The sequence below is a fragment of the Rhagoletis zephyria genome, unplaced genomic scaffold, assembly GCF_001687245.7.
Source record: "Rhagoletis zephyria isolate East Lansing unplaced genomic scaffold, Rhagoletis_zephyria_1.1 Rzeph_scaffold_01900, whole genome shotgun sequence".
In the NCBI taxonomy this organism is placed as follows: Eukaryota; Metazoa; Arthropoda; class Insecta; order Diptera; family Tephritidae; genus Rhagoletis; species Rhagoletis zephyria.
The window spans coordinates 204-59,372 of record NW_016158984.1 but is presented as its reverse complement, the minus strand read 5'-3'; the positions used below and the strand labels follow the sequence as shown (position 1 = coordinate 59,372).

General features: G+C 36.2%; 6 protein-coding genes across 6 annotated transcripts; all 6 read right to left on the bottom strand.

Moving 5' to 3' along the window:
* Positions 1-2,193: 2,193 nt before the first annotated feature.
* LOC108365519 (uncharacterized oxidoreductase TM_0325-like) lies at positions 2,194-21,807 on the bottom strand. The gene is made up of 2 exons (XM_017619560.1): positions 21,667-21,807; positions 2,194-3,082 (listed from the first exon to the last, which is right to left on the bottom strand). Exon 2 carries the CDS (start codon positions 3,047-3,049, stop codon positions 2,282-2,284), a length of 768 nt encoding a protein of 255 aa, XP_017475049.1. The 5' UTR covers positions 3,050-3,082; positions 21,667-21,807; the 3' UTR covers positions 2,194-2,281.
* LOC108365517 (uncharacterized oxidoreductase TM_0325-like) lies at positions 6,414-21,688 on the bottom strand. Its single transcript, XM_017619559.1, has 2 exons — positions 21,607-21,688; positions 6,414-7,458 (listed from the first exon to the last, which is right to left on the bottom strand). Exon 2 carries the CDS (start codon positions 7,248-7,250, stop codon positions 6,483-6,485), a length of 768 nt encoding a protein of 255 aa, XP_017475048.1. The 5' UTR covers positions 7,251-7,458; positions 21,607-21,688; the 3' UTR covers positions 6,414-6,482.
* On the bottom strand, positions 10,769-13,762 carry LOC108365528 (uncharacterized oxidoreductase TM_0325-like). Its single transcript, XM_017619572.1, has 2 exons — positions 13,755-13,762; positions 10,769-11,581 (listed from the first exon to the last, which is right to left on the bottom strand). The coding sequence occupies exons 1-2, from the start codon at positions 13,760-13,762 to the stop codon at positions 10,855-10,857; spliced, it is 735 nt and encodes a 244-aa protein (XP_017475061.1). The 3' UTR covers positions 10,769-10,854.
* LOC108365520 (3-oxoacyl-[acyl-carrier-protein] reductase FabG-like) lies at positions 18,658-19,514 on the bottom strand. Its single transcript, XM_017619561.1, has one exon. The coding sequence runs from the start codon at positions 19,499-19,501 to the stop codon at positions 18,734-18,736; it is 768 nt and encodes a 255-aa protein (XP_017475050.1). The 5' UTR covers positions 19,502-19,514; the 3' UTR covers positions 18,658-18,733.
* Positions 21,808-24,489: 2,682 nt separating the features above from the next.
* On the bottom strand, positions 24,490-45,233 carry Cyp4g15 (Cytochrome P450 4g15). Its single transcript, XM_017619558.1, has 5 exons — positions 44,373-45,233; positions 39,767-39,964; positions 35,880-36,062; positions 24,913-25,875; positions 24,490-24,821 (listed from the first exon to the last, which is right to left on the bottom strand). Exons 1-5 carry the CDS (start codon positions 44,572-44,574, stop codon positions 24,637-24,639), a joined length of 1,731 nt encoding a protein of 576 aa, XP_017475047.1. The 5' UTR covers positions 44,575-45,233; the 3' UTR covers positions 24,490-24,636.
* A 5,925-nt stretch (positions 45,234-51,158) lies between these two features.
* Positions 51,159-57,922, bottom strand: LOC108365527 (TWiK family of potassium channels protein 9-like; the record flags this gene model as incomplete). The annotated part of the gene is given in 7 exon segments (XM_017619571.1): positions 51,159-51,847; positions 55,560-55,652; positions 55,847-55,962; positions 56,099-56,290; positions 56,437-56,562; positions 56,565-56,585; positions 57,799-57,922. Coding segments are annotated over 7 exon segments (831 nt in total), but the record flags the coding sequence as incomplete, so codon positions are not given.
* Between the last annotated feature and the right edge of the window lie 1,247 nt (positions 57,923-59,169).

The window sequence follows — 59,169 nt, the reverse complement described above, 5'->3', positions numbered from 1 at the left end:
GTGCAACATTAAATGCTTTCTCATTGATGTTTCTTATTCACACAGCAAAGGTTCTCTTTGTGAGAAACAATAACGAGTACTTTTCTTTCTCATTATTTTATTTTTATTTTTTACCGCAAGATAACACCTATCTGTTGATGCTATTGTTTAATATTTTACTAGAAGCATTTAGTTTAGAATGTAAATCAATCCATACATATATTTATTGCGGTTTATGTGCATTAGTGTTGGTCGAAATTTTTATTTTCCTTTTTCCATTTGTTTTTGATGATGTAAATTACAACCTTTTAACGTATTTACCTTTTATTTTAAGTGCAAGAGCATCGTTCTACAGGTGTAACAGAGCACACTGCTAGGTAATACTAATCCTTCGTGACTCGCTTTTCGACTACACATAGTTGATTCATTTAGAGTCATACCTGAGTTATGTCGGTGTAACTAACTAACACATATTTATTTGTATATTTAGTTGATTTCCATCAACCTTAACTGCAGTTTATGCCGTTTGAAAAAACGGAGATTACCACTCGAAGGGCGTAATTTCACTTATTAAGTAGAAGCAAACGAAAGGAAAAAAGCAAAACTTATGAAAAAATCTTGCCGATGATCCCATATCGGAATTATTTGAACTTCTCTGAGCTCTTAACTACATTTATATATCGACTGCTGAGCGGAAGATCGACCTATCTCGGCAGCCAATTCGAAAATGACCTATCTCATAAAACTTTTCAAAAACGTCCTATTTCAGAATTTGGTTGAAGAACGCCCTATTTCAGAATTCGTTTAAAAAACGCTTTATTTTAGCTGCCGATTCAAAAACGCCCTATATCGAATCGAGTTCCGAAATAGGGCGTTCTTCGACCAAATTCTGAGATAGAGTGTTTTTCAATAAAATTATGAAATAGGGCGCTCTTGTAAAGTTTTTTGAGATAGGGCGTTTTCGAAACGGCTGCCGAGATAGGTCGATCTTCCGCTCAGCAGACGATATGTATGTTAATGTATATGCATATGTTTAATGAGATCAACAAAAATTCAGTAGTCTTGGTTTTCAAGGAACGACGTTTCGATAAAAATAATTAAAAAACAAGTAATTTTTAAGCAAAAAACAAAACCGACTTCCATTCTCAAATAAAAAAAAATTATATACATATATATGTATATGTTACATGATGCAATTATCGGATCTAAACCAGATTCGTATGGGACCACCTGTGAGATACTACCTCTCCGGTGCAAAAAGAATTATCGAAATCGGTTGACGTGGAATCTGTCCACTTACACAGCTAAGATCATGCAATTTTGCACACCTTTCACTCATCATCAATAGAGAGTTTAGATAGTCACAATCATCAGACTGGGGCTACAATATTCATGAAAGGAATAAGCACTTGGCATAACACTTTCATTACTTAGACTGCTTTTACACAGTTCAAGTATTGAATTCAATTATGCTCGGNGCACTTGGCATAACACTTTCATTACTTAGACTGCTTTTACACAGTTCAAGTATTGAATTCAATTATGCTCGGATATGGAAGAGAGGGGGTGAGAAGAAAAGGGACGAGTACACATGCGTCTGTACCGTCAAGTCATTTCAACTTTCTTGCTTTGCTTTTGACACTTTCGTTGCTTCCATTTAAGGAACCAAAAACTTGAATTCAACAGAATTGAAGCGTGTAAAAGCAAATAGAAAACACAAAAGAGAATGAGCAAGATTTACTTTCAAGTACTTGAATCGTGTAAATCGAGTGTTATTTCTTCTAATGATTGGTGCTGCACCCTAATGTACTTGTAACAATATGTCAGTAGCAGCTGATTCAGTAATCATATTTATCGCTTCTTTTATCTATTTTATCCACGATTCAGCAGCACATGTACACGACTGAAGACTCACTCTGATCTAAATCAATCGATAGAAAGCTTCTTAGCCCCACTTAACAATGTGTTTGCACTTATTTGACGACAAATGCCATTAAATTTGACATAGTTAAAACCAGCCTTAAGGAATGCTTTTTTGGAATTGCTCAAAAAACCTATTTCATTAAAATTTCTTAAAGCTGGTGCAATGTTAGCATTTTCGCACTTCTTTTCATAACTATTTCATTGAGAGCGATTCGCGGAAGTTAAATTTACAAGTTACTGGATATTTTTTTTTTGCTGGAGAATATACGAACAAACCTAATGGTATACATTTGTACATAAATAATAAAATTTATTTAAGGTAGCGAGCTAGAAAATACATAATGAGCAGTTAAATACAAATCTATATCTAAATTCCCAATCAACGCGGACACATTGCATGTTTGCCGCCATCGATGGGCAATGTTGCACCCGTTATAAAGCTGGCTGTATCACTGGCGAAGAAAATAATAGCATCGGCCACTTCCTTAGTTGAGCCTACGCGGCCCAGCGCGTGCGTCTCTTTATGGTGCTCCAAGTATTTAGCGTACTCCTCTGCAGACATGCCAGAACGTTTATGGATATCTGTTACCACCACGCCAGGATTCACAGAATTTACCCGCACTTGTTTCGGCGCCAAATCCAAAGCAATACATCTGGTAAACTGATCAAGAGCTGCCTTCGAGGTGCAATAGCTTGAAGTATTCGGGAATGAACGCAAGCCGGCGACACTGGACACATTAACGATGTTGCCTTGTGTTTTTACCAAATGTGGTGCGGCGAATTTAGTCAAAAGGAAAGCCGCACGTAAATTTGTATTTAAAATGCTGTCAAATTGCTCCACACCAATGTCCAAAATATTTCCATTAGCCAGTATGCCAGCATTGTTCACCAACACATCCAGCTGCCCAAATTTCTGTACGGTTTCGTTTATGACACGTTCAGCGTCCACAGTTACATCAGCAATGATGGGTAGTATTTCGGCTTTGCTGTTGGCTGCTTTGCAGGCCGCTTCAGTAGTCTTTAAATTGGTTTCATTTCGTCCGACAATTGCAACCTTGGCGCCGTGCTGGGCAAAAGCTTCTGCAGTGGTAGCTCCAATACCTGAGCTTGCCCCCGTGACAATTACCACTTTGCCGGCTAGTGACATTTCGATCTATTCTCTTTGGCGACGAAGAATAAACTGAAATACATAGCGTATAGACGCAACTATAAATACTTCTAAAAAGAGGCGATTTGTGAGGTCTTCTACATAAATGCAGTGTGTAGTGTAGTGCTGCTCAAGAGTTTTGTTTTATACCAGACATGTATGTATTTCCCCGGCGTTTCTCGATAAGGAATATAATCAGAATATCTAATGGTGATTTCGTTTCTGCCAAAAAATGTTGCCCTTGCACGGTGCAAAATGGGCTTAATGTTGCACTCAACCTTTTGTCCTTGTCCAGCTCACCCATTCCATCATTTATCGTTTTAAGCAACCCCCATAAGTATATAAGAACATAAATATGTTAAGTACCTGAGTTCGCCAAGCTACAACATGATAAAAGGAGTGACATCTGAATCCTCCACTTATAGTTTGCGAATTCTCCACTTGATAGACGAGTTGCTCTTTCATACACAGTTCGCTAAAATAAACAGTCATACATTTGTGTGCGTGCAATTATGTTTACGTACCACTATTTTAACCTGCAGGGAAACCACGAACTAGTGAATCAAATTTCTAGTTCCGTACTAGATCTTTAAACCCCAAAAATGAACCAGTCCGATAGTAACTAGGCCAGTTCAAAATCTATATCTAAGGTGACGAATTTAGAACGGGTGCAGATCTATAGAAAAAGGGATGCTAGTTTATTTTGCGCAGATATGTGTTTAGCGACTTTTTCGTTCAAATACGCTTTCATTCTGCACTTCGCAGATGCTTTTTCATAGTTTGGTAGTACAAAACAAAAATTTGTGTTAACATTTTAACATCTTGGGACCTTCTGGAAACACCTCTGCGAACTCAGCTACAGCCAAAGGTATGTAAACGTACATTTCTTACAATCACTGAAACAAATGTAATTTCAAATTGAAAATACATTCCTCTGAAAATAATTTAAAATCGTACACACGGAAAACCCAAAAAGATAGAAAAAATCGTGATAATTTTTTCATCTGTCGATTTTAGAACTGGTTCGGAACTGTATAATTTAGGACTAGTTCGGAACTATCGAAAAAGGGATGCAGCGCAGGGCAATTGACACTTCGTAGGACATCGCAATGTTAAATTTGCCAGTTGCTAGCATGCAAAAGGGAATGGTTCTAAATTCTCTGGTACAGAACCAGTTCGGCATTAGTGCGCTTTTCGACAGGGTAGTTGTGTAAAGCTATGCACGTATCGCACAGTGATTCGAGTTCACATGAAATGCGAATAAAATCTTCATTGGGAAGCCGATTAACGATTTTTATGAACTTTTACACCAAACATGCTTTTATATTGTAAGGGCTCTCATTAAATATAGTACTAGTATAGTATAGTATATAGTAAGTATATAGCCAGCACAAAATAGAAATATAGCCAGCCAAAAGTTGTGCGACTGATGACTAAAGAGTATAGACCCGAATAGGCCCCCGTGCTTAGCTTTACTTAACTTCACTTGGGAAGAGTTACATACATACATACTTATGTACACAGGTCAACAATTGGCAGAATATTTTTGACTCAAATATTTTTGATTTCTTCGCACAAAAATTTTAAATTTTCAAAATATATTTGAATGTGAAACCTTTTTCCATGATACAAAAAAGAAGGTAGTTTCAATAAACAACTTTTTGATTAAAAATCAGATTTTTGACAATTGCTCAATTGTAAAAAAATCGAAGCAGCGTTACCCAATTGTAAGTTTTTTGGTGAGGGAGATTTTATATCCTTAAGTTGGGATTATAAAGAAAATAGTTGTATTAATATATACCTTTTAAAAATAATCAATATCTTGTCTTTGTTTAAATTTTACATTAAATTCGATAACAACTTGCCAAATCATTATTTTAATATTAATACAATTTTAGTGAACATATTTTACAATTTTTTTAGTGTCCTCATGTTATCTCATTATGTCACAATGTAGTTTTCTATATCGGATACGATGATTCTGATGTAATTCAGACACTGAAATTACACATTTCGATGTGTTGTTTAATACATATTGTCTTTGTCCATTTAACAGCAAAAGGAATTTGCTTTAGGACCCATGGGCCGTAAAATTTTTCCAGCAACACATATTGTTTTCACAAGAAATTTTGACACACCCAAAATTGAAGTATAAAATAAATAGATACAAATAAATTTTCAATCAAACTGATTTGTGTAGTCCAGGGGCGTCTTTAGTAAATGTTTGGAGGCTGTTTTAATATATCCTATCTTATTATATATTTCTTAGTTTTCTACATTCTGAGAAGTTGAGAGAATGAAGTCTAATATTCTTTTTGGGTCAACTATGATGTTTGATTTAATTTTTTGCAATCATTAGTTAATTTCGCTTGAGGAGTCGCAATGCTCATACCGGCTGTACCGATTTTTTGGAAATTTCGGACACAAATTTTCCAAGAATGGTTATAGGCTAAAACAAACCCGATATCTAAAGGGCGTGTGGAACCTCCCATACAAATCGAATTTTTCATAGTGCATATCTCTGGAATTATTTGTGGTAGAGTCCTGGAACTTTGTATGGATATATGCATGGATTTATTGGAAAATGCGGCGTGCCACCGTAGAACTTGGAATAGGATATGAAAACGATCTCGAAGCCATTGAGAGCTAGCGGTATAAACCAAATAAACTAAAATTCTTGTGACGCATAGATACCTCTGGAAGCATTTATTTTTCCAACGGAAATATGTACAGGAAAACGGGCGCGACATCTTCTGGAAAGTAACATGATCACAGGGTGTATCCCGAGAACCATTTTAAGCTAAACCTTCAGGGATTACATTCTCGCCAAGACCCATAGGCATAAGCTGAAATTGCGTCGCAAGTTTTATGATCGGCTTGGGTAAGGTTTAACCACTTAACCCCCCTTTGTTTTCGTCGCTACTGAATTCTATAAACTGTCAGCTTTCACACAATTTAAAATGTACATGTAAGACAAAAAATTAATAAGAAAATTTGAAGGATTTTAGATATTGGGTATGGTAGCACGAAATGTCACAATCTGCTTAATTGTCAGGTTGTTAATATGGCGACGAAAAAGTGACAATGGAACTACCTTGTTTTTTGTATCATGCCTTTTTCCATAAAAAAAACAGAAAAAAAGAGAATTTCCGGTCTTATTGAATCACCCTTTAGTTAAGCGGCAGAGGCACTCACTCAACCACCCACCCATACAGATGTGCGAAAATAATTTCATGGAAGATATATGTATGTAAATATTCGCTTTATTTGTAAACATAGTATTTTATTTTATAAGGTTTGCGGTGCATTTGAAATTTTGTTAAATTACACTTATGGATGCACTTATGGATGGATACTATGTGTAGTATGAACTCGTATTAGGACTTCAATTTATAATAGCATCTAACAAAAAATATATCCATTCCATTCTCCATTAACGTGGACACATTGCATGCTTTCCACCATCGATTGGTAAAGTTGCTCCCGTTATAAAGCTGGCGGTATCGGCAGCTAGGAAAATAACAGCATCAGCCACTTCTTTTGGAGCTCCAACACGGCCCAGTGCATGCGATTCTTTACCCTGTTGCAAAAATGCAGCATATTCCTCAGCTGACATGCCACTACGTGTAAAAATTTCTGTCGTAATTACACCTGGATTCACAGCATTCACGCGTACTTGTTTCGGTGCCAAATCCAAGGCAATGCACCTAGTGAATTGATCGAGGGCTGCCTTGGATGTGCAATAGACGGATGTATTTGGGAAAGAACGCAGACCTGCGACACTGGATACATTAACGATGTTGCCCTGTGTTTTTACCAAATGTGGCGCGGCGAATTTGGTCAAAAGGAAAACGGCACGCAAATTTGTATTTAAAATGCTGTCAAATTGCTCCACACTAATGTCCAAAATATTTCCATAAGCCAGTATGCCAGCATTGTTCACCAACACATCCAGCTGCCCGAATTTTTGCACTGTTTCATTTATTATGCGCTCAGCATCCACCGTTACATCAGCTGTGATAAGCAATAGTTCGGCATTGCTGTTGGCTGCTTTGCAAGCCGCTTCAGTGGCCTTCAAATTGGTTTCATTTCGTCCGATGAGCGCTACTCTGGCTCCACTCTTGGCAAAGGCTTCTGCTATGGCAGCACCTATACCTGAACTTGCTCCAGTCACAATTACTACCTTGCCGACCAAACTCATCTCGATATATGTATTCTATTTGACGGCGAAGAATGAACTAAAGTAGTGCCGGCAATTGTATGAAGCTATAAATAGGTTTGAGAGATTGATCATTCGTTCTATTTTTTGCATATATGAGTATTCGCAATGCATATATGTAACACTGTTGCTGAACGATAAATAAAATTTAGAAGAGCAGCATGTGAGTCTCTAATTTGTGAGTTCCATACTACGGAGAAAAAGAAAATATTTATGTTGTACACTATTCGTTAATATAAACATTCAAATTCAACGATAGTCTGCAAACAAATGTGCAACAATAGTTGTGTTTTTTTACAAATTATCCAGTAACTTGCCAGTAACTCTCCAGTAACTTTATTTCTAAGAATTCGCTCTCATAGAAAAAATTTGCAAAAAAGTACGCGAACGCTTTTCCAGTAATAATTTGCAAGTTTCATGAACAGCTGATAAATTGGTTGTTTATTCGCAGCAAATTCCTTATAAAACAATATATTTTGTATTTAAATAGGTTTATTTTGTGAAATTCAACAATAAAAAGCCACAAACAGTTTCCTTATTAGTTTAAATTTCATCCAGCAACATGCGATCAGCTGTTTTTCGTACTGGCAAATTCTTACAAGTAAAAATTTATCCAGTAAAATCCAGTAAAAACTTGCAACTTCAGCTGTCATTTTTCGCTCTCTCAATTTCCCCTACTTTGCAAGTTTTTGCGTACGAAAACGCCAAAACATGAAAATTCGTAAAAACTTTTACTGGATTTTACTGGAAATGAGTAAAAAAACGCAACTAATGTATTTAATAGCTAAGGGAGACGATCCGGAGAAGTTTTTTCATAGCAAAAATACACTCGGAGGTTAGCCATTTCCTGGCGAGAGACAAACACTGATAGAAAAAACTTTTTCGTATTTAGATATTGCTCAGATCAGGGATCGAACCCAGATCCTACATATTGGTAGTACGCACTTCTAACCACTTAGCCAAAGCGGCCGTCATGTGAATTGTTTAGTTTCAACAAATCCTTTACTTTCAGCAAATCAGCACCCAAGAATAGCAACAGCAAGAGCTCTATATCTGCTCCAGCTGTTACTATACAGAGTGTCTTTGACCACCCGTCTACCAATTCTAAAATGGAGAAATATGTTTTTAATTGGAAAACGCTAAAATATGAACTACCAAGTCGGGGATGCTCTATATTTTGGTCGTATTACTTAGCGGCTTCGGGTTTTGATCGGAAGTTGGTTAAACTGACCGGAAGTCCATTTTTTAAATGGGATTTACATGCCCTACTACAGATTCAGATTCTGCGGACAAAACCATTTTCTGGAATGGACTTCCGGTCAGTTTAACCAACTTCCGGTCGAAACCCCCGACTTGGTGATTCATAGTTTTTCGTTTTCCAATAAAAACATTGCCGTCCATTTTAGACGTCCAGGGCGAGTTGAAGTTCCAAGGTCATTTCAAACAAAAGTTACGTATTTTTATCTTTAGAATCCGAATCTGTAGTTAAAACATGTATATATAATTAAAAAAAAATGGATTTCCGGTGAGTTGAACCCACTTCCGGTTGAAACCGAAAACATTTCTGTCCATTTTAGAGGAGGACGGGTGGTCTAGGGCACTATGCATACAACTGTAGGATTTCTTAAGACAATCGGGCATTTTAATCCGAACTGAAACCAACAACGAATTGCTTCTAATTAAAAATGAATTGGTTGCAATGGTCCGTAATTTGAATTTATTTAAAGAATGTTTAAGAAAGGAAACCCGTATAGGATTCGCAGAGTTTTACTCTTATGTCAACCAAAGGGCGGTGTAAAAGCTACTCAACGGCACATTTTTTTATAAGTGACTTCCGTTTTCGTAAGATTTATTTAACTATGAAGTCGTACGAATATCCCATCCGACATCATGGAAACACCCATATATGTGTATGTGCTGAATATCGGAAAAAAATAAAATAAAATAAGTAACATATCAACTAATATTAGATTAGAATAAACCATTAAACAAATCGTAATCGAGATTTGTTTACCCTCTAACAATAGCGTACACACTTGAAATTTAGTCAGAACTTATTACATTACTTACGCATTCTTACGAAATTAAATTTGATTTAATCGAGTAAAAACTCAAGTGGCCACAATTGGCCCTTTCATATACAAATATAGTAGGATTATTATGAGTTTTCCTGGGATTTGTAGCAAATGATATGACAATTTCTGCTGAGACGAATTGTCGCACAGTGGTTCCAAATCAATGAAAAGTGCAATATCTCTGCCCCGACATGTAATTAGAGTCCACACCGGGCAGTGCCAGATGAGAACCCACGATCTTACAATGGGTTTGCAGTCAAACGATTACTGTCGTAGCTGCCGCGATAAGGAGGAAATCGGAAGCGTGGACCTTACCTAGGCCACCTTCGTTCCTTCACTGATGATTTGAATGTCCTGCTGCATTTAGTCAGTACCTACGATTTTGTACGCTTCATCAGTGCTAGAAATTGGTTCCATTTCTAAGTTAAGAGGAGGGACGAGGAGTCTTTAATATGGAATCAAAATAGACTCATCGCGACCTGAGTGTGCCCTTTTCCTGTGCGGGAAGCGGGTCGCCAAGATAACCAAACCTAACCTAAAAAGTGCACCAAAGAAGGCCAAAGTGGGTCTGTCCGCCAATAAGGTCATGGCCATGGTTTTTTTTTGGGATGCACGCGGTCGATTACCATGAAAAGGGCGAGACGATCACTGACGAATATTATACAGATTTTGGACAGATGCGATATTGATTTGAAGCAAAAACGACCACATTTGGCCAAGTGCTGTTCTACCGAGGCAATGCACGGATGCACACGTCTGTAGTCATCATAGAAAAAATCCATCATTTGGGCTACAAACCCCTACCCCATCCACCATATTCATCAGATTTAGCTGCCAGTTACTACTTATTTCCTGCTTCCAAAACCAAAGAAATGGCTGGGCGGTAAGTGGTTTGGGTAACATGAAGTAGCCAAAACTGAAACGAACGCTTATTTTGAGAACCTTAAAAACCCTATTATTTGGGAGGAATTGAAAAACCGCGTGACTAAATGTATCGAGCTAAAAGGAGACTAACAATGTTGAGAAATGAAACTTTTTTTTTGCCAAAAAATATTGTCACTTATTCAAAATTCGCTGACTTTTCAAATTGCGCTCGTACATATCGAGCTCTAACCGACAACATAACATAAGCAATATTTTTTTCAAAATTTTTTTTTTTTTGATGAAGAAATGCATCTAGATGCTCTAGGAATATTTCTGCATCAAAAAGAAAATTTTGAAAAACATGTCGCTTATGTTTTTTTGGCGGTTAGGGCTCGATATGTACACTAAAATTCAATGGGCCATAAAACTGTACAGTAAAAATTTGCTGTTTTCTAATATTTGCACAAAGTTTGAAATGCGGATTAATATCGTGTTTGTTATATAATGAGAAATATATTATTTATTTTTGTTGTTCAAATACACATTTACACAATCCTGACATTAAATAGTTTCACATTTTTAAAATTACTTGTAATCAAATTATTAATTTTTTATTGTTGTCATCTAACTAAACATTAAGTTCCTTTTTAACGCGGACACATAGCATGTTTACCGCCATCGATGGGCAAAGTTGTGCCTGTTATAAAACTGGCGGTATCAGCAGCTAGAAAAATGATAGCATCGGCTACTTCTTTAGTGGAGCCAACGCGGCCTAGTGCATGCGTTTCCTTACAATGTTCCAAATATTTTTCATATTCCTCCTTCGACATGCCGGCACGTATGGAACTATCTGTGACTATAACACCAGGATTAACCGCGTTCACGCGTACATTATGTGCTGGCAAGTCCAGAGCAATACATCTGGTAAACTGATCAAGAGCTGCCTTAGAGGTACAGTAGCGGGAGACATCCGCAAATGAACGCAGACCAGCGACACTGGAAACATTTACAATATTTCCCTGAGTTTTCACCAGATGTGGGGCAGCGAATTTGGTCAAAAGGAATACCGAACGCAAGTTAGTATTTAAAATTTGGTCAAATTGGTCAACTTCAATGTTTAAAATATTGCCAGTTGCAAATATGCCGGCATTGTTCACCAGCACATCCAGTTTTCCGAATTTCACCACAGTTTCGTTTATAATACGTTCGGCATCTGTTGTTACGTCAGCAAGGATAGGCAATATTTCGGCTCGGCTATTGACTGCTTTGCAGGCAGCTTCAGTACCTTTTAAGTTAGCTTCATTTCGTCCGACAATTGCAACCTTGGCGCCGTGCTGGGCAAAAGCTTCTGCAGTGGTAGCTCCAATACCTGATCTGTGAAGTCTGTGAAGGTATGTATGTATGTACAGATGCTTTCAACTAATTGGCAACGAAATTCAAAATGATATTGTTTGCAAATTATGTTTATTTATTTATTTTTAATAATTTTCATTTAAAATATAATTCAATCTACAACAGAAACCTCAATAATAAAAGTTTAAAAGCTTGCACAAATTGCAAAAAAATTCATCAAACTTCAAAAATTGTCATCAAAATTAAAAAAATTTTCATTAGAATATTTAGAAAATTTACAGGTATGCAGTTTTGTAGCCCATTCAATTGTAGTATAAAAAAGTGCAAGTTTCAAGTCGTTAAAAGTTACCGTTGATTTTTTAGAAGATTTTTTATGGAGGATGTTGCTGTTATTTTCATATAAAAAAAAAAAAAAATTTTGTCATGTGTTATATGGAAGAAAATGCGCAACACCCTCCACAAAAAAAAAAAATCTTAAGAATCAACGGTAATTTTTAAAGATTAGAAACTTGCACTTTTTTATACTTCAATTGAATGGGCTACAAAACTGCATACTCGAAAATTTACTAAACATTCTAATTAAATATTTTGAATTTTTGAAGTCAATTTTTTTAAGGTTGATTAATTTTGCAATTTGTGCAAGCTTTTAAACTTTTTATTGTGCTTTCTGTTATAGATTGAATTATATTTTAAATGAAAATTATTAAAAAAAAAAAAAAAAAATGTATACATAATTTGCAAACAATATCATTTTGAATTTCGTTGTTAATTAGTTGAACGCATCTGTACATACATACATACCTTCACAGACTTAGCATTTGAGTTCCAGCCACTCTATTTTCGGCTGGGGTATATGTTCATTAGATTAGACAAGCACTAACTATGAATGATTATATCGATGACTGAGTGGAAGATCGACCTGTATCGGCAGCCAGTGCGAGGACGCCCTATCTCAGAAAATTTTTCAAGAACGCCCTACTTCAGAATTTTATTGAAAAACGCCATATCTAAGAATTTGGTTGAATAACGCCCTATCTCAAATGAAAATACATCGAAAATAATCTGAGATAGGGCGTTTATGAATCGGCAGCTGAGATAGGGCATTCTTTAACCAAATTCTGAGATAACGCGTTTTTCTGAAGTAGGCGTTCTTGAAAAGTTGAAAAATTTTCTGAAATAGGGAGTTTTCGAACTAGCTGCCGAGATAGGTCGATCTTCCACTCAGCCATCGATATGTGCATGTCTAGGTATTATTCGTATCAACATGCCCGGTGGGAAATTTAACGCCAGCTTTCCTATTAACCTATCGGAGTTTTAGACAGGCAGATACTCCACCTGTTCAAAAACTAGATAGCAATCCAAGGAAACCCCTCTTCAGTGAATCTAACTTAGGTTAAGTTAGGTTAGAGGGCCGCGTACGCGGGAACAGAGCGATGACACCTAGGATTTTTATAAGAAGTAAATAAAATCTTGTATAAAAGGTCCGTGCAAACTCCGAAGCTCCTCAAGCGACCGATATCCATTCCTGAAAGCTAATCGTCAGTGTGGAAAAAGTGCGACCCAAGGTGCTTGAACCTTAGGCTTGCAAAGGCAGAGCACCAGAACAGCAGGTGCTGGGGTGATTTCACCTCATCAATCGCAATGCAGCTGGTGCAGTAAGAGTCATCGATGATATTCAGTCTTTCCGCATGCTTACCTATCACGCAATGACCAGTTAGGACTCCCACAAATAGCGAGAGGTGTAACTTGCGAAGTCTCAAGATTCTAAGCTCTTTCCACAGCGCATGCTGAGCTCATCTAACACCCATCCATCTCCAGGAGTAGTCCACACGAGGTCAGAGGGGCCCCAGACTTTCTCTACCCGGCAGCACTTTCTCCAGAGCTCCTCCTTGCCAGCTCAACAGTCAAACAATTTCCAGCGATTTCGCCGTGACCCGGAACCCATATGAGCATAATAGCGTGGTAATCCGATGTGGTCGATAAGGAAGTGAGACAATTCTTCTCCGTTCTTACAGCTTTGATAGCTGCTTGGCTATCGGAATAGATGATAACCTCCTTCAAAGGTGTTACCTTTAGAGAGCAACCAATGCGAAGCCTATGTTGCGGCTACCTCTGCTTGGAGAACGCTACAGTGATCCGGTAGCCTAAATTTCAGGTTAATGGACAGTTCTTCGCAGAAGATACCTCTACCTACCCTCCCATTCAGCTTCGATCCATGTCTGAATACGTTTACAGGACCTCGATTAAAGATACTGCTCGCCTCCCGGTCCTCACTTGCGTTTAGTTATATTTCTCAATTATATCAGCAAATCTAAACTTTGGTATTAATTCAGCAAAAAATCGATAAGCGCTTTTAGTGTTAACGTGCTCTAGAAGGCATAGCGTTATAATGCCTTCGAATTTTTTCGCTTCTTTTAGGCATTTCAGGGAATACAAAGTAGAATGTTCTACAATATTTTATTTGTTTCGCTTCTCTGATTCATTTCAGGGAATGCAAAGTGGAATGATGCAGTATCGTAGTCAGCTGAAAAGTAGAATGAATATCCAAAAATTCTTTTTCTACCGTTACTTTCTGTGGAAATTTGTCTCGCATAAAAATTATGTTTTGCTTTGTTTAATTTGCAGCGAAGTTGAAGTCAGTCAATGAAGTGAAGTACGAGAGTGAGGAAGTACAATTTTAAGCTTACTTAAATATGCATGTATGTATGTACATTCCGATTTTTAAGTAAAATCTAAATACCTAAATACATACATATGCATGTATGTATAAAAATTTTAATTAATTTTAATCTTTTAGGACAATCTGTATTTTCTGTTTTTAATTTAATATAAATAAGTATACACTTATCCAGGCATTCTACATTAGTTTCTCTCTAAGGCATTCTTTGTTCGCTTCTCTGGATTCTCTTTATCCATGCGTTCTCCGTTCGTTCGAAGGTAATGCTGCAGGTTAGGGCTTACGGCTAATGACCTGCCCATGTTAAAATAATGTCTTCTTGAAGCGAAAGGATAGGCGATTCCCATCGCCTAGCTCGTTTCCACTTTCGTTTCTGTGGTAATAGTTTTTTTTTTGCTGGGAATGGCGCTAGCCAAAGCAGAGAAAAATACAAAAAAAAAAAACTTTCCTGTAAAATTTGGTTTTTGTAACACACCATACATACATAATTTTGCACAAAGGGGTCGATATGAATTGGAAAATCTACCACATCTTATTCAAATCTATTACATTTGTTTGCCGATTCTACCACACCAAAATAAAAAGGGGTTTCCACTAGGAATGTTAGTCCCGGGATTCCGGCATCCCGGCATCCCGGCCTTTTTAAGGTCCCAAAAAGCCCGGGATTCTTGGAAAATAATCGCGGGACTTTTAAATTGCACTGAAGGCGATAATAGAAACGCCTTTTCTTGACCAGTATTAGCTTTTTTATTTAATAATAAATATCTTTTTATAAATGTCTAACTCACTATACATATAATACCACGCGATAGTTAATTTTGAACACAAATATCAATATATTCGCGAAACCAAGGGCCAAATATATTGTAAAATTGCGTTTTTAGTTTTTCACTCTGACGGCAGTAACTCAAAAATGATTTAAAAAAATTCAGAGAAATGTTCTTGGAGAAGATATATGCGTATCAAAGAGGAAATCCCGGGATAGGAAAAGGCTGAACAATTAACATCCCTTGTTTGCAAAGCAAAGTCGCCCGGGTGCTAAACGTCAAACAAAAATAAATTTTTAATTTGTTTGCGCGCGTGGGTTTTTATGCGAATTGAATTTTAATAATTTAAATTTAAAACGGCAATATTTATAACTGCGGATCTCAAAACTTAAAGCAGACAACTAAAAAGTGCAAATTGGCCGTGCACAAATAGTGGAAATAAAAAAGAAAAAAGCAAAAAACAGAGCGGTAAGCTAATATCTGTTCCTAGGTATAAAATTTTCATTGTCGTTTTAATTAAATAGTTAAAATTATATTACCTTGATAATGAATAAAAAGACCTTTTCTAATTTGAGGAGCAACGAAAAACAAAAGAGTGGCATTCAAGTGTTACGAAATTCGCAAAGACATGCGGTATCAGTGAAGATGTGGTACATATGTGACAGTGCGGCTGTGCAAGAAGGCAGCAGTTTGGACTGCTCTGATGAGTCGGTGCTCATCAGTGATGAAAGCATGGAGATCCTGGAAAATGATGGTGCAATAGAATTAGACAATTCTAGTAAAGCTCTTCATTTAAAGTTGTGGGCAAGAAGAAACAGGACGTCGCACAACTCTGTCCCTGATCTGCTTCAAAGTCTTAGAAAAATTGGAGTTGAAGATTTGCTTTGTCGGCAAAAAGCCTTTTTGGCACAAGTAGGAAAAAAGTTGTGGTCAGCACCATTTTGAAACCAGATATTTCCCTTTTCTCCATGATAAACATGAAATTAATCTCGACATAGGAATTGACGGCCTTAAATTGTTCAAAAGCTCAAAAAAAAAGTGTTATGGCCGATCCTTGGAGCAATCGTTGGCTTTCCAAATGAACCTCCGTTTACAATTGCTTCCTTTGCTGGAACGGAAAACCGTGGAACTTCAGCGATTTCTTGAAGGATTTGTGTGATAGTCATTTTTTTTTTAAGCATGGACTTCAAGTAGATTCATCACCAATTAAGAAAAAAATTGATATTCGTTTATTTTGTTGTGATTCACCTGCACGTGCATTTATTATCACTTAACGCAAAAAATAGCTGCTCAAAATGTAATCAAGTTGGAAGCTATGTTAATAGAAGAGTTTGCTTTTCAAAAACAATTCATGATATTCGATCAGATTTAAGTTTTAAAATTAGAGCTGAACCAGTACATCATAATTTTGCAATTAGAACTTGTGAAAGTGTTTTAGAGAAAGCTGATTTCAAAATGGTGTCGCAGTTTCGCTTGGATTCTATGCATCTTGTCGACCTCGGTGTGTCCAAAAAATTGATCCACTTGCTGATGAAAAATGAACGCTAAAATTAATTTTTTTTCAGAATTCGGTCGAGTGTGCAGGGATTTAAATGAAATTAGCAATTGGAAGTCAACCGAATTTAGGCAATTTTTATTATACCTTGGAGTTTTTGTGTTAAAGGATGCAGTTAGAAGCAGCCTTTACTTTCATTTCCTTTTATACACATACATATATATATATATACATTTTTTTTCTATATATATATATTTTTAAGGTTAAAGGCTGTTTGCAACTCTCAAGAAAAACGAACAATTCATATAAAATGGCGCACAAGAAATGGAAAAAAAATTTTCTTCTATCAAAAGTCTGCAGCTTCCAAGAAAAAAATCCTCGTATATATAATTTTTTAAGAAAGTTTACAGCAAAAGCAATGTGTAACAGAAATAATGAAAAATATTTCTTGTGACTTTTCTTGAGAGCTGGATTCTAAGCTTAAATAAAATATTTTAATGTTGGCATCAAATGAGAGACGTTGTAACAAAAGCTGTATCTATTCTGAAAATATTTTTGAAGAGGGTTAACACCAGTTAGGAATTCAATTAATAAGCTAAATGAAATCCTACTGATAATATAAATATATATAAATATGCTTAAAAAGTTAAATTCTACTTTAAACTAAAAGTTCATAGAAATTTTACAAGAAAAATGGCAAACGAACGATGTGTTTAGATGTGTATATCTCGGTAACCGCTTCACCAATTCCTCCTAAATTGGGCACAGTTATGGGTCCTGTTAAAAAATATAAAACGGCTGAAAATGTTTGAAATCGGAAAATAATCACGGCCACATCGCATGTAACGGTAATTTAAAGAAATAGGAAATCTTTGATAAATCAGTAAATACTGAAATCAAAATTAATGTTTGCAGTAGTGCTTTAGCAGGAAATACCTCTGTAAAAAATTTTTGGAAAATGGGCAGGGCACCGCCCACTAATGACCACATATGTGTATCTCGGTAACCGTTCCATCAATTTGTACCAAAGTCGGTCTAATTATTGTACTTGCCATACAAAAGCAAGACGTTGAAAATTTTTGAAATGGGACTAAAATAACGCCCACTTTTCACATAACGGTAAATTTCAGAAATGCTGAAACTTCGATATTTCGAAATTTAAGGACTCTAATTTACTCAAAGTTGATACCAAAAATGCCTTAAAAGAAATAAGATTACATGCACCACGTATTTAATGTTCGGCTTCGCCCGAACTTAAAAAGACTTTTTACTTGTTGAATTTAACTTATTGTATAACTGCCAAATGTGCGTACTGAAAAGTTGAAATTCGACACGTTGACCCTGTTCAGGAACCTCGAGACAATAATCTAGGTATCTTGTTGACTAATCTAAAGCTGCCTCTGATCAGCAATATAGAGCGATATACCTGAAGGAGTACGTGTGTATATCAGCGACCTTAACTATATTGCCTTGAATTTTTACCAAATGTCGTTAACATTAACGCCCGCACGATATGCTTTTATTTAATTTAATTGTAGATAAACTATTTATATTTAATTTCACATTTTCCCACTGTTGTTGTTGTTGTAGCGGCTACAACAACCCCGCCCAGATCGGTTGGTATCTCAGTCGTTGCCGTCAAGTTCCACTAACGGCAACCCTAGGAANTAACCCCGTTTAGGTCGGCGAAGTATCTCAGAAGTTGTCCGTCCATAGGGCAACATTCACTACGCATTCTCCTACTCAGGGCTGGCATCGAGTCAAACCCTGGGCCAGAAATATACACCTGCTGTGTATGCCGAAGACGTTTACACCACAACTCCACCTCAGTCAAGTGTAATGCCTGCGAGGGGTGGAGTCACCTCAGGGTCTGCTCGGGACTACGGACACACAGACAGTGGACCACGTCGTACGTGGCCCCCTGTTGCTCAAATAGAGCAGCCTCCACGGCAACCCATAGTCCGCCCGTGCAGCCCCACACACTCACACAGCAACCACACACAGTCGCCACAACACAACAACATACCACAGCCACCACAGACCACATAACATTTTCCCACTCGACAATTTTGGTACTAAAAGCTTAAAGAAGACATGGATTATCTCCTAAGGTGCTTACTTATTTGCCTACTGGGTTAGTGATATTTCTTTGATACATACATACATAAGTATGTTATTTAATTTTTTTAGTATAACCTGTAAATGCATATTCGCAACCTTCAAGAAAACTTAATTTAACGCGGACACATAGCATGCCTACCGCCATCGATGGGCAATATTGCACCCGTGATGAAGCTGGCAGCATCACTGGCTAGAAAAGCAATCGCTTCAGCCACCTCCATTGGATTACCAACACGTCCTAAAGCATGTGTCTCTTTACCACGTTCCAGATGCTTGGCATATGCCTCATCAGACATGCCGCCACGACGGTGAATGTTGGTCACAATCAAACCGGGATTTACAGAGTTCACTCGTACCTCTTTTGGTGCCAAATCCAAAGCTATACACTTGGTAAATTGGTCCAATCCAGCTTTAGAGACGCAATAGCTTGAGCTATTCGGAAATGAGCGTGTGCCAGCCAAGCTGGATACGTTTACAATGTTGCCTTTGCTTTTCACCAAATGTGGGGCGGCGAGTTTAGTTAATACGAAAACCGCACGTAAATTTGTGTTGAGTATCTGATCGAATTGCTCCACATCGATATCAAGTATATTTCCACCAGCTAGTATACCAGCATTATTAACTAAAACATCCAATTTACCGAATTTCTCAATGGCTGTATTAATAATGCGATCTGCCTCCAACGTTATGTCTGCCTTAATAATTAGCAATTCAGCACTGCTGTTCGCTGCCTTGCATGCCGCCTCAGTTGCTTTTAGATTTGCCTCATTACGTCCGACCAGCACCACTTTGGCGTCTTGTTTTGCAAAGAGCTCGGTGGTAGCAGCACCAATACCCGAACTAGCGCCGGTTACAATTACAACCTTGCCGGAGAAAGTCATACTTCACTTCTAAATAGATATTTATTAATTATCACAAGAAAGCTAACTTTGTTACTTAGTGCCTTACTAAGGGAGAACCAGTTAATGAAAAGAGTCTGTATTACTTATTCACCTCGCCGAATGATCAAATAGCAGCGCTACCAGATAATTGAAACTTCCAGCTAAAAAGTTTTAAGTAGGCACTTTAGAATTATTAAAATTTCATATTAAATGTTATGTAAACTGATATGGGATCATAGTTTGAAACATACTGAATTCAATTGAATTATTTGATCCGAGCCAAACACAAGATTTTTTTAATTAATAAAAATCTATGCATAAATATATGTATTTGTGCAAATTTATACATATGTACACACATATTTATGTACATACATATGTATGTGTACATACTCTGTACTTCAAACACATTTTGCATTGTGTATTAGTTCAATATGCGATTTTTGATATTATGGGCTAAAAATTACATTTTTCTGAATAAAATTAAACCAAATTTTGAATTGATAAGCTTTTGAAGAATGTGCGCGATATGCATGTATATATGCACAATACAAAAAAAAAATAAGTACCTTTTCAACTGCATATTTGTTTTATTAATTATGCATGCTCGGGATGGTTCATAAATANCTGTATTACTTATTCACCTCGCCGAATGATCAAATAGCAGCGCTACCAGATAATTGAAACTTCCAGCTAAAAAGTTTTAAGTAGGCACTTTAGAATTATTAAAATTTCATATTAAATGTTATGTAAACTGATATGGGATCATAGTTTGAAACATACTGAATTCAATTGAATTATTTGATCCGAGCCAAACACAAGATTTTTTTAATTAATAAAAATCTATGCATAAATATATGTACTTGTGCAAATTTATACATATGTACACACATATATATGTACATACATATGTAAGTGTACATACTCTGTACTTCAAACACATTTTGCATTGTGTATTAGTTCAATATGCGATTTTTGATATTATGGGCTAAAAATTACATTTTTCTGAATAAAATTAAACCAAATTTTGAATTGATAAGCTTTTGAAGAATGTGCGCGATATGCATGTATGTATGCACAATACAAAAAAAAAAATAAGTACCTTTTAAACTGCATATTTGTTTTATTAATTATACATGCTCGGGATGGTTCATAAATTTACTAAAACTTTCTCCGATAAACTTAGCTAGGAGTTAAATAACAAAATCAATTGGATATTCAGCTGATATAACTATTAGGTACATGCAAAGGAGGTCCGATGGTGAATAACCCGAAAATCCTTGGAGTTACAATTGGCCCGCCGGGTCTTTATTATGCAGCGCCCGTGTGGTCGCCGGGGACTAGCAGGACGCAGTGGACGAAACTACAGAATTGCCACCATTCCCACGACAGCCGGTTCTACGTACCGGAATGACTCGGGTTTCACCCGACCAAGGGCTGTTGTTTCGGCGATCTAACCCCGTTTAGGTAGCCGCTACAACAACAACAACAACATAATTGCCACAACACGGCACTCCGGGCCGCGACTGAATCCCTTCTGGTTTCGCCTCAACACCTGTACGACAAGGCGCAGATGCTCCCCATTAAGAAGCATAACACAATGCTCTGCAAACAGTTCCTAATAGGGCAGCCGCGGGCAGCCGAACAGACAACTTTTTGCAGAAGAGCCTTCGCCAACGCATATCGAGAGGCCTTAAACGGCATTCACAGGGAGTCGGTCTCCAGTTACATAGACCCCCTCACCTGTGAATGCTGTTTTGGACACACAACCACCCGACATGGACGGGGCGGAACTTTGTCTTCCTCGGGAGACTCGCACCACGATAGCCCAATTTTGCTCTAGATATTCAGCAATGAATAAAGATGTGCCCAAGAAGTGCCTGGCGTGCGGAGAGTCGCCACATGACTTACGGCACCTCTTCGCATGTCCCCAAAATCCCACCCAGCTACTTAACGCCCCTTTCTCTATGGACAGACAGTTGCGCACTTCCTGTGCCTCCCTTTAGCTGAGCCAGACAGTAACGTTAAAGTTATATGCGGTCGATTGCGAACAAGTTAAAACAAAGCTGTTTATTTCTTTTAAAGCTAATTAGGTACATATGTACATGCTTTCATGCTTGTTGCTTTGAAAGTTTAATTTTCTAATGCCAAACAAATAAATGCACCTTTATTTCTCAAGCACAATCTTTATAACTTTTCTGCATTCCACTAACTGTACCAATGTAAAATTTAAAGCATTGGAACCTTAAAAAATTGACAAAATCTACTTATTTATAATCAAATTGTAAATTATTGAATTGTTTACTTTTTAGCTTCTGCTTTGCTTCCACTTTCGTTGTCATTTAGCTCTGTTCTATTTATCAGCAGCCGGGCGAACAGCTGATATCTGTTCTCAGCTTCGAAAGTTGCCATATTTCCTACAATGCTGTAGTTTGCCTTGAGCTGATACACTTTTAAATTCAATTTTCTTAACAATTTTTTAACGAAAAAGTAACAATCAAAAATTTATAAATAAAGCTTTGTACTTTCCATGCTAGTTTTAATAATTAATTACGGTTTAAATACCATTTACACTTTGTTGTGGCGGAACAGACTGGTAGGCTGATTTTCTGTTCTCATAGCTTCTTTTACTTTCTCTGTTCTCATGCGTACGTTTGACAGATTAAAACAAGTTTCCGGATTGTTAGTCGTTTCCTGGTTTTCGCGCCTTCACTTATAAATAAAACTCCGTTTTGATTTAAAGCTACTCGGAAAAAGAGTTTAATTAAAATGTTAATATGTTAGAGGTTATCCTGAATAGTCGACATTCAATTCAAGCAGTGATCGATTCGCCAACAGTTTGCGAATGGCGAAACGAACGAACTCAATGAGGTACAACCAAACTCGCTATCGTTCATCCTTGCTAGCTAACTTTGTTGTTGCTTTCACATACAAAATTTTTCGTTAAGCGACCGGAACTCAAATATAGCAAGCTGCGAAGTAGCGAGTTAACTGAGTTCAGTGAAAACTAGTGAGGGTTGACGTTGACCCACCAACAAATAGCATAAGCAGAAATATGTTAATCGCCGGTAGCGCTGCTGCTGCAATGGACGACAAGGCTAATACATTTGTAATAAGGTAATGGTAGTCTATAATAGTTCTTATTACATATATGGCATTACGAAATCCCAATTTTGAATAAGGTAATAAATAATATTCTGTATGATGCCTTTTTATAAGGACTACTGTAAACCCCATTTCGAATGGGATATAATATGTTATCATAAGGCCTTATGTAAGCCTCATTTTGCACAGCAGTTAATCCTTATGCAAAAGGGCGTCTCTCAGAGAGGGAGAGTTAGCCTTATTCCCAATGACATCAATACGGCAAAATCAGGTATAGAATATGGGTTGTGCCATAAAATAGACTCGCGTCACTACTTTGTCTTATTTCAATAAATTTCCATACATCGCCAAAAACCTTCAACCTAGTACTTGAAAAGGCAGGGCAGAGACATAAAATATATTCCGCAGTCTCAACTTCGTCAAGGCAGTAAGGGCAAATCATATATAAGTAGAAACGACCAGTCAACTGTCCCACAAGTTATCTGCAGTCCCATTTGCTCAATGTAAGCAAATACTTAGCAATACGTTCTGCGATTGAGGACAATATGCTGAGCAAAAAACTCACCCAGTTTATTGACGGTTACTCCGATGGCCGAAGGTGAGAATGCTATAACTGGTTTCGGATCGTGAACCCTTTTTACTACTTGAACGTAGATGGTCAAGTTGAACTTAGGCATTCGGGATGATTACACTACAATATCGACCTAAATATTTAGAGGAGTTTCCTTCGACAGATTGCTCTCATTTTTCATGCACACAAAGAAACATTGGTGGCAACATATGTATAAGGCGATTGATCGACTGGTTCTAAACTCAGCAGCGTCTGTGGGGTCGGCGGGTACTAGGAAGTTAAGCAAGCAGTTCTTGCTCGGATGCTACAGCAATAAGCTCCACTCTGGAATACATAAGCAAATAAAGATACCAATCCCTTTCGATGATGAAAATCTCAATCCAGTTCCACCAATTTGTTAACGTTGTAATTTTGCTAAAGGTTTTATTTCCATCTGTGAGATCTCTTGATGTGATGGGTTCTCAAGTGTGCGTAATCTTCTTCAACTTATAGCATTTTCTTCTTCTTCCATTTACATACAATTAGCCAGTGACCCATAACAGTCGTTATAAGAAAGGATATTTTTTCTCTATTTAAAATTGACAGCAACAACCGTGGTGGTTTCACAGTTAGGAAAGCCGTTCCAGCGTTCATTGGATTTCAGAGTAGTTTGATTTCCATCAAACACTTTAAAGGTAGGCACTGGTATGTCTACCGTGTCGTCATCTTTGCAATTGCCCTCAACGCCGGCCATTGAAATTCTATGGTGCTGAGCTGCTATCTCGTTTAAAGACCCATATTCTTCAGTAAGGAACTTTGTATATCTGTGAGTCTAGGCCATAGGAAGACTTGTTTCTTTCTGGTAAGTCCTTGAGCAAGACTGCATGCTACCTGCCTGTATGACCGACTCTAGTACTTTTTGGGGAGGCGCCCACGAACACAATGGAAGGACCAACTGCAGAAGGACCTGTACGCACTTGGGATGAACAACAGACGCAAATCCGAAAAGAAGAGAGGCAAGTGACAAAGCTTTTTGGTCTCGACGCAAACCGATAAATGATTGTGCTGTATGTGGTAAACATAATCATTAAAATTTTTTTTTTTAATTTTATGTATTTACTTTAATGAGCTAAGTCTACATTGACTTACCTTTTTAGCAGCTTTTATTTTAAATGTTAACATATTCTAGTGAATTTCGTAGGTAATCGAGCTGACAAGAGGTTGTGTGGTGGATTTGAGCACCTAATCTTGTTAAGTGGTGATAAAATCTTGTCTTAATTGTAAAGGTCCATTTGAATATGAATAAATTTGTAGTTATCCTGTCTAATTAAATGCGATTTTATTAATTTTCACAACAAAAGAAACATTTAATTTCTAATATGTGGAAAAATATTGTATGCATGTATGTATGTATATGTATTTGTATGTATGTAAATCCAAAACCTAGCAGAATTATAAAAGATATAGACGATTGAGTCTTTTATGTTGTCTTCGGCTTCGGTTTGGGTTGTCTCGGCTGTAAGCGTACACGAAAACCTTCTTCGCGTTTCAATATTATATCGGCTTGCAGTTTAAAATCGGCCTCAGTTAAATCTGAGTAGACACGATAATTTCTAAGAATGGTGGATAAAAGTATTTTTAACTTGAGCATTGCGTATTTCCGGCCTGAGAAAAAAATTAAAATAAAAAAAAACAGTTATATTCAATAAAATACTACAAACTGTTGTTTTTGATTCTGTAATAATTTTTCGCTTACCAACACAACTCCGTGGTCCCGCTGAGAACGGCACAAAAGCGTAGTAATGTCTGTTGGCCTGGCGTTCTGGCAAAAAGTTATCGGGATCAAATACATTTGGATTTGCGTAGATTTTCGGATTGCGATGTAACTTGACAGTGGCTACTGTAACGGTAGCGCCACGCGGTATTACATAAGGACCAGATGCCAATCTTAAGTCTTCCTGCAGCTCACGTGCTATCAATGGCACTGGCGGATACATGCGAAACGTCTCCATTAGACAACGCTCCATATATTTCATTTCCAAAGTGTCCTGAAATGTGGCTGGCCTGTCTGAGTCACCAAATATTTCATCCAATTCGGCTATAACTCGATCTTGAATTTGCTGGTGGATGCCCATCAGTGATAGAAAGAAGGATGAACCGGCCGCGGTGGTGTCATGCCCCTCAAACATAATCGTATCTACTTGTTCTTTGATTTCGGTATCATTTAGTAGAGCGCCATTTTGTGCGCTCTCAAGCAGCAAATCGAGAAAAGCTAAACGTTTCTTCTCGCCCACGTCATTCTCTTCGACATCTAAATCATCCTTCAAACCTTCTGACTGTCCAAACGACAAGCCCTCCACGGATGTTTCTTTTGCAGATTTTTGCTTTCCATTCTCTTTTGCTGCAGCTGGCGCAGCAGTTGAAGGTGTGCCTGGTGGTGTAATTTTTTTGGCAGCCATTTCCTGTTGGGCCAATGAACCACGCGTGCCATTATCAAAAGCGGCTTTTTTATATTTGATGACTTTGGTTGTGAGGCCATGAATGATATTCAATAGTTTGCCTTGCTCTTGATAATATCTGGAGAGCGTAAAAATGAATTCATTGCGGAGGAAGAGACTTCGTGAACGTAAATGTAGAATATCGCACATCTTCATGACGGCCAAGGCGTATTCATAGCCGGATTTGTCTTGAGTTTTTTTGGAAACACCCATGGCTGTCTCTGTAATGATTTGTAGAAAAAATTATCTTTAGATTTTAGGCAAACTACAAATGTGAAGTAATGACTTTTTATTATAAAAGGAGATTAGGTTAAGTTAAGCTAAATTCGATGGCCCGTACTCTGAAGTTAACACTCCACACTAAACTTCTCAGTCGCCTACATATAAAACTTATAGCTGAATAGAGCTTTGATAACCCGAAAAGCGCTGGATGATTCACGTGGAGTTCCAGCTTAAAGATTCTGGTAAACGTTTACAATAATACTTACGAAAATAGGAATTAACTCTCATTCTCTTCGTCTACCTACTAACGAGAATGAATATTTACTCTTTTTCCTGGAATGTCGTATCGTAGGATCACAGGGATTTAAGAGAAGGCGGTCTTTTAAATTAGTCCGTGATAGTTCAGCGGATAGTTCAACCTGAGACACGCTGCTTCGTCCAGTTAGATGAAGACTAAGATTTGTTTGTACCATTCGCTTAACCCAGACGGAGCTGAAGGTTGCGCTTCGCTTTACTCCACTCTACATATTTAAATAAGTTCAGCGACGATCACAAATCTGGACATGGAGTTGTATAACTATCTAACCGCCGCTTTAGTTTCCAAGCACCGTTGATCCATTCGAATTGCCAATGACGGATTTTCTGAATCGGAAGGCCCACTGGCAAGGCTCCATAACTTTGCTTAAATAAAGTACTTTCCTTAGTGCTCTCACAGCTCTGCCTGGAAGCTATAAAGCTTTACCACCATAACGTGAGCATATACCATACATATGTCCTTAGAGTAGTTGTTAGAGAACCCAGGGTCTTTAAATGGTTGGTTTTGTGAAGTTTTGCATACCATTCACTAGGGATGGCAGTGGCAAAAATGATGATTCGATGCAGTGAAATGTACATCGGTAATTTGCTATACATCAATCCATCGATTTGCATAGGATTTTTCAAATTATATTTCACAACCAAATATGTATGCTATTAGCAAAATGATACAAAATTTGAAATTTTTTACTGCAATTGGGCTACATATATATTTTTCTAACGGAACTTTTTTGAGCCATTTAAATTTTTTAGTCAAAGTGAATTCTCTTTTTTGCACAATCGAAAAACTAAAATGACGGTTCAGTGTACTAGAGATATCAGTTTTGAAAAAGCATCGATGCTTCGAAATATCGATTATTACATCGGGTGGAACAGTTTCGATGCATCGATATTTTTGCGACATCCTTAAAATTTACTCGAATTTGTAGAGCTGCTGTACAATTTTTCGGCATAAAAGTGCTAACTTTGTTAGCTTATTTTATCACCGCATGTAACTTTTTAAATTTTTTTTACGTATCTTCAGAACTATTTTTGTGATAATCTTGTCACACTGCTAGTTTGACAGAATTGGTTTTATTCACAAGATACCCAGTGCCACTCATCCGTCGATAGGAGCTGTTCGCCGGCATCTTTCCGTTACCGTCAAGTTCTTAGAGCTCCAGCGGGTGGCTGATAAGTTCGTAGAGTGAACACTCTGGAGCTTAGAAGGGTTTCAATTTCATCTCTGGTCACACAGATTACTGCGTCCTCGAAAGGGCACCCATTAGCTTCTTCTGTACCCAAATTCGCTGAAGAGATGATTGGGTGGGGCGGTATCTCTGTAGATGGGAGCAGTGAACTTTTGAATTCAAGGTTGGTGAAGAGATCTTCTGTTGAGGGCTCCCATATTGCTGCAGCGTTTTTCAGGCAGAAGTATCTGCCATTTAGCAGTGGACTTACTGTTAGAGAGTGTGACGCCAGTTAGGGAGGTAGGCATATACTCTGATGGCCAAGCAGCAGTCGAGGCACTGAACGCAATGGTAGCGCACTCGGAACTAGTCTATGAATATTTGACCTCCCTCCCAATTGCGTCGGAGTACTTTCATATTAGGCTCATTTGGATGCCGAACCACAGCGACATGGCATGAAACTGTATGGCTGATGACTTGGCAAGGGAATACACCATTGAAAAGCTATCACTGGATAGCAGCCACCTCTGAACTCTAATAGGCCATTGGTGGATTGGCTTTCACACAGTGAAGCTAGCTGCCAAGAGGATGATGACATGGAATCGCCTCTACACTTTCTATTAGACTGCTCTGCCGTCGCGAGACGAAGTTGTACATATTTTGGCTCACATTTCGTAACTTCCTGAGGAGCTCTCGGAAATTTAAATTAGCCTATACTCGTAATCGGCTAGTTAGTTTCTTCGATAAAGTAATGGCCACTATTCAAACTTTATGGGGTATGACAGAGAACAATAGCGTTAGTGTCCAAGTGCGTCCCAGATCTGGGACAATCATTGATACCTAACCTAATCTAACCTAACCTAACCTAACCTAACCTAACCTAACCTAACCTGGACCTTGGATGGTATTTACATACATATATCTAAAAGACTGTAAACGTTCTGAGTGTTGGTACAAATATCCATTCCTTAAAAATTTCGTATCCTACACCTAAATACTTTACTTAAAAAAATATGATCCCAATAATGGAACATATGAAGAGGATGAAACCGTCTAAACTTTTCGTTCAAATTTAGAGAACCAGACATTTTTGGTTGGATTTGTGCCCGTGTCGTCTCAACTCAAAGCGCCGGCTTGTGTGCTTAATATACATACATACATATGTATGCACTTTGACCTCGCGCAAAATAATTATTTCTTAAATGATTCGCGCCGCAGACATTACATGAGCAATAATATTCCTACAAAACCATAATTCACCGCGGTAGCCCTCAAAGCTGCGTCAACAAAAGGCTCAGCATCAGCTAGTTGTAATCATTTTAAATTTTAATTGCAACAAATACGAGATTAATATGGAAACACACTAACAAAAACGCTTGAATATACATACTTACATATTTACATGTATGTACATCTGTCTATAAATGCACACTAGCGGAAAAATGTGCAAAAAACCGGTCATCAAACTGCATCGTCGATTATTCAATTCACGAAAAGCCAGAAGAAAGCCATAGTAAAAGGAAAAAAATAGATAGCCGCAGCGGCTGCAACTCCCCAACTTACATCACTGCAGTCCAAGTACAACATATGTACAAACAAACATAAAAGTAAAGCGTACCTACTATTGTAAAAGTTACTAAAAATGAGAAGCACGAATATGNGTAAAGCGTACCTACTATTGTAAAAGTTACTAAAAATGAGAAGCACGAATGTGTATGTATGTATGTATGTACATATGTGCAGCAAATGCTCGTCTATCGTCACCGTAATATTCCAAACCAAGCCAAAGCAAATAGTTATGGCAAATAATGCCACCTGACGACATGCGACCGATGCAACGCAAGTCCGAAACGTCCAAACACTGTCGCTGCGATACTTGCCAATGGCAAAGTGGCCGGCTCTTGAAGGCAACACAGAAATGCAGAAGAAAGAAAATTGGCTACGAGAAAGTTGAGGAAAACAAAAGTTGCAAGCGACATGTAGGTAAGGAAGGCGAAATGTTTTGGCTTGGCAATCAGGTGCCATATCGATGTTGTAATCAATAGTAGCGTAAAAATTTGAAATAAATTCAATTAAATTTCCTATCAAAGATGCAGCATAAGTAACCTTAAAAAAGTAACTTAAGTAAATATGTGCAGTGCAAGTGCAAACTTCTTCCTCTTCTTATGCGGCACTACAACTGTTTGTCGGTTTCGTTCGTCGAGAAAGGGCTCTGCTTTTCAATTGCCTACCGAGCCTAAAGTAGCACCTTTTGGCAAGAAATATTCTTCCCTTGAACTCAAGGCTGACGTTGTTGGTGGTGTTTACGTATTTATGCTGGAGCTAACGTAGACAAAGTCCTTCACTACTTCAAAGTTATAGCTGTCAACAGTGACGTGTGTCCCGAAACGCGTGCACTCTTTATATGTTGCCCGGAGGTACTTTGTCTTACCCTCGTTCACCGCTAGACCAACCTCATTAGATTCTTTTTCTAAACTGGAAAATGCTGCGCTTACGTCCCTTTGTTTCAGACCTACGATATCGATATCATCTGCATACGATATCGATAGCAGTATTAGTTTTTCGGGGATCCCAAATTTGGGCCTGTCATCGTACAGGCAGCTCCCCTTCGTGCTATCAAAAGCAGCATTAAAATCGACAAAAAGATGGCGTGTCCTGATTTGCCTATCTAGTGTCTTCTCCAGGATTTTAAGCGCTGTGAAAAGCTGGTCAATGGTGGAATCACCAGGTCTGAAGCTCCACTGATACGGTCCAATCAGCTGGTTCGTGAACGGCTTCAGTCTTTCACACAGTATCGTCGACAGGACCTTGTATGCAATATTGAGAAGGTTTATTCCGCGATAATTGGCGCAAACGGCGGGATCTGCCTTCTTGTCGATTGGGCAAATTACACTGAGATTCCAGTCTTCGGACATGTATTCATCAGACCAAATTCTACTTAAAAGCTGGTACATACACGCCACAAACTCTTCGCCACCGGCTTTGAAAATCTCAGCTAGTATACCGTCGGCTCCGGGGGCCTTGTTTTTCTTAAGCCGCTTTATTGCGACCTCGTCTTGGTCGAGTTGAGGTTCGTGCGCTTCGTCCATATACATTGGTTCGGCTTCTCCTTCATCAAACGCGCCACGCAGCTTTGTATGGTAGTAACCAACAACCTCTTCCGCAGTGGTACGAAGGGATTTGGAAATGGAATCCCGTTGCTCATTTTTGTCCAGGCGATGAGGAGTTGCTTGATTAAGCAGGATTGAGAGTACGTTGCTAAATTTTTCGGGTGTCCGTTGTGACTTTAGCTTTTACGTATGAAGAAAAGAGCAAAGCAAAATAAGTTCAAAGTTTTTTCAAAAGTAAAATAAATAAAAATCAGTGAAAAATTCACGTTTGGCCTTATTTTAATTTATTTTAATATTTTATTGCATCTTTCGTTTCCTTTTTTCGGATTTAAGTGGTGTCTTGCCTACCGTCACTCGGGTGGTCCATGGTTCAATTTCTGGTTCCAATCTCAAATAGCGGTCGCCCATTGGCAGACAATAGAAAACTTCCGAGTGTACTTCTGCTATGAAAAAGCTTCGTCGGGCTGGAGTAAAAAGGCAGGTCTCTTCCATTTGTATCACAACATCAAGAAGCAGAACACGAACTGGAGGAGAAGCTCGGCCAAACACGTAGAAAATGCTTAAGCGCCAAACATTCATTTATTGAAATAAAATATGATATCGATACCTGAGTGGAAGATCGACCTATCTCGACTTTTCAAGAACGCCCTATTTCAGAATTTGGTTGAAGAACGCCCTATCTCAGAATTTGATTTCTACTCAGGTGTCGATGTACTTTTCATTCTCAAATTACCTAGGATATAATTTTTAAACTATTAAGGGGTTTCCCTTAAGCTGAAAAAAACCTTGAAAACTTCGAAAAACTCAAAACATTTATTGACAGGCCAAGTTTTGCATGAAATGAAAAAATCGGGTTGTTCGATATTCGAAAAATCAAGATTTCAATAAAAAAAAAATGCCTGTAGATATCAAAAATAGATTGGAGCCATGGCCGCAGAATCATATCCAGATTCTCTTTTTAGTCCCCCAGGCTCGAAGTAGAGGAAAACATTTACCAATTTTAAATCTATGCATGTAGTTAAATGAAATGGGATGTACTAAGTCTACCTACATATGTATGTATGTGTATCAGCTTTCGTGTGAGAAAATCCATTTAAACTACCTCAAGTTGAATGGCCCGAATTAACCTCACGCAATCAATTAGCATTTCTATTTCAACACTTCCTTTAAAAGGCGCGTGATAGACACACCCAACCTACTCATTAACATGCACAAGAAGTTTGTTAACTTAATAGAAATTCTGCGCATACATAAATTTTTCAAAGAAAATTCTGTTTCCTTGAACATTTATCCTGTAAAGGCCACAAGCAAGTAGACAGTGAATTGAAGGCTTCCATTCAATGTGACAAATTTTGAATAGTAACAAGAATCACGGCGACAAGTAATGATTGACAGTTTTCTTAAGTCATCGCACATTGCCCTCATACATACATACATACATATGTACATACACATTGTATGGTATCAGCAGCTATCACCTACCACCACCACCGCCCAACTGAGTAGTCAAACGAAAGCAAAGCCGCGCAAAGTAAAGTTGGACATAGGAAAGAAATTAAAACTGGTTGGTAGCAGTTGGCACGTACAACTACTCGTATGTATGTCTTATGGCTTGCTGTTGCATGCACGTTGGCATTATAAGAAAGCAAAAAAAAAAAAAAAAAAACTATCATATGACCGGTGCTAGCCAATGCATTGTTATGCAACACGCTCACTGCAACACTGGTATGTAAATATCTATGCACACGCATATGGAATGGTATCTAAAGCTTTTGCGTTTTTGCTATCACTGCAATTTCTTTACAATGAAATTGCCGAACATTGAGAGCGTCAAAATTGTTCAATTATGTTTGGACTTGTTTGATGATGGGGAGTTTTCCGAACATGCATATTTTCATGGCATTAATAAGGCATTAAAAATGATCGAAATATTAAAAAAATATTTTTAAATTCAAATGCTGCCATTTAAAGTTGCAAGTGCAATGGTGTTTTTGGAGTTAGAGTTGGTTAAATTTTTCTAAATATTTAGCTCCAATTGCATGGGTTGACTTTGTAGGTGATATAGAGAAGTTGGAAGCACGGTGTAGCAGTTCTCCGGTGTGATTGGAAGAATTTCTCCCCGCAGGCCCTTTAAGATATGCAGCAGCGCTCCAATCTCGCTCGATGACTCAGATGGTCTAAATAGCAACAAACTCATTGCATTTGATTGTACTTAGTTGGGTAGGCCAAATGTAAAAGTGGAGAAAACAACAACAGTTTACATGGCAAACTTATTTCAGGGGGTTAGCCTCAGTGAACTCGTTGAAAAATTCTGATTAGGAGATGTGGGGTGATATCCGAAATAGCGGCTATAACTTCTGCCATGTATAACGGCCTGAAGCTCAATAAAATTGTTGATAGAATTGTTTTAAGGCAATAAATAACAAAAAAAAGACAAAAAAAAATTTCAATTAATTTTAGGTAAAAAAAATTACAAAAAATTTTATCTTCTAAGGTCATTTTGAAGGTATCTATTATTGAACAAAAACTAACATCCAAATAAATATTTTGTATTTTTTCACTTCAAAAAGTATGAAACAGAGGGTACTTTTGAAGGTAATTTTAAAGGTCAATGTAGTTTTTTTATACAACGATAATATTTTTCTTGAATTCTCCATGTAAAAAGCTGTGTGTGTGTGTGTGGCAAGTGAGAAAATAGGATTAAAAATTTAAAAAGGGTAAATTTTTACCCTAAGGACCAGTGAGGGTTAAATTTTTTTCTCCAGCTTTTTCGAGATATTAGATTTTGTCACAAAAAAAAAATGGTTTTTCACTCTGTGCAGCTTAAATCCCTACTGTCTGCCTCTTTTAATGTTACGATGGCACCCAATGTTATGCTGCCGCTACTGAGACCTTTTCTTTAACTAAATGGTTTACCTGGACCCAGTGTTATATTTGACGACAACTCGGACCGGCAATTTGATTACACGGCGAAAAATATTGTCATAAAAACTTTACACCCTCGATATTGCTGAAGTTGAAACTTATCGGCTGCTCATTTGTAAATTTTTTCTATGGCCTATTTTGTATAAGGCGTTAGTGTAGCATTGGCAATTTGACAATTTTCACATGCGCGGTGGTAACTGCCAAACGCATTGTTTATAACCAACTTATGTCATTAACAACGCTATTGCAATGTCATTAACATATTTTCTTCAATATCATTCTTCGTTTATAAAATAACATTTGCAATACATTTTATAAATACGGCAATAATGGGCAATTTTGTTATCCACTCACTGACGCGTCAATATGTGAGGCTGATGATTAAAAAAATAGACATGTTTATTTATTTATTTCATATGTACATCAGGATGGTCCAAAAATACACAGCAATATCAAATTTTTATAATTTCCTTGCCACCACCCCCCTCCCGTAATCATATAAAATGGTAAATAAGGCGACGCATATTTTTCATTTCGAAATATTTAACCATGTCGTTGGGGCTTTTTTGTAAAAATTATATAAAATTGTTAAAATTAAGTTGCTTTTGAGCGAATAAAAATATTTTCCTTCCAAAATCTTCCAAAAATTAAATTATGATCTAAATTTAACTCTAAAATTGTACTACCTACTCTTCCAAAACATGCGACTACGAACACATAAATTAAACAATTTACGAAAATAATAAATGAAAGAAAAAAAAAAACGGGACTCGTTATTTCTGATCTTGAATTCCGCGGTTGCTGAAACATTTTTTTTGTGAACCAGCCTAATGTACATACCCAAATGTGTCCTTATTGTATATTAGCGCTTGTGTTATAAACTCATTTTTACACTCGAGTTGGTTATGGCTCAATGAACTTTAGTTATATCGAGGTACATTAGCTAGTAATTAATGTCGGCTCTATGTGGCTTTAAGTCGTCAATACCGTCAGGGTAGTTTTTGACCCATAAAACCAGGCCATTCATAGTAATGCTCAGATAAAAATTGTCTACTTTATTATTTACCATGGAGAAGAACACATTTGATGAACGGAGTATGGATGCGTGAAATTTTGCATATCAGGTATAAGATTTATCTCCAGGCTAACCGCAAATCGAAGCTAGGTTGAAATCACTAGCCTCATTTGTGCGCACGCCCTAATTGAGGAGAGGGACGATGTGATCAAAAATCAATCCTATGCGTCAATTGTGACGCGAGAGACAAGGAGAGAAGTAAGGAGGAGGAACTTGAGACATAAAGGAAACACTTCTCAACGTTTGTGAGTGGCGACACTGGTAGTGCAACAAAGCGCTCGGGATCGATAAAATACCTTCTGAGGCTTAAAACTTTGTAGAAAACGACAAAATAGTGCAACAAATTTTCGCTCAAATTTCAAACTTTTTTCTCAGAAGTGTTAGAATATTTTTTAGTACACAGCCCATTCAATTTTAATATGCAAGTTTCAAGTTGCTAAAAATTACACTTAATTTTTTAGAATTTTTTTTTTATTGGTTATATGAAAGCAAATGAGACAAAAAAAATCTAAAAAATCAATGGTAATTTTTAGGCACTTGAAACTTGCACATTATCGGACTAAAATTGAATGGGATATAAAATTGTATACTACAAAAAAAAATCTAAAAAATCAATGGTAATTTTTAGGCACTTGAAACTTGCACATTATCGGACTAAAATTGAATGGGATATAAAATTGTATACTACAAAAAAAAATCGAACACTTCTGAGAAAACAGTTTAAAATTTGGGTTAAAATTATAATGAACTGTATTTTAATTGAAAATTCTTAAAAAATAAATAATTAAAAATAAGTGACAAGCAATATCACTTTGAAATGCGGGTGCTATTCCTATGACCGATACTGTATATTTGAAGATTGGAGCCCTCATGTACTTTTTCTAATACACACTAAGCTATTTTTGCTGGAATTTGTGCCAATTATTGCGAGTTAGGCTTCCTAACATTGAAACTAAGGTCCTATCTTCGATACGAAAAGCTGGACAAATTCATAGGTCCTTTTTACACAAATATCCTTTACTTGATAACAAAACACCAAAATTAAATGTCTGAGCTTTGCGGAAATCTCAGCAAAACACAATAAAATTGCATACAAATTTGCAGCTTTTTTAATAGATTTTTTTCGAAAAACTCTGAAAATTCAGTTTTGCATAAAAAGTTTTCGAACACATGTATGGAAGAAATTGTGACACTGGAGCTGCATTTTCAAAATTTCTCTAAAAAATATCTTTGAAATTTTGCAAATTTGTATGAAAATTTATTGGTCTCTCGTTCCCATATTTTGAACAAAGTTTTGAAATTATATTTTTAAGTTTTTTGTTGTAGTATAAACTAAATTTTTATAAAAAATTAGCGGAAANATATATATATATATATATATGTATGCGCATTTGTAATGCAATACTTACCGAGTAAGATCTCCACTGTCGCCTCGCTCATATAGTCGTGACAATCAAATGTTTTTCCGCCCTCGGCGCGCAATTTATGCACCACATGAAGTGAATTCTCGTTGAATAGATCAATGAAACTCTTCAACACATTCAAATGGAATGTTGGCGCAATCAGTTTGCGATGAGCGCGCCATTTTGCACCTGTTTGTATGAAAGTGACATTTATGAAATTAATATAATGTATAATTAAATTAAGAACTCTAGTTTTTATTTAGAATAAATTGCTTAAAAGCTTTTACGTTTAAGTTGTGAATGCTGGAATTTTTAAAAGCGCATAATCAGTTGCATGTTTTAATACATACATATTAGAGTGGTTAAAAAAAATCTTTTTTTTTGGTAATTCATAAACGCTGCCTCAAGTTATTGTTATTTGTGATAAAAAGAGAAACTTTTTTTTTATTTTGAAAAAAAAAAAAGTTTTTTTAGAGTTCGCGCTGGTCGGTTTTTTTTTATAAAAACGCTGATGTTCTCAATTTTTTTATTTTCTTGACATGTTAAAATGCAGCTAAAAATGTGGTTTTTACAAATAATTACTCTGGTATTATTGGGGAACATTCCCTTAATTACATACATACCTGCCTTGGGAAGTTAGAATGGGCCTAGTGCCCGAAAATATGCTCTCGAAAAGAGACTAGTAAAATTAAAACGTTGATACTGAACGACTTACGTGTTGTCATGGGATGGAACTTGTTACCAGGGGGGTTTCTGGGGTTGCTAATTAGGAATCTGAAGTCAGTTTTTCAAAATGCATAATGGCGGATCCAAAATAGCGATCCATTTTGTTTTTAAATGGTTGGATTTGTTCGAAAACCGGCAATCGAGAGTTTTTGGGGTCGCCGATTACGAATCTGAAGTAATTTTTTTTTAAATTCAAAATGGCGGATCCAATATGGCGATCAAATTAAAAAAAAAAACTAAAATTAAAACATTGATACTGAACGTCGCCATTTTGGATCCACCATTATTTATTATTTATTTCAACAAAGTTTGATTGGAGGAAAAATACTGATAAAAATTAAATATTTCACACAAACAGGGTTGCAATTTTGAAAGTCAAATATTAGTGGGATTGTGCTACTGTGAAATCACGGCCTAGTAATCGTAGTCAACTTATGTACAGTAGATGAAAAAATTATAGCTGCACCAAATTTTGTTATTATTTAATTTTGGTTAATTTTCTATAGTTCACTCTTTACCAATATCCGTATAAATACCAGTTTAAAGGCAGTGTCACACGATTAGGAATTTGCCGAAATTTGGTGCAAATCGTATCCCAATTGTGTGAATACCCAAATATTTTTCTTTATCCCAATCACGAAAAATAATTTGCTGAAAATTTTCAATACAAGATTGCTGTATTGTACCAAGGTTTTGACCACAAAAAAAAAAAAAATGCCCCCATTATTTGATTTTGTACCAATAGCCCAATATAAAAATGCACAAATCTGTACAAATGTACCAATCGAGTGACACTGCCTTAAAAATTTATGCAATAAAAAAAAATTATACGAATTTTCCTAAAAATTTCGATTTTTTATTAGATTCTGAGCATCTTTTCATCGGAGACGTTAAATACGTCCTTGGTTACAAGTCTTTAAGTACTAATCTCATTTCGCCCGCTGATGTAGCATTAACTGAATATCGGCCTAGTCTTGCTCGTTTTTTTAAGGTTTCTCTTTCACTAACATTTCCAATGAATATGGCGAATGTGAAGTAAGTAAAGTAGTAAGCAAAAGAAGCAGTATTACTGTGCCTATTATCAATCGGTTTTCAAGTGGAGTTGGAATATTTAAGAATGGCTGGTTGGGACTCATGGAAAGGTTGCGCTAGTATTTGTATGAGCGGCTGGTGGTTGTGGTTGGTAAAAAGGTGAAAAGTGTAGCTGGTCATGTGGGTACTGGGGAGCAGTGAAGGCTCTTCGTGGTGTTTGCAGTCGTGGAGGCATGAACACCGTTTGCGCGAGCAAAAGCGGGCTCACTTCTACTTGACCTAATTCAAGGACATGCTTTTAGGTAGCTCCAGAGTGGAACTGGAATAAAGTCGTCTCTGGATAGGCAGCAATAAAAGGTTATCGGTATTCGGTTGAACTCGACGCCGGGCCGAATAGGAGGGTTACAGCGTAACTCAGCTTCAAGGTGAAGGTGGAACGTCCAAGAAAACCGTCTAACTAGTAAACATCTAGTTACTATTTACTACGCCAATAGAATGTAAAATTTTTCACTGCGCGGTTATCTCTTTCTGTTCATTCTATTCTATGTTATACAAGTACATGTGTACTAGAACGAAAAATGTGTATGTCATTCAAAAAAACGCGGGCAACCCACGCATGTTTACTGTTTAGTAATTGTCATTGCAACGCTTTTCCACAAATCTCTTCAAACTAATGCACACATCTACATATACATATATTTAATTGTGCACACACACACATGCGTACATATGTATATAGTTTAAACGTAGAAATTATAAGCGCTTTTATATTTACTATACTAATACAAATACCTATACTTTCATATACATCCTCAGTATGCCATTTTTTTATGAATAGACACTAATACTTGCGGTCAAACTGTGTTTTGTATGTGTATGTGTAATGTATGCACCCTGCAGTGAAAAGCTAAACCAGTTAGAAAAAATACTAGTTCATTAACTAGTATCGGCCTACCAGTTCGACAATTTCGAAGAACTTAAGCGTCAGCGACATCTGCTTTTGAATTGCCAAAGCCAAAAATAGAAGGCAATTAATTGCTTTTCTAACAGATGTCGGCTGTGGCGTCACATGAATACTACTGGTGCTGGTTCTGAGATCGCAGGTTCGAGGACGCTTGGAGGTGGTTAAGATGTTTAAAGTTAAATCAATTGCAAGTAAAAATAATTATTTCAATTTAATGATTAATAACAAATTTGAAGATCTAATTGCATTGCCGAAAAAACGTACATAGGGGAAAAATGCTTGGGCCATAAAAAAATTAAAAAAAAAAATATTTTGTTAAAGTTAAAATTAAAAATTACAATGCAAACCCTAAAAAAAAAAAAATTAAAAAAAAAATAAATAAATAAAAAAACAAGAGAATTTTCCCTGCGCCAGGACTTGAACCTGGGACCTCAGGCATACAACGCGAGTGCTTTGCTCTGTCGGCCATTGCGACTGTTGGAGCGCCGCTAACAAAAGGCATACTTATGCTTTTCACGGGGGATGAATTGACAGACTATCTCATCAACTGGTATGCTGCTACTAGTATTTCTACATCTCGTAGGACATCGCCATGTTAAAAATACCAGTCGGTAACACTGACTAATTGGGCTGAAATGGCAAACCGGTAGAATTCTAGTAGCTTTCCCTGCAGGGCATGTATGTGTATTCGCATACACTTTCCCAATTTCCTCATATAGCGACACGCTGCGCTTTTAATTTGCTGTCGCTTCGCCTTATTTATTAGGTTATTATGTTGTCAAATGCCCGCCAACGCCGCCAATGCCGCCAACGCAAAGCCATACGAATTTGCTAAACATTAATGATTCGAATCTAATTTGCTTATTTTGCTATATAAACACAATGAGCGCAAGCTAAAAAATAAAAACCGAATCAATAAAATTAAAAATTGGAAATTTTTCAAATATTTTGGCACACAAAATTTATATTTAAGTGATTTACGTGGCGCCGAAATCGCGTAAACCTATTTACAGAAACTCCAAAGAAATCTGTGTTGGAGTAAACCACCTGAATACAGCTGGAAATCGAAATGGCTTATACCCAGAAAAAAAACATACATTTTAAAGTAAATTCTATTTGTTTATGTAATATTGTTTGTTTCTATACGATAATATTTATTTATGCATCTCACCTGTACTAATCAGCAATCCATTGCCTAGCCATGGCTTGAAGAACTTATATTCCGATGACTTGTCAATGTAGACTTGACTACTCAGCAAAATTTCGACGTCACGTGGATCATAAATGAAAACGACCAATTGCGGACCGATCCACATTTTTGCAATATTCTCGAATTCGGAGCTTTTGCGGATGACCGTCTTAAAGACCGCTGTAGAAAAGTGATGAAAGAAAGAAGGGGGTTAAAGAGAATAGGAAATACTTAAGAAACAAATACATACATACATACATACATATCTACATATGTGGGTCATTCCATGTAAAAGAGGAAAACTACTTTTTAAATGACTACATTGCATTAATCTGTTGAACAATATTTAAAATAGAATATGTAATTTTTGTCTATGGAAACTTTTACTTCATATATAATTACTTTACACAAGTCTCAAAGACCTGCCCACCAGTCACAATTTTAAATATTTTTTCATATTTCTATGAAGATTATATCAGCCTAATTTTTATTGGAAACGATAGCATAGAGTCCTTATTTTACCACACAAAAATGTCACCTTGGAGTGCACAAAGGTAAAATAGAGTTCTTTTCTGTGCCACCAGTCAGATTCATTTAACTCAGAGATGGGCAAAGTGGCTCCTAGGAGCCTTTTGCACTTACCCAGCAAAAAAAAAGATTACCACAAAAACGAAAATAGAAACGAGCTAGGCGATGGGAATCGCTTACCCTTTCGCTTCAAGAAGGCCTTATTTTAACATGGGCATGTCATTGGAGGTAAGCCCTTACCCGCAGCATTACCTTCAAACGAAGGGAGAACGCATGGATAAACAGAATCCAGAGAAGCGAACAAAGAATGCCTTACAGAGAAACTAATGTAGAATGCCTAGATAAGTACATACTTATTTATATTAAATTTAAATCAGAAAATGTCTTAAAAGATTAAAATTAATAAAAATTTTTATAAATCAGCTTTTATACAAACATATGTATGTATGTATTTAGATATTTAGATTTTACTTAAAAATCGGTATGTACATACATTCATTATTAATTAAGCTTATAATTGTACTTCCTCACTCTTGTACTTCACTTCATCGACTGACTTCAACTTCGCCGCAAATTAAACAAAGCAAAACATGATTTTTATGCGAGACAAATTTCCACAGAAAGTAACGGTAGAAAAATAATTTTTGGATATTCATTCTACTTTTCAGCTGACTACGATAGTGCATTCTACCTTGCATTCCCGGAAATGAAGCAAAGAAGCGAAACAAATAAAATATTATAGGACATTCTACTTTGCATTCCCCGAAATGAAACAAAGAAGCGAAATAAATAAAATATTGTAGGACATTCTACTTTGCAATACTAGCAATGCATAAAAGAAGCGAAAAAATTCGAAGGCATTATAACGCTATGCCTTCTAGAACACGTTACCACTAAAAGCGATTACCCATTTTTTTCTGGGTAGGAGCCGGCTTGGCATATTTAGGTGCTAGATGAGGGGTAACATCAAGAGCCAGCATGAAAGGGGGAAAAAGGGCGTATTAAAGTTTCTTGTACTCCGACTCCTGTTACTAATATAAATGATGCTTTTAATGTATTTGTTGCACGCCCTTTACCCTGAGAGCTGATTTACCTCTTGCGTAGCTCTTGCTGGCTCTTTGACTGCTTTAAGGGCCAAAAATCTGCCCATCCCTAATTTAACTGATAGTTACATAGAACTAAGAAATCTTTTGGTATTTCTTTAAAGGAATTTTATGCATTAGTTATCGTTCTTTGTTAAAAAATGTTATTCGCTTTTATATAACTTCCGACGACATAGTAAAAATTGACAATTAAACACACTCTCTAATAACCCACCAGTCGCAATGGAATGGCCCATCTACAGCCTTTAAATTATTATTTTTTTTTTATTAAATATTTTCAAATAACATTTGTTGTACTATAAACTAGTTTGACTTTTTGTGTAAGGTGATCCCCAAAATACATACAAAATATCGGAATTTGAAATCGATCAGTATTTAACACTGCCGCCGAGGCTTTCAAGTTTTCCATATATTTCATAAATTTTTTCGTAAAATTGGCACATATTTCCCTTCAAAAATCTTCCACCAATAGAATTGTGCTGCGAATTTTACCAATGTTTTTTTTTAATGTGCCTATGTAGTTACGAACACATAAAATTATTAACTTTTGTAAATAAGAGATGAGATTACAGTATTCACCGCTGGATTGCTTTTCAAAAATTGCACAATTTTTGGTTCAATTAACCGGAGAAACAATTACAGAAATTCCGTCTAATTGAGCTTTTAAGTGTTTATCTAATTTTTTCAATGATAATAATATAATAGTTTTAGCTAAGGAACTCTTAAGGGGGAAAATTGAAGGTATATTTCTTTTCGACACCACATACTTTTAACCAATTATGCAGGGAAATTAATTTGGTTCAATCATGTGTGAAAATTTTTATGCATTCTTTATGCAATATATTTTTTAGCGACAAGGTGATTCAAATAAGCCGGAAAATCAATTAACCGGAGGTAAATTAAGTGGGGAGTACTGTATCAGTTATGAAAACGTAGTTAGTAAAATTTTGCAGCTAAATTTGCATCATAGGTTTATTAATTGAAGATCTCTCTCTGAAGGGTAATATTTTTATACCATCAAAAATGTATCGCTTATAACATATTAACCGATTTAAAAATAAAAATATTCGGGTGTCCTTAATTTCAATATTCTTCGTACATATGTATATATTTGAAATGCATTTTTTTAACGAATTTTAATAAATGAGTTTGAAAACAAAGGAAAGTGAAGGTAGCCAAGTCTCTATTTTTCGAAAGCTGGACAGCGATATGGGAAATATTCTAGATAGCAAGACAAAATTAGATACGCCTCTGTGTAGCAAAAAATGTACGACCTCGACAAGAAATCATTCTTCAACAAGCCGATATATGCGAGCAGAGGAACTACATTTACCGCTCATTAAGCACCGCCGCCGAAGACGTAGTCTGATTTCAGCAAACCCGAAAGAGCAACTGGTACATTCAGGAATGTTACGAAGCTGCCGTCTACAGAGCCACGCTGAGATCGCGAAAACGGGAGCTATGTGGGAATGAAGGGCTTGGTTAGTTAAAGAGGGAAGCGATACGTATTTGTTGTAATAAAAATACAGAACCAGAAAATTTTACTAGAGAGTTAGGCGACTTACGAAAGGTTTTAATAAATACAAGGGCGAACTCTTGTACTTACAATCACGGCAGCCTAGTGAGCGATGTCCAGAGGGTACCAATCCATAAGAAAGACCGGCGGTCCGGCGTTCGTGCCAACTACCGCGGGATCAGCCTTCTAAGCATAGGGTACAGGGTCTTATCGGGCGTATTGTGTGAAAACTGAAACACACCGTCAACGAACTTCTTGGCTCTTATCAGTGTGGCTTTAGACCTGGTAAATCCACCATAGACCAGGTATTCACAATACGCCAAATCTTGGAAAATACTTGCGATAATACGATCGACACACACCATCTATTTGTCAAGTTCAAATCCGCTTTCTATAGCACGAAACAAATACGGCCGTGTAAAATGACGTTGAGCAATACCACCAGCTCCGTCACAATTGGCAAGGAGTTCTCGGAGCCTTTTGATACCAAACGAAGTATGAGCCAGGGCTACGCACAGTGCTTTCTCATATAAAATGCGGCAAAAAATGGCAATCGTGCTTTGATTTATGGGTAGTATTTTTACTTAGGAGGCTTGCAATTGGTTACCGAGAGCCGACCGCTGTTATTAAAAACTTTTTCCCACTTAGATTTCGCTCACACCAGGGTTCGTACCTCTGGTCCTACGGGGTGGTAGTATGCACCTCTAAACACTCAGTCACAGCGGCCGCCTAGACACAAGTACTGTATAGAAAAATTTCAGTAAAATTTGATGACGGCTGCACGCTTGGAGATTAGAGTGTTCAGAGTATCCCGGCGCTTTTAACAGATAAGTGCATTAAGTACGAAAATGACGTTTTTTTTTTTAAATAAAAGATGGAAAGTTCAGGAACTATAAGAAACCCCTTTTCATGTTGTTGTCGAGTACTACTCGAGCCTACTAACAACCTACTCAAATTTTCGTTTCGGGTGCATGTAGTCATTTTTTGTCGCAATGTGTAATTTGCTCTTTTCTAAAATAATAGAAAATAAATTGTTCTTTTGCTACTTAATACAAAAGATTTTGTTTCAAAAACTTTTAGGAATACAGTGAAAGCTCCCATAAACGAACGCTTTCATAAGCAGAAACATTCTTTTAGCAATTTTGAATCGAATTTTCGTTTAAAGTACAAAACCACGTATCGTGGTTATTGCAAAACCCGTAACTGACTTTTGTGCCTAAAATTAGATTTGCTCACGGAAAGCTCCTAGCATCAAGCTTTATCCATTCATATTAAAATATCGATAAATAATTAATTCATATTAAAATATCGATAAATAGAAATAAAGATCAAAGAGAGTACTACTATTACTGAAAAATAAAATCTCTTCAAAAAGTAGGCGACCAACTGTGTTCGCTTATGTGAGTTTTCACTGTATTAGTTTCGTTAAACATAAACTTACACGATGCCGGTCCGAATACGTCCAACAAATGCCCGATGATAGGCAAACCTTTTGGTCCAGGCAATCGATCTGCCAACTTGTAGAGATGACGGCGCGATAGACGCCAATAAGTCAGCCATAGCAGGAAGGTGGGAAGCAAAAGGAAATAGAAAACGCTGCTGGGCGAAATTAGAACGTGATCTTTTAAAACTTCCAGCGACATGTTGCTGCGCGCACTTTTTGTTCTACACGATTTGGTTCTTTTTTTGAGTAGCTTATTTAAAACTATATTTTTTATTAAACACGCTTGAATATTTGCTGCATTTCCTGGTTAATTTGTATAGTATGCATACAATTCAATGCATCGTTACACTTTTATCAAATCTTTTTCAAATCTTTTCAGACACCGTTTAATTAAGTCCTTTGGCCATTCAAATAGTGCACAATTAATTATGACACACATACAAATACTTACACATACGCGCGCGTCTAAATTGTTTTTTGTATTGCATAAATCGTAGTTTATTTATCTGTATGTATTTACATGCATATGTAAGCTCGGACACACATATATATTTGCTTGGAATCTTACGCTTGCATGTACATAATATGTATGTCGCTATGTACTTTTGCCACTTAATTAGCTCTGTTGATCATCTCCCCTCTCCACACACACACATTTATTTATTTAGTACACCGTTGCTTGAATTCAGCATTCACAATCACTGTAGGTATGTATGTATGTATATAAAAATATGTATTTTCTAATTTTCTATTTAGTAGTTAATCCACAAGGCGAGCACTTCCTCTTCAGCTGCTACTATTGCTATTGTTGTTGCTGTTGCCGTTACTGCCATTCACAATGTCCACGATCGTCTCCAAATGCCCGTTCGCGTTCAACTGGTGGCGTCCGCCCGCATGTGGTGCGCTTTTATAGCCTCGATCGCAGCTGAGCCGCCACAAATGCAGTTGCAAAGTGAAAAATCGCAAAACTGCGTGCCACAAACAGCAATCGGGGTACTCGCTGCTACTGCACATGGGTTGAGGTAGCGTTTTGGCGTCATCAGTTTCGCCCCAAAACCAGCACGACGGTAGAGGTGCGTTGAGCTAAGCCGAGCTGAGTGTCAGCTGAGCTAAGTCTAGCGCTGAAGGCGGCCGACCTTTCCTCAATTGCTGCGGAGCGCTTGCACGATTTCCTAAACAATGAAAAGAGTGTAGATAAATCAAAATTGTTGTCCACATTTAGGATTTGCATTGCTCACGAAATTTACCTTTGTTGGAAAATGAGCGCAGCTGAGTGAAAGCGAGAGTGAGGTTTTAGTGCTCAAATAGTTAAACTCTTTCCACATGCAACTTGGTGAGAGTAGATTGCAGAAAGTAAAAGTATCTAATGTTTATATTGCAAAAATCGTTGTTTGTGGAATGTTTCTTACTTTGTAATGCACTAAAAATTTTCAAATCTTTGCTTTATTTTGCACTTAGGAATGACGGCTCTTGTGGGCGGAAATAGTAGTAAATACTATCCGAACTAGATACAACTCGGTGTATATTTTGGTTTTAAACAGTGAAGCATAAATCGAAAAGATCATCAAAATCGGTTAATTTTTTTGCGTTCACAACATAAAAAATGGGCCGCAAATCTCTTTTCTGTCTTTAAGAGACCCATTTTTCTGTTCAACATAGTACGAACTAAAAATTAAGAGAACATTAAATAAAAAAAAAAAAAAACAATTAAAAAATGAAATAAGTTTCTCAAAATTAAACGATATTAAAAAAAGGTCCTTTTTACAGTAAAATCTAAAAAATGTAAAGGAAATCGAATTTAAATAGAAAGACTCATAATTAAAAAGGGTAAAACTAGTTCGTAAAAAGTAAATGATATTTAAATAAAACATCTTTCTTTTTAAAATAATGTAATCTAAAAATTAAAAGAAAATTAGATAAAAACCTGTTGAGGTAGTATGGAATTTTCATTAATTATTGAGCTAAATTCTGGAAATAATTGATCAACTTAAAAGCCCAATATCTCAAGAAATATCGATATTAGCGTTTCTAATATCAATTGCAATTTTTCTGTTGCTCTTTTGATTTACGAGATAGAGGCAAAAAAACGGGAATTTCATGAAAGTATTGGGTTTAGTGACCCGTACTAACTCGCTGGTGGGAGTTAGAGTTACGCCGCAATGGACACGTTTCTAGAGCATTCAATTCTGAAGAAAAACCATCATTGACTATGATTATGCCATAAAACGTCTCTGATCTGTAGAATTTCGAAGAAAAACAATTAAATTTTACGTGTATTTGGAACGAAAAATCTTTGCACGCCTTGGTCGCGCGCTTAATATTAATATTACGTGCTGAAATTTTCAGGGAACTTGTTTTTAGACATTGCCCACAAAGCACCTTAATATACATACTTTATTTTTGTGATTCTATCCGAAAAAAAAAACCAGTAAGAAAGTCTAAGTTCGGTCGGAGCCGAACATTAAATACCGGCGCATGTATTAAAGATATGTTTTTTCACCTTTCCGAAAGCTACCGCTACATGGTAAGCCGGGGTGTATCAATTTTGAGTAAATTAGCCTTAAATTTCGAAATATTGAAATTTCAAGCATTTCTGAAATTTACCGTTATATGAGAAGCGGCCGTAATTTTAGTCCGGCTTCAACAATTTTTAACGCTTTGCTTTTATGTGGCAAGCACAATAACCATACCGAGTTTAGTAATCATAAGTGGGCGGTGCCACGCCCATTTTCCAAAATGTTATCATAAACATATATGTATCTGGGAAAAGAATTGTTGCAAGCATCAATTTTGAATAAATAAGCTTTAATATTTATTGATTTACCGAAGATTTCGTATTTCTCTAAATTATCGTTATATGGGATGTGGGCGTGGCTATTTGGTATGCTGTACCAAGGCCAACAAGTTTGGAAGAAATTGGTGCAGTGGTTATCAAGTTATACACATGTAACCATAAGTGGGGGTGGCCTTGCCCGTTTTCTAAAAATTTTTGTCATATAAATTTTGAGTGAATTACCTTCAGTAGTTACTAAAATATCGCAGTTTTCGTATGCTGAAAATTACCGTTATATGGGAGGTTATTGTCCGATTTTGCCTATTTTCAATACCATCCCTCCTAAAAAAAATTCACTTGAAACTTAAGAAATAAACAGGTTGCGCAAACAACGTGTCAATAACGGTTGGAAAGTGTAACTTTGTGTGATTGCTGTCTAGCGGTGTTTTTCATCTTACAAAAACACAACAAAAAAATCTTGACGTCAGAGAGAAAAATTGATTAAAATTGAGTGTCGCACGGTGTGATATTTAATTGGTAAAAATAGCATATTTTATGGAATTTTGACACTTCCATAATTTGGAAGAAAAAAAGGTAAAAAAGTCTAGCATAGAAGACCGATACCTGCTGATTCTATACAAATAAATAATGATAAATATACAAACTATTTATTTGGAATTTTTTGGGCAATGTTCGCGTCATTTTCATTCAGCTTTGCATTGTAGCACCGTGTTATTAATATTTCGGGGTTAGTATAGTCAAGTATGTACTCGTAAATTCATTAAAGACAATTTGAATTGCAAGTTGGACGTGTTGTTGGTTTTATCGTTTTTGAAACTACATACATGAATGCATACATACATATGTAAGTATGTATGCACATAAACGAATTTACTTGTTTAAAGGTGTTAAAAAATTTGTAATAAAATGCCAATGAAGGTCATACATATGTATATATTCGTACAACTGCAAATACTATTACTTAGATTGTTCATACGATTTTGAATTTGATGACAATTACGGCAAACGTTTTAAATTCGTATGTATGCGATTATGTGCTAATATTTAATAGCGACTTCTGGCTCTGTTAAAGACAGCTCTTTTTTGTGTAACGACGTGCTTTCAAGCAACGCATAAATTGGTTGATGGCGGAGCTAAGGCTACATAGGACAACATTTCGGAATACTTTTAATAGAACGAAGTTTACAAAGAATGCGGGAGATCTGAAGGAATACCGTCGCAGTTTAAATACGTTCAAGAAGAATAATATAAACACAGAGATGCCCTTCGTGGTCCAAATTTTGTGAAGACCTCGAATGAGCCGCAGAAGTCGCGGGACTGAGAAAACGATCTTTTAAAAGTCTTGCATCTATCAGTTTCGTGGAAAATCCAGGAAGAGGGCACGATGAAAGCAGTCTTGAAACATAAGAAAAACTTTCCTGTCAGGTGAAAGTAGGCTGTCAGATCCTTTAAACTTCGGAACTTTGCGGGTCCGAACCAAGTCTCAGCTTCTATTTAGAACTGCTATCGAATTCATATACGAAATACTGCATATGTAATTGAGTGCCATGAAGAAGTGTTTAACCCTGACACACGCACATACATATTTAGCAAAATCTTACAATTTAGTAATGAAATTACTTTCAACTAATAATTTTTTTTTTAGTTATATGCGAAGGAATAATGTTTTAAGTATTTTATGACCCATGACCCCCTAGCGTTCTTATTTATTATGACTAGATGTACGAAAATGCCATTAAAATTTATTAATGTTTTTAACATTAAGACAAATGTCTTAAATCCACATATTAATCCAAACTTTGTCTACATCACTTCCAAATTAAAGCACCTCAGATTGATAAACCAAAGAGCGAGCGACTAATAAACACATCCACTCCGATAATGGTGTCTGGGCTCATTAATTCAACAACACCAGTCGCCCAGCCGCCACTCGCCACCCAGCCAGATATTGAATTACCTCCATATGTACATATGTATGTATGTAGTGATTTTTGTATTATTTTATGCTCAGACAACCACATAATGTGTAACATCCAAAACATTTATCAAATTTATATTCTCAGTGAAGGCACTGCACACTCCTGCTACACTTTTTTTTTTTGCTGCCACACACACGTACTCCTCGTGCATGTGGATGTATGTTAATATTTCTTTTTGTTTTACATGTCAGCGGTATTTTTATATTTGTATCACGCAATTTTATGGGCAGAATGAGCTAAATGTCCGACGCTTATGTAAATGTTAAAATCGTGTTTTGTTTGTGTATGGCGTGCAAGAACAGCAAAAAAAAAAATCGGCAGGAGTGAAAAATTGGGAGCACGAAAGGCCATTGTATGCATACATTTATTTCGGAACTGATTTATATCAGGATAATATGTTAATAAGTGAGAATATTTTAATATTACTACATAGTTTTGATAGTCGAAGGTTTCGTTTTTCGTAAATTTAAGACACATTTATTAAATTATACAAAATATAGTTCTACCAATTGTTGTGAGTAGTGTGAACTGCCTTTTTTTTTGGGTGCTAAGGGTAAGCGGCTTCCCTTACTAAGCGTTAGAGATGTCTTTGACCATCGTTCAATGCATAATAGGGGTAACAGCTTGGTGGACAATAGCATGTATGCATGTAATTGTAATCTTTTGAAGCGAAGGGTCTTCTTAACCCTAAACGTGAAAAAACGCCTATCTTACCGTCGAGTTTCGAGCCATCTGTGTAAAGGACATCTACTACATAGATGTAAATACTATCGGGTGCAGTGTTAATGTCTTCTTTCCTCTCCTCCCTGCTTGGCATTCTTTTTTAAAATCGAAAGTACTAAATCTCTACTAAAATTTCAAACAGAAAAATAATGCTTACAAATCTCGTTAAGATTCATCTCAAACTTTACTAAAATTTTTCACACAATTCGCATAACACGCACTTTAAAATTCACAAGAAATAGATCCAACTAAAAAAAAACCAAACTGATGTGTTTGAAATGATTTTAACCGAGTATAATGAACTGGCCTAATACATTCATCATCATTTTGTCTTCACCGAAATTTGAATTTCGAACAAAGTCATCCTGTAAAAATATTTTGTAACTTGTTTTCGACGGTTTTTCATTAGACCAAAATAAAGAAATCTGTTTTTTGGTAAATTATTTTTTATCAAATATAACAAAGTTTTAAAAAAATCTTTCTTCGTTCTAATTTAAGTTAAAACAAAAATAATATCGTACATACATACATACTTATCATAACAAATCTAATCTTTGGTCAACCGCGGCGTATGAGTAACTTATTATTTTTTGGTTCTTTACGTGAGCGTTCTAAGCCGGGCTTCGGAGCAAAGGTTTATTTTTCATCGCTCCGCTAAGGTATTTTATTTCGCTCCGAGCTCCGCTCTTGCTCTACTCCCGCTTCCAATAAATTTATTAATTTTTATTTATTTACATATGAGTCCTAAACGTAGGCGGATTTTTATTTTTTGATGCAGAAATGCATCTAGAGTTCTTCTGCATTCAACAGAAAATGAAGAACATTGCCAACCTAATTAAATATAATGAAAATTTATTTAACACGGTTGTTATCAGTGCCAAAAAATTTATAATTTAAGTAAATTTATTAACAAATTTTTTTTTTAATGTTTGTGTAAAAACGACAATAAAAATATTTCAAAATAAATCGTTACTAGGCCAGAAAATAACAAAAACAATATATTGAAATTTTTTTTAAGGAGCTAAGGGGAGCAAATTAATTTTTTTAAAACTTTGCTCCAGCTCCGCTCCAGCTAAAATCCTTTGATCCTTTGCTCCGCTCCGCAATTCTGGTTCTAATTAAATAAGATGACCGTACAATTTTTTGAAATGCATATTACATTTGTTAACAAAAATTCTACAATAAAAAAAAAAAAATTAAGCCGAAATAAATTTAATAAAATTTAATTGTAAACAAATTTATTTGAAAAAAGTGTAAAATAAATCTTAAATACCTAATAATTAAATCTAATTTATATTTATACATTTTATGGAAGCCTTACACTACTCCGCTAAACTTATTTATGTATGTAAGTAGATATGCTTACAATCGATTTTTAAGCTTTTGGCTTACTTATTGCTACATTTGGTAGTTAATCGTACTAACCAATCAAATTGAATTGTTTTGTGTGCGTCCAACATGTCTGACGTTTTTGATGTACGTTGCAACTTAGAGAAATTACACGCTTAATATATGTAGTACACAAACGACTTATAACTTTTATGACAGCCTAAAAGTATGCTTTTAAATTACAGCGTGCTAATTACGACTACTTAAATGATATTGGCGAGTATGATTTATTTTTAAATTATTTCTATGAATTTGTGCGCTGTAAAGCATAACCCCGGCACTCTCCCAAAGTCATGCATATAAAATAGCATTCTTAAAGTATTGTAACTAACAACGAAAGAAATGACTAGCTCGAATACCTGTACACCACTTTTATGCTAGTCTTAAAATTTACATCAATTCTTATGAAAATAATTTCGATACTTAAGTTAGACCGATGTCTCGTAAATGACAATTTTCAAAACTTTTGGTTTATTTTCTTGCGCTTCCTTAACTTCCTTGAGTAATGCGTTGGTAATCGCTTCCAATGCGGCGATATCGGAGTTGGGATCCTTTTTACCGCCAGTATTCCATTTGGGCATTGAAACCTTTTTTTTTGTTGTGAAAGAGAAAAAAAAAGATGCTTTAGTAGGCTGTGAAATACAAAATTTAGAAATAAAAAAGAAGCTCCAAACTAAATCTAGCAAATACTAGCTCGCGTAAGCACTAAAGTTTTGATGTGATTTGGTAAAATAAGCGAAGACTGAAGCAACGATTTTCAGATATATTTTACATGCACTTACTCTCCAAAGGCAAAAAATTTACTTTTCTAGCGTCGAAATTCGTGAAGCCGCATAAAATGGAATGAAAAACTTCTACCTACAACTTCTTCGTTTACTAATTGTTATACAAAGTTTATGAGGATGGTTTGGCATACCGATCTTAACAGTTTATGAAGCAAACAAAGAATGTTTTATAAAGAAACGCAGGAGGCATTTTACCGGATGGCGCCGGTATCCTTACGGTCATTATGGCAAAAAAATATAAATAATTTAATTGGCATGCTCCTAACAAAACAGCATTAATGAATTGAAAAAATAAGTTTATACTTTTAAATTCTTTCTTTTGAATGTTCAAGCCACGAGCAATGTCTGCGGTATCTGCGATATCCAAAACATTTTATATAAATAAATAAAACGGAATACGACTTGAAGCAGACCTCTATAGCAACAGCATCCGTACGCGTGCCTTTGACATTTTGCGCATAGAACTTTCTTATATATATTTTTTTAATATTTCGTTATTTTTTAACTTTATATAGTTGCTGTCATGATAAAAAATATAAGTTATTTACCATTAGACTTTCGCTGGCATTATGATATCTTTATCAAATTGAAGCTAGAACAAACTAATTATTTTTTAATTGCTTTTGAAAAATTTTTAAATTTTCAGCCGACCTTCAGGTACATGTATCTTCTGAAAATACCCATTAAAAATAATAGAAAATCCCGCCCCGAAATACCACCATTTATATTTTATTCTTACTAATGTGGTAACGCAGCTGGTAATTTGTACAATTTTTGAAATTTCAAAAATACCTGTATCCGTGAAAATACATTTAAGCCAAACTACCTTCTATTTTTTTACCATGGTTGTTGCCATTTTTACATATACATATTTAACTTTTCTGTCAAACGCACGCTTAAGCAGATCTACCATTCTGCTGAACAAAAGCAAATTATTAGCTGTTAAAAAATTTTGCCAATGATATGGATCTCTAAACAAGCATGCCGAATTATTTACAAAACTTTTTGGACTAAAATATTTTCAAAGCTTACGGGTAGTAATTTCTTTAATTTTACATCATCAACAGAACGCTGAAGAGTTTCAAAATAAATATATAAATAGATATCCAAAATATTTTATTAGTAGAAAAAGCAAAATGGTGAAGAGAAATTCTAAAAAAAAACATATTTTTTAATAAAAATTGTGTAGTTTTTAGTTAACCTTTTATTATACATGTTTTAAAGTATATACGCAATATACTTCTATGTAGAGAAAAATATAAGCATTTCATGAGTATCCTCTAAATTTCCACTTAGAAACGTAAAATTTGGTGTCAGCACTACTTTCGGAGAGAGAAAGCGAATAATTCGCTCGCTGTTCGTTGGAATAATTTCAATTTTTAAATTTATTATGCCGGAAGATTTACAATTGTTACGCGCTACTCCCATAAGAAACAGGGTAAACATACCGCCTATTTGACCAAGTTGCGGATACATATATGTGTGTATAATACGATGGACAATCCATGGTGCCGCAGCTTAATTTGCGTTAAACACACATATATATATTAGCACAGATTTTTTATAATTCTGATGAGGGTGCAATATTAGCACCGAAAGCTAAAGAAATAAAATGACATAATACTTATCAATTTGGCTCGTAGATATCGTCTTTGGTTTCATCTTCGGGAAAATTTGTTTGGGCCACTCTAAGACCAAAAACATAGTGGAGCGGCGAGCAAAGTGTAGAGCTATAACCGAGCAAAGCTTCAATTAAAAAAGTATATGTACGGTTTGCTCTTCACTATGCGCTATCCCATTGAAACATATGCGTCGATACTCTACGCTTTGCTTGCCGCTCCACTATGTGTTTGGTCTTAGAGTTCGGTATTTTCTCTCTCCGAAAGAAGTGCTGACACCAAAATTTTACGTTTCTAAAGAGCCTGTCAGACGTGGCAATATTTCCGTCTTTCGCACGCAATTCGCTGTCAAATTGAGAAAGAGAAATTTTATTTCGATGTGTGAACAGCCAGAAAGATCTTTCTGCCACCTTTCGGAAATCAGTTTCAGAAATAAAAGTTGCAAGGTGGGACTGCAACAGCAAGAGCGAAAATCGATTTCGGAAATATATTTCAACTTGCTCGTGCTGCACTAGCAATTTTCATTTCTTCTGCAAGTGCTGTCAAACTAATCGAGTGTTGCCGTGTGGCCCTGATCGTGAATTTATGTAAAATGATAAAAAATATTGTTGAATTAAGTATCAAAAATGCTTGAAATATATTATTTTGCTTAATATACTTAATTGTTAAATTATTGTTTACACGACAAATATGTTAATTATAACCTATATTTTCTCGCTTTTACAAGAGAATTAGCAAACAAACGACAACCCCACCGCCCATGGTTGCATTTTAGTATCGAGAAAGATTGCCAGAAACTCATTCGCTGTGTGAACAGCCAAAAAGCGATTTCAGAAATTTTTCCTGCAATTCGCCGTTCGGAAATAAAAACCTCTTTCGAAAGACACTTTCCATGCAAGGTGTGACTGCTCATGCAACTGATTTCTCAATTTGACAGCCTTTCCGAAATTTATTGCATCGAAATATATTGCCACGTCTGACACGCTCTTAAGTGTAAATTTAGAGGATACTCATGAAATGCTTATATTTTGCTCTATATAGAAGTATATTGTACATATATTAACCAAACAATTGGTTAAGCAACCCAAGATCATTTAAAATTTAAATTTGCTGAAAAAATATTACAAGCTTTAGTTGTCATAGCAACAGTAGATTTTTATAAAAATCAGCAAAACTTTTGTGAGTTTAAAAAGGATTTAGTAGCTCATTTCTATGTCATTGAGCACCCTTTATTGGTTACAGTAAAAAATTGAAAGCTGGTATAGATATTAAATATATCAAAAGAAAAAAAACTAAGGGGGTGCCACGTTTTCTACGATGACATTTTTCCCCCCATACAAAATTTGGACCACTCTAATGTATATGGGTGTACAAAAATTTCAAAAAAAAATATGGAACTTCGCGTCTTACATAGAAAATTTCCCGCACTTTTTAAAAACGAAATCAAACATTTTTTTTGTTTTTGTATAGGTACAACACCGGAAGTAAACAAACAAACAAAACTAAATGTATAAACTTCGCCAACTTTTATTTTATTTATTTCATAATATAGCCATAGGTAGAGTTATTATACCCTAGAAATTTTAGAGTGGCACAAAAATGGCCCAGAGGTCTCATATTTGTTTAACAATTTTGCAATATCAGAATAATCGTTTCCCTTTTCCCAACCTAAAAGCTATTTTATTTGCTTTGCATACTTTACACGGCTGTTGAAAAGCACATATTAGTGTAAAGTGGATAAAATTGTTAGTAAACTTTATTGAAAATATTGTAATTTCATACACGATTTTAGTTATTAAACTTTTTTTTTGAGGAAAATAATAAAACTATTTACACTATTAGAAGTTTCGAACCCACGCACACACACGTGCTCACATACATACATACATACATACCGTCAACACTTTTTGCAATGCCATGTAGTCCAAACCATAGCCAGCAGTTTCGCCCAGTCGCCGTAAAGTCTCGGCCATCGGTCCGGAAAGTTCCTATAAACAAAAACGAAAACGAGTCAAATAAAAATAAAAAAACAAAGCGCACACATAAACAAAAACAATAGCAAAGCCAAACAAAGACGAAAAATTGATGAAAAAGTTTTGTAATTGATTTAGCGCAACGCGCGTGGAGAATTTATTGCTCGACAGCTAATAATGTCCGCTGCACAGCATGCAACGGCACTTACTTGCAGCTTCGCCCAACTGGTGGCATATTGCCGGCGCACCAACTCGATAATGGTGGAAGTCAACGCCAAACCGATGAGAATGTACAAAGTGCAGAGTAGCATATAATTTGGTTTTTCTGGAAAAAAATAAAAATGAAAGAAAAAAAAAATAAGCGAAAAGAAAATGAAAATAATGGAAAGTGTTTAAAAAATTGTTTCATTTGGTGACAAATTTCAATACTAAATAAAAGACAATTGTTGCTCTGCACATACTCGGCACCAGATCACCAAAACCGATGGTTGTCATTGTGATGAAGCAAAAATAGAAACCGTCAAAGAACGTCCAGTCATCTTCCCACAGCAGCAGCAGCCAGGCGCCCGCAGCCAAATAGACGCCCAAAAAGCAAACCGCCAAAATGGCATAAAACCACGTTTTGCCGATGAAATTCGTAAAATTCGGTACTTCTATAAAAGCGGAAGAAAAATAAAAATAAAAATGAAAAACTATGTAGAGCATAAATCGAGTAGGAGCAGTGATGCATACTTGAGCAGTATGCGCTCGACGTGAAAATAGGAAAATATTTGTAGTCTAAATACATATGTACACTTACTTGGCATATATTTGCCCAACACTGAGACGGCTGTCGCAAAGAGGCGACCCCAATCGGCGATGACGGTGAGCGTAAATGGAATGCCGATTAGAGCGAAGCAGATGCAGAAAACACGTCCGCCCGTGTTACGGGTACTATGTTGCCATAACCTAAAAAAAAAGCCATATGCTCGTACACGCGCCATGGCAGCAAGAAGGAGCGCATATCCCATAGCGCAGCATGAAGTGGTTGAAAAGGATGCGCATGGAGCGGAATGAAGGCATGAAAAAGGATGGAAAGTAAAAGGTTTTGTTAAACAACAAAATTTTTCACTGTTTTTAGTAGAAAAAAAAACAAGACATACATACATATGTAGTATGTACATAAGCTCGTTGTTGTTTATTTATTCGCATTTGTTTTTGTTTACTTTCAAGCTGCATTACGTACGTACATTAGGGTGCATCACGCTTCATATGAAATAAAAATTGGTACTGTTTTTCCAACGCAATTGTACAATTTATTATATCTTAAGACTGCTGTAAAAATATCTGCGAAAAATAATAAGATTTGCATTTTCATTTGCATAAGAAGGCATTTTTAAATTATTCCAGCTCACGTAAATCTAAATATTTTAGGAGAAGTCTTAAAATAAAATAAGTTTTTTAATTCCGGTGAAAAAACCGCAACTCCTTTTTGGTGAGGCACCGTAACGTATATTCATAAATTTCGGTACACTAAAATATTTACTATGAATACATATGTACATATATTACTCCCACATGAATTTGCTTTCATAATAACTATGCCCTGCAAAAAATTGTGCGACTAATCTCTAAAGAGAGTACTCCGCGATTTCTCTCAATCGGGTACAATTGGGCATTAATTAGTCCCAACTAGTCTCATACGGGTACTAATGGAGGTCAATTAGTCTCGACTCATCCCTTATGGGTATAATTGGAGATCAATTAGTCCCCAACTCATCGCTATCGGGTACTATNTAATGATATGTACGCACTTAGTCAATGAAATTTCATGTGCGGCGTTGGCACATAGAGAGAGTATTCGCCTAACAAAACCGAGCACCCCGGTTCGAATCTCAGCTGGGGCTAATTTTTATTTTTATTTTTTTATTTTCATACCCGTTCGGGTATAAAGGTGAACAATTAGTCTCTTCATAGGACATGCTCGAACAAAATCGATCAGTTCATTCCATATAAAGAGATCAAAAGTGGTATTAGTCGCATGCTCCCTAGCGATTGCTCCCGGAGTTATCCCGGATTAGTCCCATTTTTTGCAGGGTGGCAACGGAGTGCATCTACGTACATATGTATGTATATATGCATGTATTATGTGTTTAAGTGAATCTGTTGCTCTGGTTCTTACCTATTGTAGTTAACACAGTCGATGAGAAGAACACAGCTTGTAAAATGCTCCAGCGCTCATAAGGCTCTGGAAAGTCTTTATCGGCCTCAATGAGAAGACCACCCTCAGCGGCTTCCTGTACAGCCTGTGGGTGATAATCAGATGAAAGTGTTAGTAGATACGTAGGTGAGTGCATACACTCATATGCACATATTTATTTATAAATGTATGTAAATGTGTGCTTTCATATAATAATTATTATATGAGGATAAGTGCTAATATATGTTATTGGATAGCAAACGGTGCACAGTGTGAGATTTTGCCAATCTAAGACGTCAAAATCCAATGTTAGCCAAAGTTTTAGAGATATCAACTTCAAATTTAGCATGATTTTTAAGAAGACTAGTTGGAGACAATTTTTACCGGAGTAAAACCAAAAAATTTGTATGAAATATATTGGGCAAGTTTGAAGGAAATATCATGGCGATTTTGAAACTAAATTAAAAAATATAGGTCAATAGGACCATTTTTATACAAAAATGGCCGCCAAAGTAGAACAAGGGTCAACATTTTTTGAAATTTTAACTTTTGAAAGCCCAGATTTTGTTAAAAACTAAAAAACCACCCAAATAGGATTTTTTTCTAAGAAGCTGATTAAATTAGCGAAAAAAGCTCCATAGGTAGTTTTACATTAGGGTTTTCCGTTTAGGCGTGAGAATTTTTTTTTTTTTATAACCACTGCCGATCATCTTTTTAACCCTATAACTCCCCAGGGTTGCATTTCAGATCCCATTTCCCTTACAATTTTTTGTTCATCTAGACTTCCCCTATCGCCCTCCTAAAAGAAAAGCACTTATCACTGGAACACCCTGTATACACTGAGTCTTTTTTGGCATACTTCGAAACTAGTCCCCTTTTACACTATTTGGAAAAAGTGATCAACGGCCATGTTAAAGCCTATGCTTTCCTTAGCACGCATGCCAAATTTCAAGTTGCATATCTTAAATTATGGCGTTTCTCTTGTATCTGACTCAAGCAAATTTCATGAAGCTCCTCGTGCAATATAACACTTATGTTGAAAAAAAGATGCCTTTGGGTAAAAAATGGGCAAGATTTTATTTTTTAATTCTGTTCTATGAGTATGTACGCTCATCATCTATGCTTTGTCATAACCGAACTATGCCGAACTTGTAACTTATAGACTATGAAAGTTTGAAGATTTTTTAAATTTGTCTCACCTTTTAGCTGAAATAAAGCAGAAGTTACACTTAACTCTATTGATGCCTGGTACACTAAAAGAGGGCTCTCCTCAAAAGAAAGGTGTGCTTAACGTAGGATTTGTCACGTGAAAGAGTACTTTCGTTATACATATGTCATTTACTTATTGGTTAC

Coding starts and splice junctions, on each gene's coding strand:
- Cyp4g15 (XM_017619558.1), bottom strand. CDS start 44,574: ATGTCGCTGGAAGTTTTAAAAGATCACGTTCTAATTTCGCCCAGCAGC. Junction 39,965..44,372: donor CGTATTCGGACCGGCATCGT/GTAAGTTTATGT, acceptor ACTTTTCTACAG/CGGTCTTTAAGACGGTCATC. Junction 25,876..35,879: donor GACAGTGGAGATCTTACTCG/GTAAGTATTGCA, acceptor AAATCATTACAG/AGACAGCCATGGGTGTTTCC.
- LOC108365519 (XM_017619560.1), bottom strand. CDS start 3,049: ATGTCACTAGCCGGCAAAGTGGTAATTGTCACGGGGGCAAGCTCAGGT.
- LOC108365517 (XM_017619559.1), bottom strand. CDS start 7,250: ATGAGTTTGGTCGGCAAGGTAGTAATTGTGACTGGAGCAAGTTCAGGT.
- LOC108365520 (XM_017619561.1), bottom strand. CDS start 19,501: ATGACTTTCTCCGGCAAGGTTGTAATTGTAACCGGCGCTAGTTCGGGT.